The sequence below is a fragment of the Amphibalanus amphitrite genome, unplaced genomic scaffold, assembly GCF_019059575.1.
Source record: "Amphibalanus amphitrite isolate SeventyFive unplaced genomic scaffold, NRLGWU_Aamphi_draft 000958F_arrow, whole genome shotgun sequence".
Classification (NCBI taxonomy): Eukaryota; Metazoa; Arthropoda; class Thecostraca; order Balanomorpha; family Balanidae; genus Amphibalanus; species Amphibalanus amphitrite.
The window spans coordinates 111362-181986 of NW_024882452.1; the positions used below are offsets into that span (position 1 = coordinate 111362).

Below are 70625 nucleotides of genomic sequence, written 5' to 3' on the forward strand. Positions count from 1 at the left end.
CAAATTTTGACACAAGGTGTCAAATTGATGCAGCCGAAGGTACTGAAAGTTTGGCGTCGATACGTCAAGCGGTTTGGAAGTTATTGCAGAAAAACGGGAGGGGGGGGGCTATAAATAGCCCCCCCAGTGGGGCGCGGGTTAAGATCACTGAGTGTTAATTGACTGGCTATAGAAATGGCAAAAAACTGTTAATTTTTCACAACCAATATAAGTAAATAGTTTTAATCGTTTTTATAGCCGTTTTCACGACGGGCTTTCCGGCGAGTGCACCTAATTTGACCAAATCTGCACCTACTCTCTTTTACAGCAAATATCTTTATTTTATGAACTTATTTCAGTGTTTTAATCGAAGATGCTCTCTGATAATATGACAAAGCAGGCATATAAGCAAATAGTGCAACCCTAGCTGATAACTACTAAGAGACACACTGAACCTGATTTGACCAAATCTGCACCTGGTATGCACCAGATGTGCACCTAATGTGTAGGTACCAGATGGCCGTCGTGAAAACGGCTTATGTCTAGTTATTGCATTGGATTACCTTTGGCGCTTTTAAACCAAGCTACATAGATTTCCCTATGTAGATTTTTAATTCCCTATGTAGATTTAAACCAAGCTATGTAGATTTCCCTAAAATCTCTATTGCAAACAAACATATCAAAATAATGAAAAGCATGTTGCTGCAAATGCCTACACCCTTTGCTGCTACAGCCAACGCTGAGAAAAGTTGCATCCTTGCATACCATGGTCCCGAGACACGATAACAAAGCTTGTAGCAAACGCTGCTCATGGTTTGTTCATACTAAAACACTTTAAAACACTTTAGAGGGAAGCTCATTTCCCAATCTCTCGTTTCCCACCATTCCATTTAGTAGGGACCCTCAAGAAAGCCTGTCGGATACTCCCCACGACCCTGGTGACCCCTTTTGTGACCCCTTTGACCCAATCTTGGAGTCCCCACTCTGCGTGACGGCAGCCGACGGCGGCCACTCGACCGGCGCGTCACACCCATCACAGGCGTCCCACCCGTCACAGGCGTCACTAGCCGTCACACTCGTCACGGGGATGGTGGGATGTCACTCGGACTCCGGCGCCCACCCGCCACTCAGCGACCATTCCCGTCCGGGCCGCGTCTCAATCCGACCGGACTTGGACGTCTGATAGCGATAACACGCCGCTTAGTGATTTCCATAAGCGGGACTTTGTGGACGGTAATGATAGAGCCGGCTGATGGCCACCGACAGCAGTCGGATTGCGACTCAGGAACACGAGGCCGGCTGATGGAGGCGTCGGTCGTATTTCGTGGCCGCATTTAGCTGGCCCGACAGGGTTCGAGGGGTCGCGTCAGATGTTCTGAAATCACCGACGGGTAAATATAGGGCGGATCGCGTTAGTTGGTGTAATATCACCACGGCCGTGCGACGGGAACCTGATACCGCTCGGACGGGGTTGGACGGATGATATAAATGTTGGCTATCTGTTCGACCGTCTGGTGTGTGGAGTTCGTCAAATGAGCAGCACCCTCCCCGTCCCCTCGCTGTAATGTCACGGCAATAAAACACCCCTCTCTGCCGAAAATCGATCCCGGTCGGTCGACCTGCTTGTGGCAGAGGTGATGATGTAGAGCTAAGACGGCTGGGTGTCTTCTGTGGGCGCTGGCTTGGCTGCACTCTTGTGGTAGCTCTAATTCAGAGCATTATGCAGGCCAGTGACCGACCATACATACACTCTAGCAGAATCGTATGCGAAGTGCTAACTGCTAGCCCACTATTGGCACATGCAAATAGCACATTTCCCAAATTTAGATGATGCTTCATGACCTGAGACCAAATTATCATCGAAAGTATTTTGAAGTTGTTCCTATTCATTCAAGATGACTTTTTAATGGCTTCCTTGTTTACAGGGAAAATCTTTGATGTGAATAAATCACTCACTCTGTAAGCAATGCAAATGGTTAGATTTAGCATTATTCAATAAGCATTATTCGGTTTTTGTACTTGTAATGGGCTATCCACATTTAAGTCGATATCGATCCTCTTGATGATACTCTCGTCCCCTCTGCCCCAAAGGTCGAGCCGAGCCATCTGAAAGTCAGCCTGATTCCTAACCTAAGTTGATACGAGCATCGATCATTTCTTTTCTTTTGCTTTGCTTTTCAAGCTAACGAGTAAATGCAACAAAAAGTCTCATAAATAGGGTGAACGATCAGGACTTGGAAATGCCTTAGGCTTGTCCCCGTCTTCGATGCTTACCCCATAGTCCCAAGTCCCAATCGCCAAATACTTTGGCATGGTTGCTGATTGCAGCTTGATATTCACCCAGCATTGGAAGTGCGCCTGATACTGACTGTTGGTTTACTGATGCGACAGCCATGTAAAGTTTTTTCACACTATCGTGCCTTATTATAAATAGGAAATTGATCAGACGGCTGCTGAAGATGCAGTTAATGCATGATGTATGACACTATACCAAACGGCAATCACTTCAGTATTTTCGCTCACAGAAAGCAAAAATATAGTTTTATTGCATATTCATCTGCTGCATCAAAAACCAATTCTTCTTAACGTAGTCTAATCAACTCACCTATCTATCCTGGATTACCGTAACTTGACTATTTTCGCTTTCCAGGTAACCTTTTAGTTCACTTTGCAGTTTCACCGTAAGACATTTTATCACTTTCCAGATGAAGCCACTATCACTCCGCGGGACCTTTCCGGTGAAAGTATCTTAAACTTTCAAGAGTCCCCGAAAGGTGAGCGAAATGTCACGCTGTCGCCCGATCCTCCGAGGCCCATCCACGAGTTGTCATCACGTTCTCCGTCTGTCGGGGCTATTCCAGGCGTCTGAAGACTCCACCGGCCTTCTAGCTGTCAGTCCTGCATCGCTGGAGCCTCAGCCAGCTCCGACACTCAGTTACGAGCCTCTAACCGGCGGACGCACCTCGACTTCCGCGAAACTCGAGACGGGTTATGAAGCAATAACCGTCCCCACCTCAGGCCAACTCCAGCTTTAGATCTCAGAACGCCAATCTGCGCGCGGCATAAATCCGGATGGCGTCTTCACCTCACCGAAAGTTCCGCATCTCGTCAGAAAACCGACACACCTTTCGAGCTCGCCGGCTCGGCGGCTCCCCCGCCCACCAGCGGGGAGGGGCGCCGACGGCGGCGGTGCGGCCGGATCCGCACCAGCCCACGGCCGTTGTGAGCGGCGAGTGGTGAGTCGGCCGGCGGGCGGCGGCGACAGGCTCGCCCGGCGCCCGCCGCCGCCGCCGCCGCCGCCGCCGCCGCCGCCCAGTCGACCCCGCCGTTTTCGGGTGATTTGCAGTTGCCGCAGCCGACGGCAGTCCAGCGGACGCGCCGCGACCACCCAGTGTCTTCAGGACGGTCCGGTGTGCCACAGCCACCGCCGGTGACGACGGTCGCCGAAAACGACGCAGCGTTGGAGGACGTTCAGTGTGGTGTGTGCGACGAACGGGACTTGTGATACGGTGCTGGTATTAGGTCTGGATTGATTGTGGTCTGACCTGACCTGACCTGACCTGACCTGACCTGAGCTGACCTGATCGGACCAGCGGGTCATCAGCGCCGTCGAAGCTCGGATAAACACCATCATCTGAGACCATCGACAGCTCTTCTAATAGTGTCGGACAGCTTCATCGGCATCGACGGCAGGTGAGTTACGACTCGATGCGTCACTCTGACATGACAGTCATCGGTCTGTCACCGACGGCAGCCGTCATCCCGCCACCATCACGTCATCCGCCGCCCGCCGCCGGCCGCCGCCGCCTCAGGCGCCCACTCCGCTGCAGCGCTGGACGCTTGCAACCGGTCCGGGCCTCTCGCGGCTGCTTTCATCTACATAGCTTCCGGCAATGCTCGCATCGTTCACACATCTGACTCGTCCTAACCTGAGTCCGTGCCGGTCAGTCTGTCGCTCCCGACGCGTCGATTTCTGGTCGGGATGCTCGTCTCCCTGCCCGCCGACCGCCGGGAAAGCCGACTCGGCTCGGTCGAGCCCGTTACACGCGCGCTCCGCCGCCGGGGTGGGAGTCAGGGGTGTCGGTAGTGACGGAATTGGGTGGGGCCAGAGAGCAGAGGGATGGAATGCTAGAGGATGGAGTTTACAGATACTTCTATATCGATCAAGTACCTAAGGCATGCCTTGATTGGCACTGCGTGAAATGCGACTATCGATATAAGCAACCAGAAATGTCATACTGTCTTCGGGAAGGGTGTCACCAACACATATCGGATTGTCATTTAAAGTTTACGCTGACTTGCTTGGATTGAGGATCCCTGGAGACCGCAGTAGAAATGTTTTGAGCGGGGTAGTTTTCGGTGGTTATTGCTTTTGACGCGTACCTACTGACATTCCTGTCATGAGACAAGACGGGAGGGCAGTTGACAACTTATGAAACCAAGTAGTCTGACACATTCCCTGCATTGCAGATTGCTCTCCACCGAAGGGCCACAGGTCCTGTTCGGACCATCGCCCGCGCCGTGTCGCTGCTCGCCTGACCTGCGCGACCTGACCTGACCTGCGCCGACCCACCAATGCTGGACACACAGATGGCAGAGGCGCTCAACAAACCGCGCTCTACCGACTTCTCCATCGCGGCACTCATGGGCCGCGCCGAGCAAGGTGAGGGCGAGGTGACACACTGTCAGATGACAACCATGACACACTGTCAGATGACAGCCATGACACATTGTCAAGGGACAGTAATGAATTGATACGCTGTCTGCCGGCACTCATGGGCCGCGCCGTGCAAGGTGAGAGCGAGGTGACACACTGTCAGATGACAACCGTGACACACTGTCAGATGACAGCCATGACACATTGTCAGGGGACAGTAATGATACGCTGTCAGCCGGCACTCACGGGTAGGACCGAGCAAGGTAAGGACGACACACTGTCAGATGACAGCCATGTCAGGCTGTCTGGTGACAGCAATGATAAATGTGACATAGTGACAATTGTCAGAAATGAAACACTGTCAGATGTCAGCAATGTACACTGAAAAATATCTGTCATCACTGACACATTATCAGCTGTCATGTGCCATCTGTCATCTTTAATGCTTTGTCATTTGATGATGATGACAAACTGTCATCTGGCAATAAGCATGCTATACGGAAAATATTATACATTCTCTTATCGTTGCTTCCTACGCTGTCATCTGAAATTGGTGTCACACTGTCATATGGCACTGGTGTCACGCTTTCATCTGACACAGATGATTCGCTGTTATCTGACGTTTTTTACCACTGGTAACTGTAGTGAAGTGAATGTAGTGAAGTAATGGCGGAAGTGTCATGTGCTGCTCATGCTTTAGCTATACGACACTTCTGACACCGTCATTTTAAACTGCAGTGACTGGTATAGGTATCTTGCCTTTCGCCACTGCGTGAAGCATCGACAGATCTTTTTAAACAAGAGAGCTTAACATAACATTGCATTTCTTAGCAAAGGTTGTATGAAATATGCTTAGTGAGCTGCATGCATTGCATGCATTTGAATGGATATCAGCTGTATGTAATTGTTTTGTAACAGCATGTCCAAGTGGTGTTACTGCTTGAATGTCAGGTAGAAGGTTCATACGGTGATAACCTCGTTCGTAAAGGTTACGACTAAGTCAATAGGCGGACTTCTGCAGGCTATAAGTCATGAATCGTGTAAAGCATAGTGAGACATAGCATCGTAAATCATAGTGATTTGACAGTTTTTTTCTTCGATACATATGCAAACTGCATAGTGGATATCTGTCAACTTGCGATGGACGCATGTACTTACCTACTTTTCTCGTTGCAAGCATTCCCATTCGTCATCTTGTGGAGTTATCCCCAAGACAAAGTTGCCTGTTTTGAAGGTTCAACGCAAATTCCATATAAATGTTGCTTACTTTGCTAAAAATTCCACGCGTGCCATCTTTCAAATCATGTAATCTTGCGTCATTCGCGTAATTTTCAGCACTATTAGGCGTCAGTGATTTGCATTAAACAGATGATCCTTGCGGTCAAGACGATGCAAATATGTCTGGGTGGGGAGTATTTACGAGCGGCTTACGCTAAACCGGCCACGCCTATATAGTTAGTTATTTGCCAGGTACCGTACATTTTCCCTCGGAAGTGTCTGTGGGGGGTCCGCAGAGGGTAAATATGACCTGTCCTCAGCTGCCTATACGACCAACTAGTTTATGGCATCTTCTCATCACATGACTGTCAAAATGCATCATGTGCAACACACATGCCAACACCTGGCTCTTAGAACCGCGGTGTTAGCATCACGGACGGTTTGGGAGGTCCGGGTTACACTCACTGGAGGTGTGGCCGTACCCCTAATTAAGCTGCTAGCCTCTACCGGGAGTGCTTCGAGCGCTCTCTCAGGGCAGTGGTGATTCACTGTTGTTCCCAGTAACACACAGCACAATACCGCGGTCACTGTGGGGCTCAGTTTCACTCAGCAACCCTCTCGGCGACACCGCAGGGATATCAGGTGACCGCGGGCTGCCCTACCATGCTGTCGCGTCCCGCCGCTCGTGTGCCCCTAATCAGATCCAGAGCGCGAGTGACACGCGCTCGGCAATCCGGGGAGCGCGGCGCGCGCGGCCGATGGTATCTGCCGGCCGTTTACCCAGTTTACAAGCCGCTGCTACCGGTAGGTCCACCGTTGAGATGTGTCGACCGAGGATGGTATCGCCAGGATCGCTCGAAGGCTTACCGAGATCCAGATCCAGATGCCCAACTTCATGCTCTGTCCCGGGAAGGTAGCTAGTCAGGTTAAGCTGACGGCTTCTCAGCTTGTCCTAATGGCTTCAAAGCCAGGACCAATCTCTGAGATGTGTCTTGTTATGAATGACAGCATTTTGAAGAGCGAGAGAATGCTCAATGGCTTAGTTTCAAGACAGCCCATGGAGCCTAATGGCTTCTTAACTTACTGGTTCATTTCCAAATACTGAGGGTCGGAGTCTTGGCATGTCGTGTGAAGCTGTAGTTCAGGGTGCGGTGCAGTGTTAGGACCCAGCTGTAACCCTGCCTACTAGTGCTTAGCCACCTAAGACTGGCACATTTGCAGCCTTTATAATTTGATTATTTCTTGCTTCATTCCATGGTAGCTAGTTGGGAAACGACGGACAGTTATAAAACATGTCCCGCTTATGTTATTTTTACGATGCTGCTTTTCTGTTTATATTCCACTTTCAGCAGTTCGGTGGATCTCAGTTTACATTGCCAATGTCCATTCGGTCAAGTTTATGTACACGTTCCCTGATTGTTCCTTGCTACATAATCCGGCTGATTCTTCGTGATTTTTGTGCTTTATGTGTGTTTTGTGTATGTGTGATGCCTACATTTCTTTTTATAAAGTGAGACTCTATGGAGCCTTTCGAAAAATGCCCAGCTTTATCCACTAGAAGCATTAACGATTTCCTTAGCAATCGTCAGCGGATCTCGCGATAATGAAATCCTCCGCAATGGGAGCACGTCGTTTACCGTTTTCTCGCTATACTCCGGTCTGTGGGAGGTCCGATTCTTCAGACACCTAACATCCCAGCTTCTTACATGGCCACCAAAGATGTCCCACCGTCTGAAGGATTCGACCGTCACCGCCGCCTTTGTGTCCCCAGCGATGTTTTCTCCATCTTTCCTTCCCTCCCGAAAAGTTCAATTTTCTTTTCATTGAGCTTCCCCGATCCCGTTAGGACCACTCGTGCTCCATAAGTTCCCGTTTCGACCGTTCGTGGCTGTATTCCCCAGTGGTCAGAGCGCGGTTTCATCTATTCTGCGGCTGTGGGACGCTCACTCGGGCCTCCCCAGTTATGCAGTGTGCTCCTGTGATAAATGTTCCTCGTGTGCCGCGATCTCCCCTCTTCGCCGGGCCGCATCCAGCAGTGTGCCGCGTTTGTCTGTCTGTCTGTCTGTGTGTTCGGCTCCCCGCGGCTCCCCATCCTGGAGCGATTAGCTCCCCGCTTCCCATAATGGTGGCCGTTGGTTCATTGGTGGCGGTGATCGGACTATTCTTGCTAACATGATTTGGGGCGCCCTCCCCTCTGCAGCGATGGCTTTAACGCCTGATATTGGGGAGGCGTTTCCAATATTCTGGAATTGAGGTTAGCGGTCGCATATGATTCGAATTTGTGACAGAGGCTATTATTATTATTATTATTATATCAATAATTTAGTGACAGATCACTTCAAGTCCAATCTGACCTGCCCTGCGCAAACCAAGTCGCGTTCCAGCTGAGCTTATAGTCGCGTAAGACGGGTCCGAAACAAGCCTGTACAAGCGTTTATTGTTCATTTTGGTGCAATATGCTGCGTGCATATTTGGAATTAAGTAGCTGCTAATAGGTGGTATGGCAATTTGATGAATTTAAAATTTCGTGTTGTTTCGTTTCGTTTCCGTAGCAAAACTGCTGAAAAAAACTTCAATGGGTAAGGACCCCATCATCCGGTTGAACACTGCTTGCTTTCAGTTGAAAGTAAATGATAAATGCGAATAAAAATTCAAATGATTAAGTTTCAAAATGTGAAAAGCAAGTGAACATAAATCTGCGATATAGGATAGATCAATAAACTGATGCTCTTAGAGGACACCGACAAGTAGGTAAATGAGACTTAAAGGGTGGTCAAAGATCATTAAAAGATATTTGAGCTTTTTTGAGTCAGTTCAGTGGTCAGGTCACCGATGTTCATTATTGTTCAAATATTTTTATTGTGAATTATGGCTTATAGTTTCCAAACATTTAAAGCCAAAACCTAGTGGAATATCAATACTAGTGCTGCAGAGCCGATGAACTTTTTGGTGACTCCGACTCCTATCTCTGACTCCAGCTCCGACTCCGGACATTTCTCTCAAGTCCATGTCATGGTAGCCAGGATCATGTCGAATATCTTTACTTTGCCGGAAACAATCCTTTGCACGTTCCAAAGCCTTATATTTCATTTATAAATAGCCCGCAAAACTAAAATGAGGAGAGGGTAGCTTCTGTTTTTTTTTTCGCTGGAAACGCTCGTCTGAAACAGCAGTATGGCCTAAGCTTCGACAAAAGCTGTTTTGGAAAGGTCAACGACAACGAGCGTAACATTTTCAAAGAAACAGGCATAGGGCATGACTTTGAGCCGTGCATTATTAACTCCGACCCCGGAGTCAGAGTAGGTGTTTTTGCGACTCCGACTCCGACTCCGAGAAGAATTGTTGACACCGACTGAATCCGAGCTCGGCTCCGACTTCGACTATGCAGTCCTGATAAAGATGTACGTTGTCGAATTTGATTCCTTGCTCTCTGCTTTATATTTGAAACCTTATTCGTCTGTTTTTCTTCTCAATTACCTTCCCGTCCTATCATATTTTGTTACATTACATAGCTGCTACTGTAACTTCATATAGCCCGACAGCCCCTCAGAGCAATGAACGACAAGGACTCAGCGCTGTCTTTCGCCGCTTCTGCAACGATGCAGTCATTTGAGTCTAGAGACTATAAACCGGTCGCAGTATCTCTGTTGAACGCGTTCAATTGATTCTACTTGCTGATCGTAGCATGGGCTTCCGTTGACACCTTGCTTCATATTTTGTGCGGTAAGCTTTTTACTACCATCTTCATTCGCACTACCTAAACCTTATAATCCACCCTATCTAGCATGCAGAGCCTCCACTGCTGTGGTTTGTCCATTCAGAAACTCGCACGCCGCCGAGGAGCATGAGTCAGTGAAAGCGAGTGGGCCCCACCCGTGACATTCCAGACTGCACGTGCACACAGTGAAGGTCCGCTGTGTCCACCGGAGCTGGCCGGCCGCCCCCTGCCGTGGCCATATCTCGCAACTGACGCCCGGCCCACCCACCCGACCACCCAGCTGTGAGACTGTCAGCTGTGAGACTGTCACCTGTGAGACTGTCACCTGTGAGCTGTGAGACTGTCACCCGACCCGGCCGGCAGCGCGGCGACTGTCAGAGGTTATGGCAGTTAGAACAACAGCTGTCCGAGGCCATGGCGGTCGGAACAGCAACTGTCAGAGGTTATGGCAGTTGGAACAGCAGCTGTCAGAGGTTATGACGGTCGAAACAGCAGCTGTTCGAGCCTATGACAGTCGGAACAGCAGCTGTTCGAGGCTATGATGGTCGGAACAGCAACTGTCAGAGGTTATGCCAGTCGGAACAGCAGCTGTCCAAGCCTAAACTGTCGGCTCGGGACAGCAGATCTTCGAGCTGTCAGGACAGCAGCTGTCCGAGCTTATGATAGTCGGAACAGCGGCTGTCTGAGCCTGTAGCTGTCGAAACAGCTGCTATCTGAGCTTTAAACTGGTTTCCAAAGCCTTTGACTGGGATTTTAACAGTCGAAAAGGTGATGGGCGCAGTGCGTTCTCGGTACAGGCGGTTCGGAAAGACTTAGACCAGCTCACGTTTGGTCGGTGTGAACATATACCAAATTTACAGCTGAAAGGAAGTAGTTACGGCAGTTGTTCGGGCTTATAGCAGTGGCTGCACGTTGTGCCCCGATACAGCTGTTTTTCGAGCTCGTAAACCTCACAGTTGGCCATTTCAACTGGTGTACGGACTAACAGCTGGTCAGTTGATATTTTGGTATTCTGGAAGACATCTTTTTTAGAAAGGTTTTTGAAAGCTGAGGATGATCCAATGCCTGTGGTCTCTCCCATCAACCACAGCAAATCATAGGCACTTTGTGACACCCCACTGGGCACTCAGGGCACCCCGCTGAACACTCGGGCGTCACTCGGACACCCCTCGCGCGCGCCGGGACCTCCGCGTCCGTCCGGTCGGTCGACTCCGCCCTGCTTTATGGAGCTCGGGCGGCGCGCGCTGGCCACCAGTCGACAGTCAGAGGCCGTAGCTCAGCATCAGCTCACCGTCAGCTCAGCATCAGCTCGGCGAGCTCAGCGCCGGCCGACGCCGAGCGCCGCTGTTTTGTCCACACCCGCGGCGCGTGGATCAGCAGTGACGAATGCGGCGCGCCCGGTCGCCGTAACGAGATGTGACGCCGCGCGCGCGTCACCTCAGTTGGCGGTGTGTTCCTTCCGATGGATGAGGGTGGTGTCAGAGGAGGTAGTCGGACTGAAGGGTGGAGCGGGTGGGAGGGGCTCGCTCCTCCAGCAGGGCGCACAGTGGGAGACCAGCTGATGAAGCCGCTAGACAGACCAGCGTGGGCATGAAAATCGGACGGATATTTACGCGACATGCATAAAATGGAATTAAGTGCTGAGTGCGATGTATGAGCTGTATATTATAGATATACCTAGACGAGGTGCAATTGCATTCTCAGGTGCGCTGTAAACAATATATTATCACCTCCAGTGGCGAACTTTATGTTATTTTAAGCCAAGAGATGTAGTTGTCCTTTCTTGTACCCTGAGCAGTCAAAATGTCTATATTTATGAAAGTACTGGGACTTGGACAGGTGCGAGCGGTGACTTGAAACACTGCAACATGACGTTTAATGCCAATCCGTTTTAATTGTCTTGTATGTGCAACATATGTATACTAAGCCGAATGTTGCAACGTTCATTTGCAATGAGTTTTAGTGTCCTTTCACCAGATCACGGCTCCAAGTGCAGGAGATTGAAACGAGCGAGAGTCTGATTGCTGCCCGGTTGATGTCCCAGTTGTTTCTTAGCCATGTATCTAGCGAGCGGGAACCAGGGACGAAAATGGGCGACGGAAACCAGCCCCTGATCACACATAATGCATATCCTCTGAAGACATCGCCGCGTATCCTCAGCAGTGTGTTTCACTGCAAATCTCCATCAACCTTCGAAACAGTCTTACAAAGGCGGACCCCGCCACGTATTCATTTACTGATCAGTACTGCTTGCGTCAGCTGAAAATATCACAATATTACTGTGCACCATTAGACTCATTTATCGCGATTTATGGTACCGGACCGGCGGCGCGACTGTCGTAAAGAAGCATATCGGTGTTTTACTGCCAATTGTCAGACAGAACAAGCCGTTTTAGGGCGTGACACCGGCGCGCCGAGCCGTGCACCTCTCTCGGTATGAAATTATCGACACTCGGTCATTTTCCATATCCGTGGGCGGGCGGCTCGTTGGGCGCCGCGGCCGGCCGCCGGCTCACCGCGCCGGGCGCACACTTTCAATTAGCCCACTGCTTTATTGCCCATTAATGTATAATTGGTTACCACCCAAATTTTACAAATTCTCGGCAAATTGGCGGCTGGGTTTCGGAACGAGCCGGCCATCCATGCGGCGGGGATTGGCTAAATGAAAACGAGACGGACCTCCCTGCTCCTGACGCGAATTATAATCTTTATTTAACAAATTGGGTGCAATTTGCTAAGTATCATATCGCCATTCGGCACGGAATGGGCCGCTTCAAAGGAGCCGGCCTTGTGTCTGTTACACTTCCTAATTCGTAGGCCGGCTAATGCTCCATTGAACGCAATAATTTGCCTTTACGATGATTCCGAGTCGGCTCAGTCCGCGAACATCAAAGGCGTTTCGCAGCTTTTATGCACGAATAACGTGGTCACATCCCATTTGCAGATGTGGAGGTGTTGGTTATAACACTGGGATGCTTATCCTCGGCAGAGACGCTGATGCATGATGCTCAGACACGGAAAGGAGCCGGCCGGCACGCATGCGCACTGGGGACGACTTTATCCCGGGAGGCCGTTTGCGGGCGTCCGGCCGGTCCTGGCTGAGGCTCGTTAAGTGAATGGTCCGCCTGGGGTGGCCTCTCGGACAGTGCCGGTCGCCCCAGCTGGCCGCCGGGTACCGCCGCCGCCGCTGCAGTCGCACCGACCACCAGACAGGGTTTTTGTCCATTGCGATTAATGTGAGAACTGCGGCCTAAAGCGCTCCCAAAAGGCGTGACCTCGCCACTTTGTGGAGTTCGTTATACACCCTTAGTGGCACCTGCGCTGTCAATTTTGTGGTTTGTTCCTAGTTAGCTAGCAGCCGGTCAGTGCTCGATAACCGATTCAGATGGCGCTGGGTGGCTTTTTCCCCGTTGTTCCAGCATCGTCAGCCGTCCGTTGCTAACCGCAGAGGCGCTATATGCATGAAGTTATCGCCTTTAATAAAGCTCTTGAGCCTCACGCTACGCGTCGCTCGCATGCGAGTCGCTCTCCCTTCCGGTGCCCTGGCTCTATAAGAAGCTGTTTCCAGCCAATGGAAAACGGTTACATTAGCCGGGCTAGTGCCTCCCACAGGTGGGTAGCCGACGCTTAGACAGTCGCGGCACTCGTGGCGCAAAAAGGCGCGTTTCCGGCGCAAGGCTCGGCCACCGTCCTCCGCCGCCCGGACGGTGTTTTTCGTATGCGAGTCTGCGTGGCTCGGTCGCGTCGGTCGGTGTTCGTTTTGACACTGAGTTGTATGCAGGTGAGCAGGCTGAGCTGACGAGTATGACGCCTGCGTTGGCATTCAAGTCTCGCTCTCATAGTAAGCAGAGTTGAGGGCTCCCCCATCTCTCGCTGACAAGGAGCGACATCCAAATTAATGTGATTGCTGATTGCCGCGATGAATAGGCGACAATCGATTGATGCTGAATTATGGTTCAACAAATGGACACTCCATAAGCATTTTCACATGCCTTCCATTGCTAAACAGCCTATGTTTTTAGCAGCTGGCAGATCAGTAAGTAAAAGGAATTTCCTCAAGTGCAAGACAACGTGTCCTGTCCAGACGTTGTCCTTGACCTTACCACCTTGTCTTCCAGGAAAATTTTCCGATTTAGAGACGCTCTCCTTTCCACTGAGCTCAACGACTAGATTGTCACTTGTCAGTCATCCTCGTCTAACGTTCTCATCTCTGCACCTTCCTCGCCGACGGCATCTCGACAGCTTCCTCAGCCACCTCTGCACCGGCTGCTCGGGGCCATCAGAGGGCATCATAGCCCGTCAGAGGGGTGTCACAAGCCTTCAGAAGCTCTCCCGAGCTGTCAGCCGCCGCTCCGTCCGACAGAAGACGACCGGGAGCATCTGCTCACCGCTGCCGAAATCAAAGGGTTTCGCAGTTACACGGCGGAATTCCGGTGGCCAGCGCCCGGCCCTCCGACCGGTGGTTGGTGCCCCTGGCCTCCATCGGTTCTTCGTATTGTGATGAAAATAGACACGCTCCTCACTTCAACGGGCACAACAAACTAACCATACTGGATCGCTGGAAATAGACACGTGATTAATCACGCGTGATTGACTCACCGGGGCTCATGAGATTTGAAAGCAATCTGGAACTGACGTGAACTGACTACGAATGAGTGACTAATGCTTTTGGATTATTTAAGCCTTTACAAGACAATCCTTCCCTCTACTTTTCTCCTTCGCTTTTTTTCTTCACCAGACATTGCTTTCTCTTTCATTGCTATCCTGAATCCTTTCTCGAGTATCGGTGCCTAGCATTTATCCATCTTAAAGTTGACGTTTTATTTTTGTGACTCTCGCTTCTTTCAGGCTCCTGCTAATTTTAAAGAATACAAGAAGCACTTCATCCTGATGACGTTCCTCCGTCGTTTTCAGTTTCAGACAAGGACGAGGAGCTGGCCGCCGAGACGGTGCTGGAGGGAAGCGACCGCGGCACTCCCGAGGTCTCCTCCACAGTGGAGAGCGCCGTCCGAGAAGACAAGGAGGAGCGCAAGAAGGCCAAACCGGAGGGCATCTGCACGTGCGCTGAGCTGCAGGACGTCCAGTGCACGCTCGAGACCAAGGAGCTCTGGGAGAAGTTCCACGAGCTCGGCACGGAGATGATTGTCACCAAGACTGGAAGGTGAGTGGGGGAGCTGGGGAGATGATGGGGATGTTGGGGGGTCAGAGAGGAGCAGGTGGGCTGAGGGGGACCGGGGTGGTGTAGAGAGAAACGTGAAAATGGGCGGCTGTTTGAGTTTGGAGCGGTAGAATGTTGTGGTGGAAAGCTTCGATGACTGCTGAAAACATCAAACATAATAACTTCGCCGGCGTCCTTTCATCATTTGACGCCATTTTCATATCGACATTCCATACCTGCGAAGTTGTCAGTTTCCTTTCTCTCCCATTCAGCGTTCGGTGAATGCCACCCGGTGGGATCTCGGGGCATCCGTCTCTGCTGCCGCCTCACCTGTCCCCGTGCACGGCCGCCGCGGCTGCTCCAGCAGATAAAGGTCGCACCGGCGAATGTGCTCTGGCCGGACCACTCGCTAATATGGCGGCGGCGCACCTGAATAGCCTCAGCGGCCGGTCCCGGCCTGTCATAGCGCGTCACTCTCGCTTCCACTCCGCCTTTTGAACTCCTGACCGAGCTGTCAAAGCGGCGTCACGGAGCGGCCGCGTGAAAGCGGCAGGAATTTTACGCCATTTTTTGTCACCGTCGGCGGTCGGCGACGGCCAACTATTACCGATTATCGCCGGCCGTCGACGTCGCGGAGACCGCGGCCGGTCGCGGCGCGCGCAGTCGACACGCGAGTCGTGGATTACTGCCGGACCCCCAGCGAATACCGTCGAAGCCCTCAAACCAGCCGGCCGGATGTGATAGGCCGAGCGGGTGCGTTTTTCCTGCTCGGCGCGCCGGCCGGCCTGACCCGAGTTCGACCCGACTACAATGGCGGCCGCCCCAGGGTATGAAATATGAAACTTCATCACGAGCAGCCAAACGCCGTGCCGAATGGCGGCTGGGTGTCAGCGCGCTCGTTTCCGTGCGGTACCGGGCTCGAACGGTCCTCAGCGCCGGTGATTAGCCGGCGCCAGCACCTAGCGAGGCCGGTGCCGGGGTGCTGTGAACCATTGTCACCATTTGCTCGACGGTAAAGGAGTCTAACAGGGTCCTGGCAGGCGGGGCAGGTTGCCGTCAGGCCCCCAAACGGCCCCCGTCACGGCACGCGTCCGTCACCTCGGCTGAGGCGGGTCTAGGCGACGGCGAACCACAAACTTACCGCAGGGTAGTTTAAACGCAGGGTGCCTTATACGCCGTCGGTCAATCGGTGGGGTATTCAGAATGGTAACTGTCTATAACTCAGAGCAATTGCAGATAATATGCCCTGCACAGTATGTCCTTTGAACTGAAGGGGCTGTGCGGGTGAAAGACAATGCAACATTCACTCAACACCACCCATTGCCAAGCCCTTTATTCGCTCAAGTGGCTACTTGGTATTGAAATAGGCAGCGATTCTCGCAACAGTGCCAGTATACGATGCTCGATTTAGTTACGTTTTTACTTCTTTGAAAATGTTTCACCAACTTCCGTCATATTAAAATTCAAAGCTTAAACTAGGGCGTTTCAAACCAAACATCACTGTATTTTAGCATGAAGTGATGTAAGATGATGTTCGAAACCTGAAAAGAATGACTTGCTTTAACAAAACAGAAAATAACATAATTGACAAATACAAATGGACTGGAACACAGGTTCAATTTTGGCGAATGCGACGCACCACGTGCCTATATCAGTCTGTCAATATTTCCCATATCTGTTCTCTTGGGCCTATAACATGACAACAATAACCTTTCACTCTCTCTAATAACTTCATACATATCATCATTGACAATATATAAATTAAATGCAATCTTACACTGTAACCCTGCACGGAAGCGTGAAACTGCGACCAACTTGTGCCGCGTTGGCACAAACAAAACAAGGTCAAGGTTCAACGAAACGAAACCCAACCGGAAAATCCATCGACATCAGCTGAGTCCGTTAAACAACAGCCAAAACTTTAGTTTGCAGCGATAGCCGATACATCTTTCGCAATTGGGCGAAACACTCCCGCCTCAACAATTCATGAGCGCTGCACAGCACGAATGAATTCACTTGAACTGAAACAAGTATCTGCGTATCAACTAATAACATTGCTGTCCCACAACGCACAAGACAATAGGTACCCGTCACTCATACTCTCGCCGAGTCTGCATCGCGATCCTTCACGTCACTACGCCTGCAGACCCGACGCCGCCTGTCGAGTCCAGCTGCACCGTCCCGTCGCGCTCCTCGACTGGAACCAACACCACCAGCCTATGAACCGAACGAGTTATCTCTACACAGCGGCTGGCAGGCCTAGCCGCCCCGCCTTCACATACCGTCGCACTTCTGCATCGTATGTCCACGTCTCTGACACGTCCGTCACGTCCCTCACGCACTCGGGTCACGACACCAACTCTCCAATTTCCTCGCACTGCGTTGGAGTCCTGTAGATACACCAAATCGCCCACCTGAACGTTCCTTTTCGTCACGTGCCATTTCTGCTGCGGCAGAAGTGTCGGGAAGAAGTCGCGCGTCCATTTCCGCCAGAAAGCGTCAACCAAACGCTGAAGAAACTCATGCCGCCGACTGATGCTCGTCGACTGGTCCCACGGACCAGATGGTGCTCGGCGACTGGCTCGTCCCAGAATCAGGTCGTTGGGACAGAGGTAGACGCCGTCCTGCACATCAGTCGGATGTCTCCCGATTGGTCGTTCGTTGAGCAAGTTTGACACCTCGAACATGACAGTTTGCAGCTCAGAGAAACTCAGCACCTGATCTCCGATCACAGATGACAGGGTCCGTTTCACAGATCGGATGAGTGCCTCAGAACAACCGTTCTGCCAAGGCGCGTCAGGTGTGGTGAACTCCCATGATATGCCGTTCTCTGCTCCGAACTCTCGCAACGTATCTCGGTCCAGGTGCCTCACGGCAGCTTGGAGCTCCTTGTTTGCAGCCATCAGCTGTGAGCCAGAATCCGATAACAGCTTTGATGGACATCCGCGGACAGACACGAACCTGCGGAATACCATCAGAAATCCATCCGTTGAGTAGTCGGATGCCAGATCCAGGTGAACGGCCCTGCTCAGCATGCAGGTGAAGAGAACTCCGTAGGCTTTGCCCCTGGACCTCTTGTTCACCTCTCCTCGGATCAGCATGGGACCGAAATAGTCCAGCGCAGTGCTGCTCCATGCTGGCGCTGGCTTCAGCCTCTCCACTGGTAGCTGGCCCATCCTCTGTGCTTCGAACTTCTTGTCGAGTTTGCGGCAGATGACACATCCATACCGCACTGCCTTGGAGATCCTCTGCAGGCTGATGATCCAGAACCTTTCTCTGACTTTGGCAGTTGTTGCAGAAGTGCCCAGGTGACCCTGCTGATGTGTGTACTCCACGTACAACCGCGACAGACGATGTTGGAACGGCAGTAGCGGTAGCTGCTGGCGGTTGTAGCTGATCTCCAGCCATTCTTCAGCTCGAGCGCCGACCATTATGATGCCGTCCTTGTTGTATGTCGGGCGTAGTCTTCTGAACTTGCCCCCACTGAGGTCTTCATGTAGCATCTTCTGTGCTTCTTTGACCCAGTACCTTTCTGCTGCTTCTAGGCCTTCGACAGACGGCTGCTGACTCACGTTCCTGAACGTTGGCTTCAACTTGCAGAAGACGCTGATGACTCTTGCAGTGACTCTCATCAGACGACGGTATCTTGAGACCTTGCTGATGTCCATGAGACTCTCTGTGTTTCTTCCAGCCTCTTCACACTTCATGACGACAGCGAGTCTCTCTGGTAGCTCACAGGAGCTGATTCTGTCCATCTTCAGAGGCCAGTCTGAGATCGGAAGCTTAAGAAACTCCGGTCCAGCCTGCCACTCACTGTCTCCTCCAAGCTCGGTTGGATGTTTCCCTCTTGTGAGACAGTCTGCGCCATTCAGATTTCCTTCGACCCAGTACCACTGAGTCGGGTCTGTTGTATGTTGAATTTCACCGACTCGAACAGCAGCGAAGGTGGCGAATCCATAAGACTCTTTCTGTATCATTGCTCTGACGATTTCTGAGTCCGTCAGGAAGAACGTCGCACCAAATTCAAGTTGCAGTTCTCTTTTCAAGAAAGTTGCTAGTCTTGCAGCAAGTACAGCTCCACTCAGTTCGATTCTCACGATAGTCAGTTTCTTCACAGGAGACACTCTGGTCTTGGCGACGATGAGACGGGCTTCAAAGTTGCCGTCGCTCAGCTCCCATCTTGCGTACGCGCACGCTCCATATGCCTCGTTTGACCCGTCGCAGAACACTATCAGCGTCGGTTTGCCCACTGCTAACGGGGGTTTGATGCTCCGGTGGAACTCCACTTCTCGCATTCCGTGGAATTCACTGAGGAGTTCCACCCACTCTTCTCTTCGAGCAGCAGGAATCGGATCATCCCAGTTGAGTTCCTTCATCTCATCCATCCACATCCTCTTCATCATGATCTTGGTTTTGACGGTGAACGGAGCAGCCAGACCCAACGGGTCGTAGATTCCATTCACTTGAGACAGTACCATCCTTTTCGTCAGTGGATCAGGAACTGCATCTGATGTCTCGCCTGGGGCTAGCGGCTCTGCAACTTTCACACCTTTCTTCTTTTGATTGAAGTTCAACTGGGTCTGAAAGCAGAACATGTCTTGTTCTGGCTTCCAGCTGACTCCCAGGACCTTGTCAGTCAGGTCGCGTTCTTGGTCCGGTTTCTCTCCTGACATGACCCAGCGTTTCATGTGAAACCCTCCGGTCTTCAGCATCTTCTCCACGTCTTGGGTGATAACTGTGGCCTCATCTCGACTTGCTGTACTGAAGATGACATCATCCATGTAAGTGTTTTCTATCACCACTCTAGCTGCGCCTGGGAACTGGGCTTGTCCCTGCTCAGCTGTCTTACGCATGGCGAGAGTGGCGATAGCTCCAGCAGGTCTGTCGCCGAACGACACAGATGTCATGACGTAGGTATCTGGTTCTCTTTCTTCGAGATCACGCCACAAGAACCTGTGCGTGTGTTGATCTAGAAGCGGTATCTTCACGGAATGATACATCTTCTTCACATCTCCAACCACACCCACTGAGTCCCCACGAAATCGTAGCAGAATACCCAGAAGACTATTCAGCAGATCTGGTCCTTTGGCCCAGAAGTCGTTCAGGATCTGCCCCTGGAAGCGAGCAGACGAGTTAAAAACTATTCGGCACGGGGTGGACTTGGAGTCGGGTTTCAGAACTTCATGGTGACTGATGTAGCGGATTGGGCCATCATACCCAGCAGCTTCTTCTTCTGTGATCTTCCTGGCCACTCCTCTGTCCACCATGTCTTGAATCTGGGTTTGGTACACAGATGCGTGTTCTGGGTGTTTCTTTAGTCGTCTCTCCGTCGAGTTCAGTACTGCCAGTGCAGCTTGTCTGTTATCTTTCAGTTCCTTCGGATCCTTGACCCATGGGTAGGAGGCTTCCCAGTGATCATCATGATGTTGAAGTCCTGCTTCAATGAGTTTCAACTCTCTCTCCTCACGAAGAGTGTAGTCTTTGCCCCCTGGGGGACATTTGCCACACTTGCACGATCCACACTTGGGAGTGCACTGCGTTCCCAGTGACTCTGTGGTGAAGAAATCTTCCAGACTGGTTGGTGAGATTGCACACACTTGCATGTGCATCGACATGACCTCAGTTTTCTCGACCAAGCTGGGGTGTGACCCACTCACACACACACCAAACCTGTTGCGCAGCAGCACCAGATTTTCCATTGACTTTTCTCTGACTGGGTGTTGCGCAGCATGGTCAAAGCCAATCAGAACTTCAATCTCACCCTTGGGCCTTTTCGCATCGAGTACAGTTGAGCTGAAGTCATCCTTCATGTTCAGGTTGATCTTTGTTGAGATCTGTTCGATTCCATAGACTTCAAAGTCGACGCAGTGGCCATCCTGATCAGTCAGAGGGAGGATGTACTTCTTGGAGTTCAGCTGACTGTTTTTGCAGCCCATACCTACAATCTCGAGAGAGCATGGCCTCCCTTTGAGGTTCAGTTCCTTTGCCTTTCTGTTGGTGATGAAACTTGTGGTCGACCCACTGTCCCAGAGCACATTCACTTCCTTTCGTCCGCTCCGTATCTTCATGATCGGCAACAAACATGCAGACGAGTCAGATTCAGCTGTTGTGAGGACTGGAGCCGCTTCAGCAAGATGCAATGCTTCATTGTGATATTGATCACATCCAGTCACAGGACATCTGTACTTGTACCTGCAGTCAGCTACTCTGTGTCCTCTCTTCAGACAGCACCAACAGCCTCCTTTCTTCTGAACTAGAGCTCTTCTCTCTTCAGGCTTCATGCTCTTGAATCCTCTGCACTCTTGTGTTGTGTGGTCTCCAAGACCATGCAGTAGACATTTCAGTCGATTTTGTTCTGTGTTGTGGTTTGTCGAACCAACATGCACAGCAGCCTTTGGAGTAGGGGTGACTGTTGGGTCCCTGATGTCGGAAAGCAGGTATTTTGTCACTCTTCTCACTTCCAAGAGGAACTTCAGGAGATGAGGGAACTTGTCATTCCTATTGACATCTGTGTCTTCTTTGTTCACCCTTTCTGCCCACTTCTCTCTGACTGACTGAGGCAGTTTTCCTTCAATTAGGCTGATGAATCCAACATTGGACATTTCAGCTGTCATATTCATGTACTTGAGATCATGATAACCCTTCTCTATGAGATCAATGAACTCGATCAGTCTCTTTTTGTCATCTCGGATCATCCTGAATTTCTTGACATCATTGATGATGAGATCCACCATGAGTGAGGGATCACCATACTCTTCATCAAGCCTTCTCCACATTTCGTTCACATCATCATCCACCACCCTCACCAGGTCTTGTCCTCTCTTGTTCAAGCATGTTCTTAGCGTATATGCAGCTGAACCATCACTGACATGTGGGATGACATGGTTGTTAAAATCAGATTTGAACCTGGGGTACTCCCTGCGGTCACCACTGAATTTAGGTAGTTCAACCCTGCTGAGCTTGATGTTGCTCTTCTGACCTTCCCTTTGTTTGGCTGCATCCTTTAGTTCGGTGTACTTGTATGTCTTCTTCTTTGCAGCAGCAAACATCTCATCACATGCTTTGATCCACTCTTCTTCAGTTTCTGAATCAGATACAGGTAAGCAACTGACGAACTGTTCATGGGTCCTTTCCACATTGGCCCAGGCTTCTTTCAGCTCAGAATACCAGTCACGAACCAGTTCAACTCCATCATCATCTTCAATGGCCTTCAAAAGGTTGTTCTTGATACGAGTGAATGCCCTTTTGCTGCTTGCTCTCAGCATCTTAAATCTATCATGTTCAGCTTGCATCTGATCAGCATCTTTGGTCTCGCCCATTTTCTTCATCATTTCTAAATTCAGATCTGTGATTCAAGGCAGTGTTTCGAATGTTTCACCAACTTCCGTCATATTAAAATTCAAAGCTTAAACTAGGGCGTTTCAAACCAAACATCACTGTATTTTAGCATGAAGTGATGTAAGATGATGTTCGAAACCTGAAAAGAATGACTTGCTTTAACAAAACAGAAAATAACATAATTGACAAATACAAATGGACTGGAACACAGGTTCAATTTTGGCGAATGCGACGCACCACGTGCCTATATCAGTCTGTCAATATTTCCCATATCTGTTCTCTTGGGCCTATAACATGACAACAATAACCTTTCACTCTCTCTAATAACTTCATACATATCATCATTGACAATATATAAATTAAATGCAATCTTACACTGTAACCCTGCACGGAAGCGTGAAACTGCGACCAACTTGTGCCGCGTTGGCACAAACAAAACAAGGTCAAGGTTCAACGAAACGAAACCCAACCGGAAAATCCATCGACATCAGCTGAGTCCGTTAAACAACAGCCAAAACTTTAGTTTGCAGCGATAGCCGATACATCTTTCGCAATTGGGCGAAACAGAAAAAGCCATTCGTGATTCAAGGGCCGTTGAAACGGCCAGCGTGCTTTTAGATGTGACATTATCTTCTGATCGCCCACTGATGCGAGGGCAGTTAGCCTCTGCGCCCCACTAGCTAGCTAGCTGAACCCTCGGGCATAGCTGGACGTGTCCCACTTAAACTCATGGACGAACTCCGGAGCCCGACTGAACTTCATAGAATGAATGTGAAATGAGTCAGAAGACAGGGGTCACTAACAGCGAACCTGTAAGGAACGGAATCAAATGTAAGCCCAGGAAAGAAATAATTATAGGTATGGACGTGCCTGGAGCAAGACACCTGAAACGGCATTTCTATGCGTAGGATTGCGAGCTCAAAGCTGTCTGGGACATTTCCCAGGAAATCTAGCTATGACATGTGGAACTGATGGAAGTTAGCCGCGGTAAGCCGGCCAACACAATTGACGAGAGGCACCACCTCATCTGAGCTGCACCCCGCGCGTGCCCCTTGTGCCGTGCGTGCGGAGTGCCCGCCACGTGTGCCGCTCGCTGCACGTGTGGAGACCGCAGCTCGGCCGCAGCCGCCACGCCGTGCCTCCGTCCAGCTGCGTCTGTCGGCCTGCCGTCACCAGCGAGCACACCACGGCAATTGGTGCACCTGACACACCACGCGCCACCATTGTCTCACTCGGTCGCATCTGCGCCACAATGCGCGCTGCGCCGTCACCTTTTCTTGCCGGCGTCGAAACTGTCAAAGAGCGGTCGGCTGTGGCGGCTGGTGTGCCTCGGCCGGCGCCGAAGGCCCCCATTGTTGTTGTGACTTCTCGAGGATATGCCAGCACGCAGCGGAGGCACGCGCTGGCCGCTGTGGCAGCGGGCCGTGGGGGTTCGGACAGCTCCGGACAGCTCCGGACAGCCCAGACAACTCAGTCGGGCACCGCCGAGCATGCACAGCTTGTCAAAAACAGAAGCAATGCAGAGGGTGGAGTCAGAGAGAGGTTAAATCGAAATGGACTTGCAATTTACATATATCTTAACTGCCGGCGTATTCTGTAAACGAGAGATAAAGTAGTTAATTCATAATGCACCCAAACAAAGTAAACTATTTTTAAAGTCAACGTTATGCTCATCTCCTCAAACCGATTACAATGCTGGCTAAACTCCGGAAAGGCTCCTCTATTTGTGTTCTGGCACGCAGTACCAGTGACGCACAGTACCAATTCTGCCCGGCGTGGAAACATTGAGCCCACTGAACGCTGATTCATCCGCCTCACTTGATAACTTGAGAAAGAAACGGCTGCGCTCCTGTGGTTCTAACCGACAATTCAGTGAGCCTGGCACAATAAGCACACACTCTATCCTCTGCCGACGCTCAGTCGACGATCAGCCCAGACTAAACCGTCGTCGTTCATGCGTGAAAACAAACAACGACGTGTCTGGTCGACCAGAATGACAGCAGCAGGCCCGTGCTGGTTCCGTTCATCGCTTTGTTCTCTGGGTTACTGAAGAGAGAATGTGTTTCATGTCTTCGCTAGAGTTAGGGGCTCTTAATTTGTGCTGTCTGGTTGTTATGTTTCGAGTCTTTATGTTGGCAGTCGGGGGCTACTGCTCATAAGTTCGAGTTATTTATTGGCCACCTGGCTGGTGATGCACGTTGAAATTTGACAATTTTTCGGCCATGGCTGACCAACTAGAAATACTGAGACACTTAGGGATAGTTACGGCGACAGAAATAGGGGCGAGGCAATTATTTTAGTCTCATGAGACTATTCTAGATCCTGGCAGCAGACATGTGTTGCAAATCAGGACTGCGCGCAGCATTTGTAGAAGAGATGCGTCGTAATTGTTGACTCGGTATGTAGAAATGAGAAACGTAGCGACACAATGCTCATTGATCTCTAATGGACGCGTCGTTATTTAATAGCTTGTTGGCCGAATAAAAACACGCTTGGTTAAGTGCTGAAATTTATGCAAGGCACGCAACTTTTACAAGCCAAAATATACGCTTACTTTATACACGCACTTCAAACCATTTGATGACAAAAATGGTTTATTTAATTGCTTTATAGGACTGCCCATTAGATTCGAAAAAAACATATCGATAATTCAGAACGGCTGGGCGGGACGAAAGCTGAAGGCCTTCCTCTTATTTCAAATTTTAGATTTGAAAGTTTGCCGATTTGAGATGGTCATCTCCTTCTGACAAACGTCTCATAAATCACTTCAAAACGCGGCACATTTTCGCGTCAAATTATCTCTGTGTGGAGCAGGACCACCTAGAACCAATCCGGTTCTCTGCCCTTAGGGCAGCCGTCATATGGTTAACTCAATCACGCTACGTGGCATTTAATGCATTCATTAAGTGTCGTATTACTTAAGGATGCCTCTAATTTCGGCGAGTACGTGGCGTGGAAACGTCACATTACTGCTAATGAGTGTGAATGAAGCGGTCACTCAGGTTGGGCATTTTATTCGTAACTTCTGAGCGACTGAGCGGAATCCAATACTGCTGTGCACAATGTGGGTTGGATTACATCGTAAAGGGACGTAGTGATGATACCCATCCGCCATGGGACTGTGAAGTGGCGTCGCCTCAGCCGCCTCGCTGACGCCTGCGCACCAGACGTGAACATGGGCTGTGCTACCGGATTGGGATTTCTCCCCTAACATTTGCAGAGAATATAAATGACACAGCGCTGCATATATAGAGTATAATGTATGTAACCAGTGATGGAGCAAATGACTAGTGGAACTCGACTGGCCTGATTGTTCTTCTGATGTTGTAAGACATCCTCAGCGACTGTATGAACCGGGGTGACCGAGGTGCATCGACCTGTATTTTTTACCTCTCTGTTCAAAGAGACCAGCCTGGCATGGGCATTGACAATGGCGGCAGCACCAGTCTGGCGCACAGTGCACCAATTTCGAGCTCCGGTGAACAAAACCTCCTGCACGGCTCCGCACGGTCATGCAAGTCCCAACTGAATGGCGACAGATACAGAAAATTTCATCGAATTAGCCCTTGTCTAGTCACACACGAAGCCTTTGTCTCCGCGCACCTTGTCATTATTTAATTACGCTCCCACCTAGGCCCCGTAATTTTTGAAATTGTTCCTTTGGTGTTGTCGTTCGGCTGTGACGGTTGCGTGCAACAAGGGCAGGCGATCGTGTCAGCGCTGGGAGCGCGGCGGGCCCCGCTTGCACGCGCGCTCGATAGAGACGTAGTCGCCGTCCGGGATGGGGGAGGGAAGGGGGGAGGGAGGGGGCTGATTTGGTTGACTCGGGTAGCAGTCAGCGACGGTGACAGGTCCAGTATGGCAGCCGCGCCGCTCACTGGCTGCGCGGGACACGCGATGGGTCGGGCACCGCCCCCCACCCCCGAAACTCTGCCCTCCCCGCCTGGTACGGGCGACACGACAGAGGTGGGACAGGTGACACCGCGCGTGACACGGTGGATAGACTGACACCGACACCGACCCTAGGTGAGAGGCTGACACAACAACACACAAGGATGCGGGGGACCTGTTTATTATATTTTGGTTCACGAAAAATGTTCCAATAGCTATATTGCATAAGCATTACCTACAGTTCCTAGGCGACATCATGGCTGCAGCATCAACATTTTAACTTTCTCAGTCAATGACTGAGTGCCCAGGCATTGCATTTGCGAATAACGAATCGTTCCTTCCTCCGTCAGCCAGCCCTTTCAGCTAGCATTACCAGTACTGAGCCCGTCCTGGCCTGTCGTTTCCGTCATGTTTTTATCAGCACTGTGTGCGTCAGTTCTGCAAACTTAGAATCAGCAGCGGATATGGCGCTCCTTGCGTGAGCGCGCTATGAAAAGTTAATTTCGAGCCGACAGGTCTAATAGCATGTAAATTCAAATTTCGACGGCGGCTGGAAATTTGAATGGAAATGTTCATTAATTTTGTACGAGCTGACACCGCTGTTGACGGCGCAGCACGCTGTTATTACGCCCCCCCCCCCAGCTCAGGAGCGCGGGGGGGGGGGGCTGGAGGGGGACTACTCACTGACGGCCGGAGATTAGAATGTAGGAGCTGTGAGCCCGGCGGCGTCAAAACACGTCGATAGTGGTCGTCGGTGGAGCGGGTCGTCGGTCGACCCGCCTCGGGGAAGTCGAGGGGGGTTCGGGAGGCGTGGGGGAGGGTAGGCCGCTGTTGAACTGAGGACTTTGATAGTGCTAGGTACTGGATGTTGCACATAAGGTGGTTTATTAAAACTGAACTATTTTTTACCTGTTTGCCTTTGCCTGCCTTCGTGTTTTCGTCTTTTGTTCTTGATATTGTAACATTTTCACATTTAGATATGCTATATAAATCATTTATCATATTGAAAATGAATTGTGAAGTGAAGTAGCGATGCCAATTGATGATGCACGAAGTTTTTCCTAATGCAGTTAAGCATAGTGCAAACGTGATTCTTTTTACTTAAAAATTTGTATAGTGACAGAACAATGCATCGGCCCCACACTTTCATTCCCAGACTAATAAACCTGAACGGGTTGCATTGGTCAGCAGTCATTAATGATAATAACGCCCCTCATTGCTTCCCAAGTAACAAGGGCCAGGTCTAAGCGTGCATTCTTCATTACTATGTCTGTTTGAAGCCCATGATTTCATGTAGGCTAACCACCTGGATTTGAAGTGAAAATTAATGATATCATGCCGGGTCATCATTTCATTACATTCTGGCACACATTGAGCTTTACTGTCATACACTACACAGGCAATATTCTTAACTAGGGATTGATTTATCCTCGTACATTAATGAGTAAAGCAAATAGGCCATTATCTAATATGCATAGCACACCCTGGAGTGATAAGCCATTTCTAGTATGCGCCACTATTGAGTTATAATTAGAATCAGATGGCCATTACAATTAACGAATCGAGCAAAGTGGGGAGCCGTGATAAACTAAGTGTTTCTGCTCATGCAATGTCTGCGCATGGCATGTGCCATGTCATTATCGCTAATTGTTTTTATTACACGGTATAAGAATTGGATTCTCAGTATATTAGTGACTCATCAAAGAAAGGAGCCATCGTTCGTTTTTCTACTGCCTCCGCTCTAACGCTCAGATGCTATGGTGCCATTTATAGTTCGATCTAGCTAGTTTAAAAGAAATTAACTGCAGAGTATTCATCGCATCCCTGAACTCAGCTTGACAGAGCAGAGCTACAGAACCGCTGGTCAGAACTCAGAACTCAAGCGATATTTTCATTGCACGGCACGGAAGCGTTTTATTTGACCCCGGTATATGTCCTCCCTGCGCGCCACACGGGCTGCTACAAAAGCAGCTGTACATGACGCCCATTTGATGCAATCAGCGGCCTGGGGGTGGCTGCGACAGCTCACCGTCCTGATTAGCTGCGACAGCCGTGTGAAACATGGATCCGCCAGCGCCGGGCGCCACGCGAGCAGGCCATGACATCAGGATTTATGTCAACTAATGCGCCCAAATAATGAGTTCTTTTCGCGACCCCAATTAGCGTCATGGTTGTCATAGCGACGAGTTTTCCAGCTCTGGAGCGACGCCGTAACACTAGAAGAGCCGTCAACCGCTGCTGTCACGGCCACCTCCTTCCGAAAAGTGTTTCGCGAGGGTAATTAGTGCGGGTGATACGGTGCTGTTAGCCGGCAGTAAGTGCGCCGAAATGGCCGCCAGTGCGGCAGACGGGCGCCGCTGACGAGAATTTTCGGCGACATATTTGCGCCGGAATCGGCCGTAACGCGCGTCATTTGCCGCCAGTGTGTCTGTCTCTCACGCCGCGCCCAGATTGCCGCGGTGCGCCGCGAACGTCGAGTTAGCGGCATCGATTCCGGCCGCGTCACACGTCCGGTGGCGGACACGCTGATAGGACGGCACCGGAGCCCGTGTGAACGGCAAACCGAGGCCGACTGTGGGCCCCCGGGAATCACCAATCAGGCTACCCGGCCGCCGCGCCACCGCTCAGACATAATTGAAATGTAATCACCACGGCCGCGTCGGAAACGACACGGGTGAGACATAAACGACCCCGGCGCGGCGTGAGACAGGGGTCCGCTGGGGTGCGTTTTCATGGACTTAACCGGCCACTTGTTTAGTATACTTTGGGGTGTGTTTTGGGTCCTATTGTATATTCAACATTTCAGGACGATATGCTGTCAGGATTTCTGTTGCTTACATGATAAGGTTATAGCTGCTTTGAGTAATTTGTTTCGTAGTGGACCTCATCTGCCTGGAAGAAGGCGGTCAAGCACAATCACATGGGGATTTGTTGGCAATCGCTGTGTTTCACCTGCTTTGACACCACAATGCCCATCGGACCAGCGCACTTTCAAGAGCCGTCACACTGTTTTTCCTGTCGGTACTGCACTCAGAATTAGGGGTCATTTCGTTAATGATATTTTAAGTTTCACTCGCGTCGTACCCAGGTCCATAAGGCTCGTTATTGATAATGGTCAGCCTTCTTTGTGCCTTGCGCTCTCTAAACTGCCGCCCCTGGGCTCGAAAACGGTTGATACAAATTGACTCCCTGCATTATAGGCTAATAAAGTATCACGGCGGCCCATTAGATTCTGTTGGCCGTCCTGCGTAGCCAATGGCCTGCAACGCGCTCCATTCGACGTAATGGTCTTGTTTTTATCATTGTAGCGAGGTGTTTTTGATGGGTACTCATTTCCAGAGTGCATAAATTACAGTGGAGAAGTGTAAATTTGGACCTGGTGCCTTTTTATTCGGGCCGCCTTATTACACGTTGGCCGCGGAGAAATTGAATCAAATCATACAGATTAGGCTTGGCTGGTCCGTGTTTTTCGACCGATAGGTGTTCGAAGCGGCTCAGGTGGCCGACCGGAACAACAGGTCGGCGGAGGGCCGGGGCGGGGCAGCGCCGACAGGGCGACCGACCAGCCGGCGAACGGGTGATAGATGCGCCAGGGATTGTGTGTTGGACACCAGGAATATACGGATGGACTGGAGGCGGGGTCATGGATTACCAGATGAACGCATAGCCAGGCAACCACAGAATTGATACAGAAAAAAAGAAATGCAAAAGTAAAAGACGCTTCTTTAACGTTCGGACAAATACCCTCCCATCTTATCAGTTCTTACGTTTTTGCCTTATCGCTTTGATTATATTAGTCCACGCATTTATTCCTTCAAGCGCTTGACTGCCAACGACAGCTACTCGTATCTCACTGTAGGAGTGTTTGGCGTCATCTGGCAGGCCCTGTCAAAACGACACCTGCTTATTCACCGGGTGGCTCCTGTTGGCCCGGTCAGCACGGCTGAAAGGACCACCCGGCCGCCGCGACGACCCGTCCGTATTCCCCGAGCAGCGAGCTGCGCGCGGGCCGAGAGCCGCTGTCGGGTGCGCCGTGTCGCGCGTCGATACTACTCGCTTTTTGGCGCGACACCGCGGGCTGTCATGTCGTCTGACGGACTCTGTCATGTCGCCCGATGGTCTGACATGGAGGAATGTCACACGGTGGCGCCTCCGACGACGGAATGCCGTGCATGATGGCACGTCGGATCGAGGATGAGACCGACACTGCAGCTGGCGAGACTTTGGATTGGATGTGACCTTTGTCTTAAATATCCACATAGTATCTTAGTGCATGGAAATGTGAACATCAATACTTACAACACTGGCCAAATAAATTACGCCTGAAATGATGCTTTCGTTGCATCTTATCTTCGGCTACTCGCTTTTTTTCTAAACCGCTCCGTTATGACGTCTTCAGCAAACATCATGCAGATGGACCCACAGGCAGACATACACACGAAACGAGCAGACACTTTAAAAGACAGACTGACAGGCGCCCGGAATGGAACATGTTGAGTTGACAGCCCACTCAGTCTACTGAGTGGCTGACCTCACCGGCACAGTCGAAATTGTGACTTCACTTCGTTGAATGTGCCAGCTGCAGGGAGTGCCCGAGTAAAAATGATTTGAAGGATAGATGTAAGAGGGTGGTGTGGTGTGTGGTGTGATTTTAATTATGCTGAAGAATCAGAATCTGAAAAGATCTTTGACCATTTTTATGAATTTTCGACAACTTGAATCTTGATCAGACACGAAAAGCAGACGCGGGATAGCCAGACCAGAAGCACATTAGCAGTTGCTGGTTCTGCAAAAGACAGGGGACGAGCCAAGCCGATCTGGCGACGGGCAGACCAAGGCACTTACACACTGACCATTTCTATCCCCCTACAAACCAAGAACGCTGACCGGGCGAGCCTCCATGTTGTTATTCTTCACTGTAGCGGTGCTCGAACACCGGCTGCCGGCCGCCGGCCGCCGGCCATTAAACATTAACGTGTCTGCGGCGAGCGCGGCGATCGGGAGGCCGTTACGGCGAGCTGCATTTTTCAGCGCCGCTCCATCGAGCGTCTGCATATTTCAGCAGCTGGCAAGTCGGCACAGCGGCCGCTCCGATCACCGCTACCGCCGTCGCTCGCAGATCGGTTGATCGGAAAAACAGCGCCGCAGTGGCTCTTCTCTGGTGCTCCTGATTTTGTTCACTAGTGATCTTTGGCTGTCTCGTGCTGGCTCATTTGTAGCTTGTTTGTTTGTTTGTTTTGTTGGGTTAGGCCCTTTCGGTCGACAAGACCATTGCAGAGCCGGAAGGATGATAGGAATTAGGGGGAGACATTGGTCTGGGCAGGCACCCTAGTGAGTCGCCGGGGCTGAGCCCGTCCAGAGGACAGGCCACCCAGTCCCAAGGCACTCACTGCACCCGGCTACGGGGTGCGCTCCCTCAGGAGCAGCGGTGCCGCTCCAAGGGAGCAGCCCGCATGAGATAAAGTTGCCTGTCCAGCCCGGAAGGGGGTTGCGGCGTGGAGGAGAAGGATTTCAGTATCCTGAGGATAGAAGCACGGACAGGTGGGGGGTCATTTGTAGCCAGTCATCTCTCCTCTTATGATCCTGCTCAGATGCTCATCGATTGCGTGCTGAAGTCAGTTTCCCTAAAATTCCTTTTAGCTGCCTCTCCACGTTCAGAGCTTCTCAGAACTGCCCAGAGCCTCTCATCTGCTTAGTGAGTTCCTCAGAGCTGCCCAGAGCCTCTCATCTGCTTAGTGAGTTCCTCAGAGCTGCCCAGAGCCTCTCATCTGCTTAGTGAGTTCCTCAGAGCTGCCCAGAGCCTCTCATCTGCTTAGTGAGTTCCTCAGCCGCTCAGAGGTGCCCGGGGCGCGGCGGCGGACCGGAGAGGAGGCAGTCGGCCGCGCGTGTCGTCCTAATCCGTTCCGACCGGCCAACGAGCTCCATTAGTGCCGCGTGCCCCGAGGCAGCCACCATGTGTCCGGCGGCAGCAGGTCGCCGCGTCGCGCCACTTACGTCGTCCGGCGCGTCACTTACGTCGCCTTAGACGCGCGGCAATCAAGCGGTGGACAAACGGGGGCGGCGCGGGTGGCGTGCCGAGCGCCACTGTGGTTACCGGCCACGATGATACCGCGCCGCACAGTAATCCCATCCGGCTGATTACCGCGCCGATTACGTCCCCGGCGTCACCTGGCCGCGCCGAGACAAAGGCGACGCGGTGCGCGCCGACATCGCCGCGGCGCGCGCGCAGGAAAATGGCCGCCGCGCGGCCCGGCCATTGGGAGGGAGGCTGGGTGCGTCGGCGGCTCGCGGACATCCGCCGTATTCCACGCGTCTCTCTGGTGCGTGCCGAGCTGGCCGGCCAATCGCAGAGGCTGACACGCTCGGTGCACCCATCGTAAATTATTTAGCACGTTAAATTAGAGTCTGCTAATGGGCGCACATCGTCGACGGAGGTCCGGCGGCGCGCGGCATACCGTCGGCGCCGGCGACGTTCCCGGCGCGCCCGGCCCAGATGAATGGCCGTGTTTTGCCGACGGGAGGGAGAGAGTGTCGGAGCAGAGAGAGAGCGCCGGAGCGGGTAGAGTGATGGTGCTGACGGCGCGCAGACAGAGCGACGGTGTCGACGCAGCGCGACACGCCGTCGGCCCCGTTGGCACCCACCGACGACCGCTGTCTCCGGCGGGCGCGGTGGAGAGAACTCAGCGGTGGTGGCTCTCAGCTTCGCTGCCATCTAGGTATCACTTAGCAATAATTGGGAGTGACGCAATGGACGACCAAGTGTGTCATGACACTTGTAATTCTTCGGATACTGCAAGGGTCTAGAAAGCGGGCCTCTGCGGATAGGTAGTTATTTTGATAATTACACAGTGATTTATAATTGGAATAAATGTTTATTAGGACAGACCAGAAATTATAGCTAGAAAAGTGCCAGTGCCGAGTGTTATTCATTGCAGCAACGCTATGCGACGACTTGGACATTGAAAATCCATTAGCCCTTCTAACTGCCTAAAGCAGGCACATGTGCACGCTGCAGCTGCCGAACCGCTACGACTGAACCTGGCGCCAGCAGCACTCCCTCCCCCCATCACCTCTAATATATCAAGACTCTTCACGAGCACCCACCCACTTAAACACGGGTCATTCCTTCCTCGGACCACCTCGGAGCTCCGCTGCTCGCAGCCGGTTCCACGTCCCAGCGCCCCCATCACAGTCACCAATCATAATCACAGCGGCAGTGCATCACTGACGCGGCGACAATCGAGCCGCAGAGGCGGCGCTCATGACGCGAAACGCGCCACATGTCGCCGCCGGCGCGCCACCCAGGCCGCAGCCGCGCCGCTAATGCCTACAGAATGCGCCGCGTTCGTCACATTCCTGCCGCCGGCGCGTGCCGCGGAGTGGGAGCGACGGACCGCCGGCTGCCGACTGTGTCGGGTTGTCGGATTGTCAGGCCGTGTCGGCTGTGTCGGGTTGTCGGATTGTCAGGCCGTGTCGGGTGTGTCGGGCGGTGTCGCGCTGGGCCCGAGGTGGGTGGAGGGACAGTAAAGCTCTGGGATATGCGGGGCACGCCCTCGGTGTAGCCAGAGTGGTCACCAAGGTGTGATGGCAGTTGGCGAGGCGTCAGCACTGTGCTGTGCGCTTTATGCGGGATGCCATGCTTGGTGGTCAGAGTGGGCTTTTACAATGTTCCACGGTACATTTTTCAGTCCGAAATGCTACCATGGCTCACATTTGCAAAGATGTTTTAACATTTACATGCCACACTGAACACTCAGGTTTGTAAGCTCCCGTACCAATGTGCGAGTCATGCGGTACAGTCTACCTGCAGGCGTTTATTCGTGCTGCCACCTATCGGTAGAAAATAAAGCTGGCGCATGACTGGTGCAAGAGTGGGTACTGGCCTCGCAGCAGCATTGATACTGAACGTGTGAACTTGAAGGATGCTACATCTATTATTTTGAAGAAATTGATAGAGAAGTAATTGTATTCGCAAGCACACCTGTTTGAGCGACATAGAACGAAAGTGCACTATGATATCGAAAAAGACTTCATGCCGGTCCAGTCAGCATTCGATTCAAGAATTGATTTACCCTCATCCAATACAATGTAACCTACAAGTTTTTCTTTATCATCGATCATCGCAACATAAACAAACTTGACGTCTATGAACAACACGCAACAAATAAACCACCAGCGGTAATACCCTCTCCTTGACAAATTATCACCACTTCTCTTGAACGGACTTCACGGCACGCGCCACCTCCCCTCCCACTCGCCCTCATGACGGCTAGCCGAGAGGGGCGTCTCCCCACCCACGAGGCGCGGTGGGGCCCACCCCGATATAGCCGGCCGTCTGTCACGCCGCCTGTCACGCCGGCGTCACGCCCGTGACGGGAGCGTGACGGCGCGATGATTCGTCGACGGCAGAGTGACACGGTCATTTGTGGCTGCTGACCCGGAGGCCAGGAATAGGTGCCGGTCTGGGAGGGGGCGCAGGGTGGGGAGGAGGGGAGCTCTCTGTCAGCGACAAGGCGGAGTTGGAAGCAGAACTTCAGGGCGGAGCTGGGAAAATGAACATCTCAGTCATCTCGAGGATTATGGTAACGGTATGACACTAGGCGGAGAAATGAGAGATCGATTCAAATTGATTGTCTCAAATTCTGACACACGAGTGACGTCTGTGAATGCGCCCGCATCGACGTGTCCTAGAAAGGTGATTTTCTCATATCGTCATTCGGAATGACGTGAAAGGTGTCTCATCTGTCTTGATCGTTCACGCATTAGGACACTTGGCTGCCTTATCGGCGCATTTGTATGCCCGAGCTGTGTGCTGTTTATGCACGTCGCGCCGCCAGCGCCCGATGGCGGCAGCAGAGACGGTGTGCCGAGCCGAGGGCTCGTCATCAGATGTCTGAACGGTGATTGGCTGGCCCGGGGGCGATCGGTGCTGGATAAGACAGCAGCGCTGCCGTGGCACGGCTCGCAGCAATGGAGATGAACGCCAGATGAATTAATGTTTCTCCACATACCACAGATAACCACATATGACCGCTTAGAGTTAGTCACAAATGTGCAGTGTGTACTGCTTCTGTGTATCTCCGATTTGCAACTTCTTCTTATCATTAACCAATTATATAATTAGTTTAAGCCTTCTACTCATAAAGTTGCACTACTTTCTCTCAACTAGTCCTTCGTTCAACATATTTTTCCTAGTTAACCGACTGCCCTCTGTTTCTCTCCCTCAGGCGGATGTTCCCAACCATCCGAGTCTCCTTCACTGGAGTGAAGTTGGAGCAGCGCTTCCTGGTCGTGCTGGACATCGTCCCTGCAGACAACAAGCGCTACCGCTACGCCTACCACCGCTCGTCGTGGCTGGTGGCCGGTAAAGCGGACCCGCCGGCGCCGGCCCGGCTCTACGTGCACCCCGACTGTCCCTTCAACGGCGAGCAGCTCAAGAAACAGGTGGTCTCCTTCGAGAAGATCAAAGTCACCAACAACGAGATGGATAAGAGCGGACTGGTGAGTTCGGCAGGATTGCATGCGTTGCGATGCACTGGGCCCGTCGTGACATTGTACGACTGAAAAACTAACTGTTAGAAATACCGACCTACCTACATAGTTACTTCTTAGAAGATTATAAAGATGAAAATAACTATAATGAACAAGAGTAAAGATGATACGAGCGAAATTGCAATCTTCCGTTATTTGTTAACTGCTCATCTTATGAACTAACCTGCACAATTAAGTTCTGGACTTCCCTGCATGAATTGCCACATACACATGCACAATGATTACCACTGATGATGACTGCTTTATTTCAGATCATCCTGAACTCGATGCACCGATACCAGCCGCGCGTCCACCTCATACTGAGGAAGGAGGGCCAGGGGGGAACCATCACCGACCTCGAGGGACAGGACTACAAGACGTTCATCTTCCCTGAGACCGTGTTCACCGCCGTCACCGCCTATCAGAACCAGCTGGTGAGTGTGCTGAAGCAGATAGTCAATTTGTTAAGAACGCAATGAGTTTTATATGATTTATGTGCTTGGAATTTCGTATGTGTGTCTCTTATTGCAAGGTTGCAATAAGGTTGCAGTATTCGTGCATCAGGGATAATGAGGCTGACATGCGTTGTGTTGCAGATCACCAAGCTGAAGATCGACAGCAACCCGTTTGCCAAGGGCTTCAGGGACTCGTCTCGGCTGACCGACTTTGAGAGGTAAGTCAGAGGGTTGAGTTGGAAAGACTTCACTGAATATCGGTCTTATTTGTGCACGCTCGTCATATAAGACCTTGCTTCTTTACGTCCTGAAAATGGAAAAATGAATTATTGATCATGAGGAAGTGGAGAAGAACACTTTGCGGCGTTGAAGTCTGAAGACATTTTATTTTACGTATTTTCCCTATCGCTCTATGGAACTTGCTATGTTTGATAAAAAAAGGGCGAAGATGTAGGGTGAATAGGTCAAAAACGCCCCCCTTAAGCGCGAAACCTTCTGACACTCAACCCAACACAGATCACTTAAACCTTTGGGCACCATCATGTAGCTCATTCTTTTTACTACGTTTTGAGACCAAGAAAAGACACCTGCGTGAGGTATTTAACCCCCCCCAAAAGGTTTTCGCATACCCTTGCAAAAGGGCGTTTTGCCCCATACCCTGGGTAATACGCCCACACCCATGTGCAAAGCGCCCCCACCCCATCTATCAACAGAAAATGATGAACATGGCAGAACTTAACGCCATTCTGACGTCATTTGTGGTCAACCTATCATAGCCTTTGGAATAAAATTTTGTTGCAATGTGTAAAATGGATGCCCGGAGGAGTCCTGAAAGTTTGGTGACGATATCTGCAGTCGTTTAGGATATATCAGCAAAAAAGGACAGGGAGAGGCCTTTTCGGCCCCGACCTACAGGGCGCTACCCTGCACTTTCACCACCGTGCAAAACGCCCCCCTTTCAGAAAACTGGGGGCGTCTTGCCCCATGCATCGAGTAGGCGTCTTGCCCCATCCACTCCATTTCCGGTCAACAAAATATTGACAAAAAACGCGCCACTAACGCCGCAGCATAATATATTCAACAGAATGACAATAAAACGCAGTTTTGAGTGATGTGCACAATAGCAAGTTTTGTGATATAAAGAGGGCATCAAAATATTAGGAATCTTCTGTAAAAACAACAAAAACAACACCCAAAACTAACATCAGCACCTACACACGCTGCTCCTCAAGACTCAGAACCGGAAATAGAGACCTACGTAAACAAGCAGCTGACTGTTCTGAAAGACAGGATAAAACACCTATCCGTCGATAAGAAATACGATTTTTTTAGGGGAGGCGTTTAACCCAGGGGTGCGTTTTCCCCATAGTTACCCTACTCTTCAACAATGACACGATCACTGCCCATGAACGTGGATAGGCGTGCCTGTTAAAGACACACCGCAATTCCTCTTATCTATTCGAAAGTCCGATGCCGGGTCTGAGCCTCTGTTCAGGGCTCTCTGTGATCCATATCACACAGAAGCTCCGTCACTCTGACCGACCTCTGGGGCGGGCTTTTCACGTCTGTTCTGCGCCACTCTGGGTGGTCTGCTCCCCACACGTCGGCTGTATGATGAGCGCGTCAGGCGTGCGCTGCCACCGGGCGGGGCTACCGCGCCTGCACCCGTTCTTTCCGGCTGGTCCGACCCCGCCCGGAGCTCCTCTCTCTGCGGCAGCCCCGCCTCCCATGGCGCCGTGGCACCCGCTGTCGGCCACACTGCAGCCGAGCCACACAAACACTTGAGGCACGCGATAAAAACAACAGTTTGACGCCTTAAATCACCATGACGACGCGCCCCGGAACCGGCCACCCTTCCATCGCCAGCGCCGGCGCGCCTGGCGCTTGCGAGGCGTTCTCGAAGCATGGTAGGCGCGAGGCACCCACCACTCCTAGCGACGCAGAGGCAACGGCAGCAGCAGCGGCGGTAGGGCTGAGTCGTTAATAACCGGCGGCCTCATATCTCGCATTCCGGTGTCGGGTTTTTCACGCTTATTTGCCGCGCGCCGCTCAGTGTGTGGTTATCGGAGACATCGTGCGCGGGCGGGCTGCCGTCCGGCCTCGCCCCTCGCGCGCCGCGCACACTCGACTGTCACGCGCGCTGCAAGAACCGGAGAGGGTCGCGCCGCCCGCACTGTCAGACGTCAGGAGGGCAGGACGGACAGGAGAGGATTTCATGGGCCGTCAAACTCAACCAGGCTGGCCCACGGGAGACGAGAGGAGCTCTTCATCCGATGGCTGGCAACTATATACAGTAGAATGTGAGCGTGGCGCGTGCACAAGGAAAAGGGAGAAACTGTTTCCTGACCTCACTTCATTTTTTTCGTTTTCTATCAAGCTTAGCAAGTATCAAGAGAGATGGTAGCTTGATACAGCCAATCTCACAGACAATCAAAAATTGTGTGCCGCTTTTCAGAGCTTCAAGTTTCCTCTTAGTCTCAGCTTCGTTAGAAACATTTCGAAATTTTAGATTACTTTTCCTGTATAAGGATTATGAAATCGATGTTCCTAGCCAATTATTTTTCTTTTGCATTCGAAATGTAAATTGTTACTTAGGCCTTCGTTACTCACGATCAGGTCCGTAACGTATTGGCTGAGGCCGACAGCTGATCGCAAAGAACGGCTACAGTCGCTACGCCCATTGTAAATTTCAGAGCCTCCTACTTTATTGGCGGCTAATGATCCACCGACATATTATTTATTCAATGGATGGATCCACTGGCCCGCTATGTGACATTGGCCATTTGGAATATTGGCAGTTCGTCCTGTGTTGTGAAAAATTGTGCCATGATTTGTGATTTATCATTTTGTCAAGTAAAATACTCCTTTATTTTGGCTTTTCTACGGTTATCCTTTTCCATTGCTGCCAGCGATTTCTATCAGCATTTTTTTGCGTGTTTAGCTATGCATTATCCTTGGTTACCTAAAACAACCAGTCCATGTGACACCGTTTACCGACGGTGGCCGTCTGTGTGCGTGCTCTCCCCCGGGGCGGAAGAGCCGCCCCATATATCTAAGCGCCAGTTCCGGCCGTCCCTCTGGGGGTAACCGGAGCGACGGCACCGGGTCTCCCACGGCCGAGCCCGGCGGGCGCGCACCGGATCCTGGGTCAGCACGGGTCACCGCCCGGCTCCCGGCCCCCCCAGGGAGCCGCCGGAGCCGAGCGGGAGCCGGGGGAGCCGGGGGAGCGCGTGGCACGTGGCACGCCGCCGGCTACAAATGGCCCTCTGTTTGAGTGCGCCGGTGGCAAACAAACGCCGCCATGCCGGATCAACAGCGCCGACCACCGATCCGACGGCTCAATCCCGCCGGGAGAGAGCCCCGGGTCCCACCGGGGGGGGGGGGGGGGCTGTGGTGGGCGCTGGAGGGGTGTTGGGAGGGGAGGGAGTGCTGGGCCTTCTGCGTGCATACATACGTAGCTAATGGAGCGGATTAATATTGACATAGAAGGAATATCGTTGTGCAGCAAACTTCCATCAGTGTTGCAACGATCGACCACTTGATTTGGTATTGTGTTGTTTTTAATCATTCGCTAGTGGTTTGGTATAATCCAAACCACGCTGAACATCAAGATTCATCACAATAGTAAGAAAAGATTATAAATCATTTCCTACCAAACTCATTACATGGTGCATAGGGATAAGGAAGTTGTTAGCACAAACTACCAAAATTTTACAAAACAATTATAAAGATCTCTATCAAATATACCGCCGCCAGTCTGCCATCGCACTCCAGCGTTTGAGAGCTCCATCGCGTGTCTGACCTTGTCGGGTCACGAGTCCCAGACGGCCCGGGTCGCCTGACTGCCCGCTCGTCGGCCTTCGTGAGTGCCAGCTAACAGTTCGCCACTGTCGTGACCGTGTGCCTACGGCCACTCAGCCCGCGGGCAATGGCGGCACTCGGCGTCCAACGGCCGCGCATAAACCGACAACGAGCGCCGTCCGGATGACTGTGTTAGTGGAGCGCCCCAGGACCGTCGTCGAGCTGGCTCGTGCTGGAGAGGGTGCCGGTTTGACAGAGTTGTGTTGGAATACTTTTCATGGGGACTAGGCTGACCAGACGATTTAACTAGAGTCAGTAGATCTAATAGATAAGGATGGAAGGGTTGTGGTAGACTTGTGATGACCTGCAAAACGATTCGGGTCGCCTCCATAGGTGCTGATTCTGGTATGATCCTCAGATATTGCATGGATTGAGATACCTTTTGAATATTTACGACACATCATTGCCAAGGTATTGTTATTTTGAATTTAGTTTCCCTTGAGGCCACTGTCGAGTCTTTTTCTGGCCATTCGTCATCAGGTCATCCACAGTTCACTCACTATCAGTCAGGTCATCTACAGATCACCCGCTGAAGTGCCTCCGTCGGGTCACCGCCGGGCGTCGTTGGCCGCTCGTTCGCCGGACCGAGCGGCCGGAGTCGTCGGCTGGCGTCGGCCGGCCGTCGACGCGTCGGCAGAGTCGCAGAGGCCGCAGGAGCTGGTATTGATTGGGGCCGCTCCGCCCCGCAGCTGGCGGCGAGATGTTTTTTGGCGCGATGGCGGGTGTCGAACGCCGCCAGACCGAGTCGCGGCTGTGAGGTGCCACAGAGGACGCGGTGGAGCGTGGAGACCTGACGCGCCACGGTGCGTTTTTGGAGCCTGAAGAACAGCCTGGTTATTGAGTACGTCACGTTGTTTTGTGCAGCTGTCAGGCGCAGACCGGATGCGGGCCTCGTGTCGGGATGCGGCGGCCTAAATGGATGCAAACGTGCCACTGATGTTCATGCATTTGGTTGGTCTGTCGATAAGTTATCTTTTTCACAAGAAATTTTAGAGAAATGGGCCAATAGGCTGCCATGATTTTGTTGTAACGCTCGCTGCCTCTTCTTTCGGTTTCTTCTTCTTCCAACTTCCAACCTTAGCAAACGGCTTTGACTCTGGCACTGCCCGTGAACCTGCTCTCTGTCTTGGCTACATACATGCTTCCGACTCTGAGCTTGGCCGGCAGTCCCGTTTCTGCTTCTGGTTCCGGTAGTTCGTTCCCCTCTGCGTTGGGTCTGAACAAAGCGCCGGTCGACGGCAGCTCGTTTCACGCCTGTTTTCCAAACGGCCTCGATACCATCTACCCACCGCCCCCGTCGGCCGTCGGCGGCGACGTTTTCGGTTCGTCGGCGGCGACGTTCTCGGTTCGTCGGCTGCCGGCCTGGCTCGTAAGGCCAGCCAGTTATCCGAAGGGCAAAGGTGACGTGGTTACTGTGTGCTGGAATTGGCGACCTTTCATTTCTAGGAAGGAGACTCCTCTCGATCTTGGTGCATCACATTTCTGCAACAAGACGTGATAGTCAGATGAGTTATGCTAATCATTTGGCAGAAGCTCAACTATTACTGATTAATCGGACCTACTTATGGTCTGGAAGAGCTAAAGACAGCCTGATGAGCTGCCTCAGCCGCTATGTGACAGCTCAATGTGACTCAGCCAGCTGCCGAGGCCCAAACATCTGCGGCGCTAAGTTCCCGACGTGTCGCTGGCAGCGCGCTCCGCGGCGATGCTGCCCTGATGTAGTGGGGCATTTCTCAGGCGGGAGACGGCTCACATCTCTCGTCAGGGTGCTGATCGCACCATCGTGTCATTCGCCACCGATCGGAGGAGGACGGAATGTGGCGGGACGGCGGCGGTCACCGGCCCTCCTCCGCTGGCAGCCAGCTCGGCGGGACGTCAGCGGGCTCTCGGCGAGACGTTTGGGCGGTGGCTTCGCTGCGCCGTCTGATCCCTCATTCGCCGTCTAATGCTGTCGTCTTGAGATCCCTTCCGATCAATGTTTACGACCACCGAAAACCTCTGGCACTGTTCTGACACTTCGAGGACACCTCGAGGACTCTTTTTTCCTCTACCGGAGAGAGCAAATCACCAGTCTCAATGCTATTCGCCGCCATCACCGGCTACCTGGGCTACCTGGCGGTCTGCTCCTGTTGCAAGTCGACTCCTCTCCTCTTCAGGATCACACTTCATCCCACCCACACCCACAGACACTCGGCCACACCCCGCTGCAACCCGCTGCACCCCACTGGGACCGCGTCACCCGGCAGCATCTGGACGGCAGCGCGGGATGCCTGGAGTGACCCGTGGTCACTTTTTGCGCCCCGTGGCGGCGTGCTCCCCGTTCAGACCACACAAAGCGCGCTCCCGTCCGTTCCGCCAACGACCGTCACTGTCGGTCGGCGGGGGCGGGGGCGGGGGCGGGGGCGGGGGCGGGGGCGGCCGCCGAGTGATGCCTGTCGCCCGCCGTCCGGCGCCAGTAGCTCTCGTTCCGTCGGTGGCGCGTTTTTGTTCGCCTGCCCGTCTCATTATTGCAGTCCTGCGCGTCAACTTTCCACTTCTGGTGCGCCTTTTTGTGCTGCCGCCGCCCGCCGGTCACCGCCGCCCCTCCAAATTGTATTGTCAAGATAAGCGGCTGGGCGGCAGCGGCGGCGGGATGGCTCGGGCAAGCGCCGCCCAGCAAACGGTGCGGTAGGCACGCGCCCTGCTGCGAGCTGTGAACACTGAGGAGGGCCTCCAGAGCCGGCAAGGACATGGCTAGCATGGGTTTACCTCCGGCACCGAGTGCCGTATATTTTCTGAAATGGTGGGGTGCTATTAGAGTCGCCAGAATCAGCCAAGGATGGTGACGGCTTGTGTGGTCGTCCAGCAATGGTCGCAAGCGTAAATGCTCAGATAGCCAGAACCTAATCCTCGCGAAAATAGCTCATATTTATGCCTTTACTATGTGCAATGTGCATATTTATTGCAAAAATGGTAATGATTATGCACACACGGGAAAAGCCAGAATGATGCATTCATTGATAAATAAAATATTTATTTTGGTGCCCGCTTTGTGATGTGTATCCACCAGCACAATACTTTCGCCTCACAAAACATAATCACTCATTGCCTCGCTGCTGATAAGTTGTTTCTGTGAACTAAGAATCCACCCGACTCATCAGCAGGCCATCCATTCTAAGCTCACCCGTGTAACACGTTGGGCCGAGCCGGTAGCGGTCGGTGTCGTGCGCCGCTGTATCCACACGGCTCGTCTCAGACCGCCGCCGTTGCAGCTGAGCGATAATTACCTATCCATGGTCGCCGCCGGGCCCGTGGCGGAAACGCTCCGACCGCATCAAAGCGTCGCGCCGCGGCCGATCCCAGCGCGGCGATCGCGCCGCCGACGCCGCCGATGACGCATCAGTCAGAGGCACGCGATCGCCAAATTATTGCCGCCGTTGGGATCGCTTTAACGCCTTCAGCGACGCTCGATGTGGCGACCACACGGGGACGGAGTGGCTGAGCCGCTGAGCTGCTGACCACTGAGCTGCAGAGTCCTGCCGGCGAATAGCTCAGATTTTGGATGTTTGTGTTGCTCCTCCGGTTAGTTGAGTACATTGCGGCAGCGGTGTGAGCAATTAGGTGCGGCGAGTTTCTTGTGTTGAGAAAAGTTAATTGAATTCAGCTGCTGAGTGTGCAAAGGTTTTGCAAATTAGCAATTTTGCTCTTAAGTTTGCCAGCGAAATGTTCTTCCCAACTTTCGAAACTGACAAGTCGCTATTTTTGCTGCGGATTTTATGCTAAACTTCTTGCTGTCTGGCAAAAACACAGAACAATCTAATTTGAGCAAAGCACTTGCACATGTTTGGGCATTGCTTCGAGCCAGCATTTACATATTCATTTCTTCCCTTTCTGGTGCAATGCTTCGCAGAGTTTTCTTTTCAGCCTAAGTACTTTCCTCTATCTCTCTAATTGCTACGCCTGTCGAGTCACCTCTAAGCCGGATGCGTCTCCCGTGTCGGTTCCATCCCCCGATGTTTGCGTGAGAGGGCAGCGACGACCCTGGCACAGTTCCCCTCACTGTTACAGGGACACGTTCGAGACGCTGCTGGTCGACCACCCTCCCTACCTGCCTGGCGTGCACCCCGTGTTCGACGCCTGCAACCTGACCGCCGAGGAGAAGACGCTGCTGGCGGCGCGCGCACAGATGATGTTGCGCCAGTCGGCGCCGCCCACCAGCTCGGCGGCCGGCGCCGGCCTGCTGGGCTACCCGCGCGCGCCGCTGCCCGTGCCGCTGCCGCTGCTCAGCCAGTGGGCGGCGCTGCAGTCGCAGTCGATGCTGGCCAGCCAGCTGCAGCAGTCGCTGGCCTGCCACTCGGCCGCCTCGCTGGCGCAGCAGCAGGGGTACGGAGACGCGCTGCGCCTGCCGCGGCCCGTGTACCCGGCGGCGCTGCAGCGGTACGCTCCTTACATCTACCCGCGGCTGCTCAGCCCGGCAGCGGCCAGCCCCGGGAAGGCGGCGGCGCCGTCACCGTCACCGTCGGCAGTCTCCGTGGAGGCGACCGAGGCAGAGAGACCGCCCGGCACCTCTCCGCGCAGCAGTCCGCGCTGAGAGGTCAGAGGGACTCGGGTGGGAAAACGAGCCGCCGAGGGACGCGGTAGATGCGTCTGGGGCTAGTGGAACTGACTGACGAACGCTTCGCCTCTGGCCGAGCCCTGACGAGGGGCCTGCTGCTGTCAGGTCGGGTCGGGCTCGACTCGCTGAAGTAGCCCCGGCCCGCGAGGGAAACTAGTCTCCATCTAGGAGAATCAGGAAGTTGCCAGGCCAGTTGGGTTGAGGGAGTGTCTTAGACGCTGTCTGACTAATGCTCTTCAGAACCGTTTATCGAGGTTCCAGAGCAATGGAGTCCGTCCCAGCTGAGATCAATCTAAGTGCTGCCGGAACGGTCATCCGAAGACGGTACGCTGGACTTTCTGGGAAACAACTAGACGAGGTTTCTGTTTATCTGGGGCGGGCTGAGCCAGGCAGATTCCAGGACGTTTACAGATCGTTCTTTTACCAAGTAATGGAGAGTGTCCGTCTCACTGTGTCAGCTAGATGGGATACCACTGAGACGTTCTCATGCTGTAGAAGTCGTAGTGCTGCTCTCTTACAAGAGGACATGTCGCTAGGTACTCTCGATGGATGGATATGCCCGAAATTCCATCGCGCTCTTCGGCTGTAGGCGAATGTCGTGGGGTGTGTGAATGTCCATCCTTTTGTTATCTAGGTGAAGAACGCAATACTTGTGGCTTTAAATTTGACGTCTCTAAGTTATGTTAGATGCCTTGCCTTTGGTGTAAGTGCGGTGCATGAATCTACCGATGTTGTTTGCACCGCTAGCGACTATGATGAGTTGCTTGCAGTAGACACCGGTGCGCGGTAGATGCGGTGATTGCTACGTCTTAATTGCGGGTGTGTATGCGTGCGGAGATGAGTGCAAGGAGTATGCTGTTTGCCGGCGTAGAGTGCTAATTGTTGGACTGGTCTTGTGTTGATTGTGATGGACATCTATGGGTAGCCAGATAGATACTCGGTAACAGTGATGTTTTAGGCAGACAGAAGGTGTTACTCGTACAACATATAAGTTGAGGTTGTGTGGTAAGGTCCAAACCATTTTCAAAATCCTAGCTGAGTATGTCTTTTTGAAGGATATCATTCAGGTTCAGTATATTTTAAATCAAATAGAGATCAAATATTTCAGTTGCCGGCCTTCTTCGTGCGCTCACTCTACCATCATTCGCATGTAAATTTGCTTTGAGCTAGTTTGCCCCTCTGAGATCCCTCTTGCATTTGTTGATGCAGTGTCGATAGTTGATGCCTGGAGACAAGTCCGTTCGTTTTTCACCAAAGTTCGCGGAGTTCATCGTCGAGTTGACGGAAAACCGTCACCTATGTACCGTGGTGGATAGGATACATTCCACGCGAAGGCGCTCCCATAACGCAGAGATCCTGCTCTGCCCGGTGATTGACGCGATGAGCCGGGAGCCTGCGGAGCGTCAAACGTGCTAGGCTGTCTTTCTAGACATATCGATATTACTGATTGGCCGACTGCAGAATCAAATGTGACTAGTTCCTGCCGGCGCAGCTTGGGCGCACTAGTGGACTCTCTGGTGGAGCCCGTCGCGTCCACGCGTCCCAGTCCACCTGTCCACAGTCCAGTTTCCACGCGTAGGCTATCTTGATCGTGGCAGGGGTGGAATAAGCGTGTCTGAACTAGGTGAAATGACTGTAGAGGCAATCCCTGGGTCGTTGCAGCCGCCAGTTGAAACAAAATGCGCCGATTTTCCGCGATGTGTCACAAGGAATCTTGCGGCCGCACTGGACGGTCGCCGATAGAGTGGCATGGTGATGCAGCCTGTATTGTTGATGATTATTTGTTGCCCTAGTTGTCAATATACTGAGTTCAACGGAAAGTGCTGTGTGTTTTTACGATTCCGCCGGTCAGTAGGGACACCGCTGTTGGATTGATGGCTGCCTTTCCGTGCTTTATTCGCGTATTTTTCAACGTCAGCACAATTATCATTTGTCTAATGGGCGCTGCGGGCGGGCGGCCACTCAATGACTGGGTTGGTACACGCCGCTCAGTGTCATCGGACGACTGCCGCCGCAATTAAGAGACGATTGCGCCGCCGCCGACCCGCTGGGGCTGAATGGTGCGATTCAGTGCCGACAGAACTGGGCCACAAGGAACCGACCGATACTGCGAGCCTCCTGTTGATTTTGTGCACGACGTCCAAACACCCGATAGATGCAGATGCCACCACAGGCACAGACCAAGCCGTGTAGTGTGTATTGTAAGGCGAATGCGATCATCGATGCAGATCGACACTATTCGATGCAGTATCACCCGGTTTTATAGGCCGCTGAATAGGAGGTGCACAATATATCACGATACAGGTACTCTACCTTGGCCCTCGGGTGTCATATGGGCCATAGCGACAAGCGCTGCAATATCACAATTCCCTAGTTCGATCTATGTAGAAACGTTCCGGGCGCGAAATAACTCGTCACTTTGTGAGATCACTTCGGAGCCAGATATCCATCGCAACTGCCATTGACGTCAACAGTGCTATTAAAAGAGAGCATAACTCATGTTATTGGGTGCATAACCCATCGGCAAAGGAATGGATTTCCCATAACTGGCTTTGTCTGTGAAATATGACATGTGCCAATTTTTAACAAAAGCACTTCAGATGACAAGTTGGTAAACAGGATATCCGGGTGGGTCAGTTCATTAGTGGAGTAGGTACTTGGAACGCGGCTGGGCACGCCAAGCTAGGGGAAATACATATTGCATATACAGATATACATACCTATGCGCTACGGTATGAGGGTTGAATCATACCAGTAAGCGCTACTGCAGCTTAAGGGGAAGGGCTCCTAGCTTCCTGCATTTTACTACCTTATTTACTTATTAATTATCATAAAGACACCTCGCCTAATGAATGAACCAACAACCCGTCCCCCAAAATGCACATCAGCTTCCCTAGAGGAGCTTGCACCGGCTGTCACTCCTGGCGCCATTCAATCATGCCATGTCCAATGTCCATCACATTTCATATAAAACACTGCACTTCAATGCCCTGCACAGTGGCTGACCGGCCATAGGTGCTGTTCGTCGGGCCGCTTTATTTCTGTCGGGCGCCGATCCGATTCCCCAGTGGCTCGTTTGCTAATGAGCATATCGTTACGTTGACATAATTGCCGAGAGGGCCCATGAAGCGACTCAGTATCGGTCGATGGGGCGCCTGAAGAGCAGGCGACACTGCATGTCCACGTCACAAGTGCTGACGTCTGCACGACCACTTCAAATGAGCGCAAATAGATAATTGGCACAACGTGCAACATTAGGCAGCTGGATAAATGGCTGCTGATTGATGGAACTTTGTCAGTCAGGAAAGTGCTCGGCCGATGCATTAGGTGCAATGCTGTGCTATATAAATTATTTATGCAAACAAAGGATAATGAGCTAGAGATTCTTTGCGACAGTCTAAGCGTTCATCCACAAGGTCTAACCGCTGTCAGAGTTCATGGGAATGTAAAAGAAGCTATGTGTTCCGCCGATGCCATTCTGTGTGCTGATTTCAGAAGTGAGTGAGAAATGACTCTACAAATCAGATCACAGACCAAAGTGCCGTGACGGGGCTTGGACAGTGTAACACGTTGGGAATTGCGTGTAATCTCATTACACGCTGTCACAATGTGGTAAATGCACCGAGTGCACGAGCACTGCCACTGGTGATAATGCTAGTGATTGGTTCACTGCGAGTCATTCAGCTCTTGCCAGAAAAGCAAAAATGGATGAACTGATAGCATTACCATTCTATTACTGGCTCGCACAGTCGCTCGAATATTGCGCGCTATCGTTTTCCGAGTGTTCACTTTATTCCCCCAGCGACACGTTTGGCCATTATCGTGGGCCATTCGGACCGGATCTTCACAGCATAAATCGCCACGCCGCTCGTTACATGCAGTCGAGTATGATTGTCTTTCAGGCGGTATGGCCATGCGGCCATAATCAGCGCCGGTGACGCGACGTCACCGTCCGCTCCACTGAGGTAGGTGGGGTAGTGACGCAGAAGGCGGCTCAATGGGCGCTCGCTCGACACTCGTTAATGCCAGGTTTGGTCCGAGGGCGGTCTTTTTTGTTGACTATGACCACTTATGTTTGTAGCACGAACATTAGCTTTGAAGCAGACAACAGTGGTATTTTCAGCGACAAATCATTTAATTGATGTCTGTCATGAGCTGGTCAGCATTATACCCAGAGGCTTCATTACATAATGAGTAGTAGATCACTAATGATGATTCAAGGGACTGAATGCTACATAACATAAATATGTTCTATGACGTTTCTATACATACATGATCCCATGAGTCCTTAAAAGTGTACTGCGTAAAAGTGTACCCATTACTACCTAACTATACAAATGAAGTAGGAATCCTCCAAATTGTGATAAACCTTAGTTTTTGCACGGTGACTGATTACCATATATTTACTTTTTAGTTTATTGCTGGTTTTACATACATAAGCGGCCACTGCAACTGAGCGTGCTATTAGAAAGCAATCACGCATAAACAAACTAATTAATTTCCTAAGACAGACACATACATACTATTGCGTATACATACTTCCGCGTAATCCACAAGTGGATTACGTGGCTACCCTTCTGCCCATCGGCAATCACCAGCTGCCGGAAGGGCATCATTGAGGAGGCGTATCCGGGAGCCAGTCCCGTCCTCCCTGCCCGGCAGAGCGCGCCACAAAGCCTCTGGTCGCGCTGGCAGTAGCGCCGTTAGCGGCGAGTTTATCTCCGCGAGCGCCAGCGCCCCTCCCCAGGGAGAGAGCGCCTATCGCCCGGGGCATTTCGCCCCATCTTTACGCGGCTGCATGTGCGCGCATACAAATGGAGCCAATTTGGCGCGCCAACTCCAGTGGGAGATATCCCGGCCAAATCACAATCACATTAACATTGTAAGTTAACCCCAGCGATTAGGCGGGCACTGTATTAGGCGGGAAATAGAGAGATTAAAGTGAATTTTCCCGGGGAAGGTGACGGGCCGTAATGGGGACGGCGGGACGCTCCCCAGCAGACCCCGGCGCAGAATGTCGGCAATAAAGATAAATTTCGCCTCGTTGCGCCGGAGAGCAATTTCCCGAATCGTCGAGGCCGGCCTCCGGTGGACGCTTATCGTTGCCGTAATTGAAGACACAAAAGCCGGCGTTGAGTGTGTTTTAGGTGAGTGGCGGTGCGTGTTGCAAACTGCCGCCCGGAGACCTTCTGTCTCAAACTCTCCGGCGGCGGGGTGGTCCTGTGTAGTCTGGTAACGGCCCACTGTCGCCGAATGGCTGACTAATGGCAGTCGGACGTCGCTCCACCGCCCACGTGGTGATCAGGCACCGACAACGACTGTGCACTTTATGCGTGGCGCCTATCGTACTGTGCAATTGGGGGCTCATTACGATTGCATGAAATGGTCCGCCTTGTTAGCTGAAGTGCACTTCTCATAATCAGCTAACAGTTGCCACACGCGTTCTTATAATAATCACGTTAGTCTTATGTCCACCCGGCGAAGTGGACTCAATTAAATTCATGATAGAGGTCCCAGTAGTCGCGAGCAATACCTAACCACGTTGCCTTTCAGCCTGGGGCACGTATTGGGCCATTGCGTATGCATAAATTGAGCACTCGACTGAGTGTTGGACTGATATTAGATCTATTTCAGCGCGTCTACTCCCTATTCCCCACTGGATAAAACAGCGAAATAGCGTGCTGCATCGTAAAGCCGATCCAATTGCAAATGGTCCGAATTTGACATCCACACGTTTGCACAGAGCGCACTCACATACACCCCGAACAGCGCTTTCTGCCATTTGTGGATCGTCACCCGTCCGTGGTAGGCATCCTTACGAGCCCCCTGCTACCAATGAACCCCGTGCTAAGTCCCCCGCCCGGCGCGATCGGTCGCGTAGGCGTCGTTCCGTCGATGGCTCAGCTCAGCAGTGTCTCCGTCGCGTCGAGACCGCCGCAGGAGTCGTCCCAGGCAGGTGCGGCCGATTGCAATATGCTACAGGCGATTTATGACTGGCCCATTTTGTCGCTCTATTGCTTACGCTATCGTCTGTTTTATGGAGAAAATCCCCTGAAATGAGACACGTCCAGGATGGATGGCCCGGCCGCAGGACGGCGCGGCGGCGGCGGCGCGGGCACGTTTTATCAACTGCCGCCGCCGCCGACGGCTCAGCTCCGATGGACCATCGCGCCGTGACAAACGCGCCCGGGTCTCGGCGGTCGGCCGCCATCATCGACGGCGACGATGAGAGCCGCGTCGCTGCCGACGACCGCCCGGCCGGCCCTTTGTCCGCCGTCGCGGCGGGCCCGTCCGTCGCGCGCTGTCACCGTAAAGCAGCTCCGTCGCGCCATTTTCGTCAGACAAAGCGGCCTGGCGTCCTTTGAGATTAATCTCCATTAGAGTTGCAAAGTTTCCCCCAAAGGCTGCTACCGGCACCGCCCCGCCCCACAATTTTTTTGGGGGATACCGGCATGCTACCACGCCCAAAGCAAAAACACCACCAAATTACCGGCATACTAAAAAACCTGCATTGTTGATTCCAGTTTACCCCTACAAGAGATGCCACATTTTCCTCTTAGAGTCCAAAGTTTGAATCATATGCTAATAATTTTTTTTGTGCAAAACCAAAAATACCGGCATGCTACCGGCAAGACATGCCAGATACCACAAAAAAAACCTGCGGTAGTGAAAAATTACCGGCATGCCGGTAATGCGGTAGGGAAACTTTGCAACTCTAATCTCCATCTCTTTACCCGGCAACTTTGCGCGATAACTTTCGAATTTCAGTAGTAATCTTGGCGAAATTATCATCATATTTCGCCGCGATAGATGGCGGGGCGTCGGCGGCCGGCCGTGATGGCTCCCGGAAGAGTTGGCGCCATTCGTGACGTCACTGGTCGTCTGCGGCGCGATCAATCCCGGCCGGCGGACTGCAGTGTAAATTTGTCAGCCAGCGCGAGCCGAGTTTAATTTTCCTAATGGAATTTACTCTGGCCGTAAACGAGGATATTCTCAACTCCTCCCAAGTGCGAGATGGCCGGCGCTGCACGAGAATATCAAAATAAATGCGGAAAGTTTTGCGAGAGTGAGAATTTTAGAGCGACGGTGGCGGCGAGGCGGCGGAAAATTGCCAAAGTTGATGGCGACGGGGCACCATCTTGAATCGAAAACAAGGCCTTTTGGGAGGTGCGCGCTCGTGGGGCGCTGCCGGCGTCGCTCTCAGCAGATGGAACCAGCCCGGCAAAGTGAGCGTGGCATGGCGGGGACGCGCGGCAGCCACATCAAATATTAAACGATGCCGGAAAGGAGTCGCCATAAAAACATCACACGTGATGAAAGGAACAGCTTTATTTGGATCCAGCACTAAATTGAAGTTTTTTTGCATGTGTGCACCGTACGCAACTACAAGCAGCGCGCAAAGCTATGGGCTATGACCATGCAATATAAGCAATGCAGCACAATACACACGTAGGGAGAGCCGAATGGCACTATGAATAAAATAAGATGTCACGTGTCAATCTTTTCAGTGAAGCGTCAGAGGGACTCCAATGACACGTGCGGCGATCCAACGGCTTCTGACAGTGACTGACAGAGAAACTCTCCAGCTTCCCATTCCCACGAAAAACTTTACCAAATTGGCCTCGGCACACGGGTGAGCTCATTTCCCAGGCCGCTGTCGGGCGTCAGTGGCGGTGGTCTCTTTTTGCGCGCTCCCGTCATCCCCTGTAATAAACCTTTCATCCGTCGGCCTCCGGAGGTGTCGCGACTGGGGCCAGGTAGTGCCCGTTACCGCCCCTGTGGAGTGGTGAGGGGGCCCGGGGGGGGGGGGTGCCGCGACCCTCCGCCAGTGCCCCGCTGTCTGCCCGGCCGTCAGCCGGTCACCGTTTTTACGGAGGTGCCGCCAGCGGCTGTCGCAGCTCGCGCGTCGCCCGGTGACGGCTCGTCACGCGTCACGCAGACCCCTGTGACGCCTCTCGTCAGGGTCCAGCTGTGGGCGTCACGCCAGGGTCAGCAGGTCACGGAACAGACGGAGAGGGGTCGGAACTAGAGGGGAGAGGGCTGTGTTACGACAGAAGGGCAGAGTGGTGACTTATCCAGTCTGTGATTTCGCAAAAGCGACTTCCGGGATAAACGGTCATCTTCATAAGCATGCGGATAACATTCACTACGTGACATATCTGTTTTGACACCATGACTCTAAAAAGATGTGCACTATATAGGCAGACCTGCCTGTTTTCTGCATTGCTCTCCCTGTTTCACTACCCAACACAGCTGTTCTCAACATCCCCAACAAATCACTCCACCCAACCGTCCGAAACCCGCCTCTTGCACAACACTCAGCGGACTACACCGCACCATCCCACTCGAGTTCGACTCCAAACGACCAATCACAGCCGCTCTGAGGCACCGAACACGTGTCTGCCTCGTCTGAGATCACCTGCGGCAGCGGCCGCACATGTGCCTCGTGCTATCGAACGCTCCATCATCAGACAAGGTGCACTGACGTCCGATGGCCTGCAATGGGCAATCACCGTTCGCTGGATGGTGCCCCCAGTGCGGTACCGGTGGAGGAGCGAGAGGTCCAGCTGCTGTGAACGAGTTTCAGCTGCGAGATTTTGTGCGTAAGTACGCCACACCCTGCAGGAAGTGAGGGAGGAAAACACTGTGATGGTAAGGTTGGGGAATATTTAAATGTTTTTATTGTCAAATATTAGATAGTCAGCAACGACTGTCTGCTTTGGTGGAACAGGAGAGATTTCAGCTCGAAATGTGCAGGAGTGTATGGGCAGATGATGACGTTCAAAGCAACTGGACCTGGATTCAGGTAGACATGGGAGAGAACGAAATAAGGAGAGTGAACGAGTGTAGAAAGGAATGGTACAAGATTACGAAGGGAGTGAGGAAGTGTGGGAGAGAGGAAGGGAGATGACCGAGAGGATAAACGCTCGACATCACCTCATAGTTTGCGGTCCGGCGCCGATGGCCGTTTCACGGGTAATGTCTCCCTGACGACACCTGTCCTGTTCTCAACCCAGACATTCTTGGATCCCGGCCACACAGGCCGATGCGCCATCCGCCCTTCGGCCGTTGTTTGAATGTCACTGAAGCATACAGCATTGGGGTCGTTTGTAAATAAGAAACATAGGTACGATATGCGAATGAGCAGTAAAACCTGCCGTAACGAATGCATACTTAAGTTTACAGGCAGGGCCGTAAAATGGTAATAATCCCAGATGAGATAATGAATGCCAGGGTGGTCCCTCACTAATTTGTCATAGACTTGGGCGAGTATGGGCTCAAGTGATTGCTTTAAAGCTATCCTTTGTGATAATCATGCCGTGGAAGTGTCTCCCCAGATTTTATGGGTAACCGCAGTGGAACGGCGAATTATGTTTTCCCTCGTTTCCTCCAGTGAGATGGTGGTGTGGCCTGGCTGCGTGAATAATTCATCCCTGGCTAAAAATTGACACCTAGAGCATCGACTTGGTGCAGATACCAAGACACACATCCATGATCACTGCTCAGCCGTCTGTTCCAAGAAAGCAATTAATTCAAACATTTGACCATAAAAGACATTCTGCCGAGCTAAAATCTGGCTGAAGTATACATGTACATACACCATTGAAGACTTCAATTGACAAATGTATTTATTTCGTATCTTTCCAGTAACGTAAAAATAGGAGCCATGCTTAGCGTTTAAATTGAAATAATAAATCAGTATAAAATATTCTAAAAAGATACATCTCCCATGCTTACTTCGGAGTAACGACACTTCTTAACGTATTGCACCAACTGCATTTCGCTCGAAGGATGCAACCTGACGTGACCATATTTTAGACAACAAAGGTGCTCGTCGTGTAGTTCCGACAGCTTATGACTGGGATTTTTCAGAATCACGCCATATATCGAAAACATTTGACACTAGTTCTCTATCATTAGACCGAATAGCCATTCTGTCGGTCCATTCCGACCACTTGCCATCAGTTTAACTCAGTTGGACCGTGTTTAACTCGGAGTTCCCACTCCAGCTGGCAGTTGACGGCCCGCGTCGCCAGCTGAGCGGAGAGTTGCACCGGCAGCCGCTCGACACGAGGCGCCCGGGGGCTGCCTCGGACCCACTGTGTCGCCGCTCGGCGGTCCGGAGACGTTTACGGCTATTGATGCACCGGTGGCCACCCCTATTTTACACCTGGGCCGCCGGTCGTCTGTACTGCGCCCCTATAAAGTGATAAATCAGAGGTGTCGGTTACACGGGCGGGCGGGCGACCGCTGCTGACTCCCTGTCCCGTCTGAGTTAATCCCAGCTCAATGAGCCGGATCGCCGTCCGGACCGTGTCGCTCTGTGAGGCGCAGAGGGCCCGGCAGCCGTCTCAATCGGGCCGCCGCCGCGAGCAGGTCGTCCGTCTCGGCGCGACATTGTACCGGAGCGGAGCGTGCCCCGGATTGGTGTCGGGACACGGGGCGCCCGGCGGGCGTCGGCGGTGGCCGGGCGCCCCGCCGGGCGCTCTCCAGTCGCCCCGGGGCGCCCCACAGCCGCCCGTGTGGTCCCCACGATCGCGCCGATCCGACCGACGCGCCAGACAAAAACGCCAGCCGCGTCATATTGTCCGTTCGGCAGGGGGCTTCCGCCGAGCGTCGCGCCAGCCCACGTCTAAATCGCGGGCTCAGTCATGGGCATTGTGAGCGGCTGCAGTGTTTTCACAGCAGTCACCATTTATCGCTGCGGCCGGGGCGTGACGACCGACACAGACCATCTCGAAATTCATAAATTGTCGCCTTTCTTATGGTAATGCGCTGACCGCCACGACCGCAGACTATGACCGGTGTCGCGTCCGTCCGCCGGAGGTGGCCGCCCGATTGTAGGCCCACTTTTCACCTGGAGAGCGGCGGCAGACAGTGGCGCGCGCGCGGCGTGCGGCGCCGCTCCAGGTGCGCCGGTTTGGCCGCAGCGGGAGCTCGTGCTGCCGATGGCCCGACCGAGCTGCACTGGGAGGTCCGGCGGGGGTGGGTGGCGGGCGGGTAGCGGGGACAGCGCCCCCAGGGGGGCACGCTCGTATATTGACCCAGAGAAAATACCACAACTCGTTCAGAGGTGTGATGTATCTGGCGCGTTTGACGCGGTACACACATAAACCAGCCGAACGAGTCGAACAGACCGCGCTGAAGCGTAAAGATGGGACCACCCACCCACCCACACACGACAGAGGCAGGAGAAAGAGGCATTGATTGAGTCACGACACTCGTTTGTCACACCGTTTCAAAACCCGCCAGCTGAACTGCTTTCATTTTCGAAAGTTATTGGAAGGTGGGTTAAGTGGAACGAGAGATTTGACGCCTCAGTTGTATATCAGTTCAGGTTATCAAGTAGGTTATCACGGACCCATGAGATCTTTATGATTCCCAAATAACATATGATGCTCCATTTTCTTCTCCTCACACACACCTCTGCACCAGCTTTCTGCACCAGGTCATCGAGCACGACGCGTCGAGAGCGACAGGTCGCCGCAGCGCCTTACTCTGAGTCAGTCGCGGTCCTATCGGCGGCGACGGCTGCCAGCGGCGCCGGCGGTAGTCTGCGGTGGGTCCCGCTCTCGTCAACGGTCTGTCTCGTTACCGCCACCGCCGGCCGCGATTTATGGCCCACGGCGAGGCGCGCCGAAAAAAGCGCGCGCCGTCGCCTCTCGCTGCGGCGCCGCGTCGGCGACGGCGCGGCGATGACATGGGAATGGTCGACGCAGAGACGGTGGGCTGAGAGCCGAGCTTCATCTCGAGGGCCTTCACTGCATAAATATGAGCTATATGTATTTGCACTGCTAGTTCAGTTTTGTTTTCATTCCTAATCAAGAGCCGGATGTGCTTATTATATTGACATCTTTTATGGTTACTTCCTCATTAATCTTGATACATGTTTATTGCTACCAAATATCAACTGAAATCCTGCTTGCTTACCCTTCTAGTTGTTTTGTGACGGGACAATTTATGAGCATGCAGTGTTGAGGCATTTATAGCCATCCTTTTATTGGGACATCAGCCGCTTTATGGGCCGTGCGCGCCTCGCTCTATTCCATCTGACTGGATATTTACAATTGGGCTGCCAGGCCTGGGCTCTCCGGAGCTGGGGCCGTTGGCAGCGGCGAAATGCCGCGGATTGACGGCCTGCACACGGCGCTCCCGATGGTGGCGGCGAGTGCGGCAGGTCACCATCCGGGTCCGTCCGCCCCCCGACCCTCACCACCCCGCTCCCAGCTCCCAGCTCGACACGGGGCGGCTCGAGCGGCGCGTGCGCGCTCCCGCCGGCCGGCCGGGCGGCGCGTTATCAGGGGACCACCATCGAACTTTCCGCAGTTTATGACGGCCAGTTATCTGTGCCAGCGAATTTCTCGCCCTGCTATCATGTGGCGATAAATTCGCGCGCGCGCCGCCGACGGTGCTCGTTGCTCGGCGGGCGGCCGCCAGAGTGCCACGTTTACAGCCTGCCGGTCTGGGTTCACCCCCCCCCCCCCCCTCAGCCTGCTCGGGTGGGGGGGGGGGTAGACCCGGCGACCGGCCGGTTGAGAGCCCAGGTTACGGCAGAAGACGGCTATGGCTGTCGGAGCCCGTGGTGTGGAGCTGAAAGGTGACATGTCATCTGGTCCAATCTGAACTCAACTGGCATCAAAAGTTGACAACTGGTCCCGGAAGACGTAAAAGTATATTCATAATATGTGCGATCAATGCAGCCTTCCGTAAGCAATTTAGGATGTATTGATAACGAAGGAAAGATCTCTTGTCCCTCTCCCATCTCGTTCCCATTCCGTTTCCGTTCCGTTCCCTTCCCGTTTGTCGCTGACACTTCAGTCCAAGCTCTGCGCTCCACATGGCGAGACTAATTCGGCCACCCAGCCTGGTTCCCACTTCCCAGAGTGTATATTAATTTCGCTTCGCTAATTACAGGCCTAGTCAAACGCTCTGGCGACTCGGCGGACATAATTTACGTCCTCGGGCGCGAGTTTTCCCTGCTAACTATGCATTAAGGGGACTGCAGCGGCGACAATGCTCTGGTATATTTCAGCGTCGATGAGGCCTAATGATGTCGGCAGGCGGCAGGGCCGTGTCGTCTGCCTGGGGACCTTGGCACGGCGTTGGACCGGACAACGGACGGCCGCTCATGACACCGCCCGTAAATATGATCCCCAACCAAACGAGTGTTTTGTAGGTTGCAGCCGACTGACACCATGGGTGGTTGTTTGGGCAGTTATTCCGACTAATAGCGCACAGAAATTAGTCGAATTAGCGTGGCCTGATGAATTCGTAATCGGGTCGTTAGAGTACGGACAAGTAGCACGTCAAACTCGGCAGCTAGGGAGCGATTAAAATATCAAACACGATAATTGCTGAGAAAAGCTCTCCTTTGACGTGGCCGACAGCAATTGACAAAGACAAATAGTGGCTTGCGACGAAAGAAACCCACCAATGAGCGCCATGACAGGAAACATAAAATTCCTGCAGTCAGGGAAGCCATTTTGTTTTTACGGCCACGTAATCCAAAGCGGCTCGCAGTTGGGTGAGAGGCCATTTTTGAGCGGTCGTGTTTCCAGGTCATATAATCCGTCGGAATAAGTGCGGCAATCACAGTTCTACATATGTGCACACCGGGCCGATACTGGTCATATTGCCCCGCCCCTGCCGTTGGGTCGGTGTCACACCCAGCGAGTGAAGAGAGGTGGGTCAATGAGGACGGAAGCCTCTAAAGACTAAAATAGACTCTTTTGGCAATCATGGATTCGCACGAGAAAGGTTTTTCAAACACCGGTATATCAGATATCGCTCGCGTTACTTGCATGCACTTCCCTGTGTACGATTTATATGATCAGGAGCAAATGTAGGCATTGGGATAGTCTCTCGCTCACGACTTCCTGCCTGCCAAAGAGTCCATTTCGGCCTTTAGAGTACCAAAAGCTTCAACTAACTATTTCGGGACTTAGCTTCCTTGACATTTTTGAACACCCGTTTTGGGTTTCAACAGAAAATGATATCTTAAAGTGTGGTAAGCACGAAAATAGTCATTGACGCATGATTTAAAGGACAAACGTTCACGTTTTACTCTGAGCTGTTCTGCTCGTTTATCCGCTATCCGGCTTTGATTTGAAATGTCATCGAGAGCACTAGCAATAGCATTTAACAGAATTTCTAGCAACTTAGTAATAGCAATCAGTCTAAAGCAGAGAACGCATCAACCCATAAAACGCAAAGTTGAATGCCAGCGCATTTTGCGAATGTATGTGAGTAAAAAGACTCAAAAATTAGGCCAAATGCAGGTTACATGGGGCTGGCAGAAGGGCTGGGATATCAACTGAATTTACATATGGTTGGCGTTGGTCTAAAAAAGCAGCCTGGTATTGAAGCATGATGCAATGAGCGGCACTGCTAATTCATAGCATCGGTTAGGTGAGCTACACCCAAATTATTTGTGCGCTTGGTGACCCTCGTTTGACAATTACAAATATTTCGATGCGCTGTGGAACAAACCAACACATTATTTCTTCTGTAAGAGGGTAAAGCAAAAGATTAATAAAAAAGAATTTGAAATTAAACATATCAAACAATTTGATCAATAGGAATTCTCCTGAAAGACTAACTGCTTATAAACATATAGCAAAACAGCTTCGAAATTTCTTATGACATGTGAATAGAACATTGCCACCAAGGTATGAGAGTCACGAAGGAAATGTTACGCCAAAAAAAAAAGCGTAACATTTTGAGCAGCAAGGTCGATAATAATGTAAAAAGGACGATGAGCATGTTTTTCGTAAGCTTTTACGATTTAAATAAGTTTTGGTTCAGTTCACGGGCAAAGTCGTTCTATCGTGTTCCAAGAAATGTCATTATTTTCATTTTTCCCTCGGTCGGTGTCTCTGGTAGTCGATGACTAGTGGAGCCACTGACACGCATCTTGAGGAGCAAATGTCAGACGGAACTCTCTCGCAGCTCTGTGCCGGTAACTGGATTCTGGGCCAACTTTTTGCGAGCCGCCACCGGCGCGTTACGCGCTGGGCCGCGCTGCTCTCGTCGCGTCGGCGCCGGTTTCGTCGCCTCCGACGCGGGACGAGCGACGGCGCGCGGCGCCAAAAATTAGCACATGTTTTAAGCGGGTTCACGTTTCCTCGTTAGTCGGTGTTTATTTTCCCTGTGGCTGTAACGTCGCCGCGCCGCCGGTGGGCCGGCCTCCGAGAGCAAATAGTGTGACGGCCACGACGCCCTTCATCACGGCGCGGCGGCCGTATATCTCAGCCGAGCGCTGCCGGAGGACCGGGCCCGGCCGCGCGCCCGCCGCGCCGTGTGTGGGCCCCGGCCGACCAGATGGGAGCGCGTGCTCAGAGTGCGCCCGGCCCGCGCAGATTTGGGAGGAGGTGCCGCCGAGCCGCCGCCGCCGGCAGCGCCCACTCACAGAACTGGGTGATTTAGACGTGTTTCGGACGTGCGTTTGCATAAGCGGCGCGGTGCAGAGCGGTATATAATTGGACGCGTAGCTGGAAATGTGCGCGCCTTGGCGTTGGTGTGGCCAGGTGCTCGTCGAAATGGGTCGTTTGCTCTCCGGCGCCGCCGCAGCACTGCCCGCCGGCTATTGGTTAATGCCAGCCAAATTAGCGTTATGCTCCTTTCATGGGTGTCCGGTTAATGTTGATTAAGCCAACGGCCTCCGGAGTGCTCCGAGGTGACCTTAAGCAGTTGGTCGGGCCCTTTGAAGCGAGGCGGCTGCTTTGATGTGGTATTTCGTTGCCGCGAAACGGCTGCCTGTCCAGTGTTATCTCAACAAGAATCGGAAATGGTGTACAAGGTAATCTAGTTGACCCAGCCTGTTTTATTTCACTCGTACCTTCTGAAAGAGGCTCATTCGTGCCGGCATGGCACTGAAGTACCATGAGCTTGTTTCTTCAAGATAGTCTGAATGTTTGCCAGGATGTAAGATTCATACCGAAAGCTCTGCGTTTGCCGGCGGAATTCGAGCGCAGAGGTCTGGATCAGAGGAGGTTTATTTTTTTCTATCAAAAGTTCGAACTGTTGAGCATTCATAACCTATGGTCACGGAGCGATCAAACAGCAACATGGCAAAGGAAAGTAATAACTGTGTTCTGATATGCTTGGAACGCACGTCTAGCTGGAAATGTTATATGTTGGTTGTAATTTGCTTTAGGCATTGAATTCGCGAAGTTGATATACAGTTTCCTTAACATGTGTTGTGATACCACGGATATGTAAAGTCATGTTGCAGCACGACGATCTGAGTACAAATCCACACGGAAATATGTCCATTATTTAACGGCCACAAGAAATACGTGCTATATTTGGGCAAACATATTGCATCATTTGTTAAAAATAAAAAAAATCATGCGCTTTGAAATTGCTCACTTCACTGAATCCCAGCTCAACAGCATGTGGTCAAGTGTTGCCTTTCCTCAGTAACCCACATCTCTCCCTGTTCGCCACCTCTGTGGTCTCCCTCTCCCCCAGCCCTCCCCGTCGCTGGCGGCGGTCCCGTGTCGTCGTCAGCGACGCCGTCACAGCGTCACCGCCCGTGACGCCGGTGACGCCTCCGGGGGCTAATCACGTCGGAGGCGTCTGATGACTGAAAGTGACGCCGCTCCAGTCCGTGGCTGATGTGCCGTGAAGACACAGACGCGTGGTGATGGTTACAGGCGCTGGATTTATGTTACAGACCTCTGATGGACTCTGAATGCACGGAAAGGCGTGCAGTGTAACTCAGTGTGGCTGTTTTCTGTGGTGATGTGGGCTAATAGGCGTAGCAGCGTGCAAAAATATAAAACACTGACTCCGAGCTTTGATGTCACACACCTCAGCACTCCCGTTGATAAATTATTAAAATCCTGACTGATTCAGATGGACAGTGCTCTGTTTGGGGAGACAACTTCTATTTGAATTCATGAAAACGCTTGGCGGCTTTTGGCCCGGGTCGTTGCCAGCTTTGACAAATGATATGCTCTGATGACGAGTACTGTCATTTGTCGACGCTGAAGTGTGCGATGACGTTCGCACTACACCGGTCGTCGTCAAAACGTCGGAACTTATTGCTCTCTTGTCCTATCAGAATTGCGGCGTTCTCGTCAGCGAAGCGCCTTGACGTATGTGACTAGAAATGACTCGGTGTTGACTGGTAGCTTCTCAGAGACCTGACTTAGACGACTCGCAGGTGACTCGCAGGCGACTCTCAGACGACTCGTAGGTGATTCTAGACGACTAGAAGGCGTAGCCGCGGTGACAACTCACGCTCTCTCGGCGCCGTTCCATTTATCACAGACCACTGCCACCGGTGCCCGAACGCATCATGATGAATGCGGCATTAATGTCGCCACGCTGAGCTGGCAGGTATGGCGGCGCCCATCCGCCGATAGGGTGGCATCCATCTTGGACAGGCGGTCTCGGCGGCGCTCTGTCTCGCGCTCTGCCACCTCTCTCTGTCCGCGCCGTGACCAATCAGAGTGCGTGCTGCTGAGAGCCAGTGTGCGTGGGGAGGGAGGGGCTGCCGGGCGGCTGAAAGGTCGGCGGCTTGGCGCTCGGCTCTGTCGTCTCAGGACGGATTCCCTTTCAGATGGCTGCATTAGGGCGGGCCGCCGCCGTCCCTGGCCGTGGACCGTGAATACAAGTTGTCCGCTTATGGTAATTTGGCGGCGTGGCGGCCGATATGTGGCGATACATCGAGTCCATCATCCCTCCTCTTCAGGCGTCTCACGCGGCGGCGCCACGATAAAAACGACGCCCGGCCGGTTATCACAAAATGGTATGAGGTTTGTGGTTCTTTTTACCTCGAGCGTCATCTAAAGCTGCATATCAAAGGAAATGATATTCGGCCTCTGGGTTTCATCTACGGCCACAAATCAGATGAAGGCTGAAAGCATTGTCCACGTTTCTGAATTTAAAAGACATATGATTATGCCTTGCAGTTTATCACGTTGAAATAAGGCATATCGTTCTCTACGCGTTGTAGCTTGATAGGACCCAGGCACTAGCTAATATTTGGACGAATCTTATTTTATATTCTACAGTGGATGCAGGGCCAATGCTTGACGCATTTGGTATGGTGTTCCAACTTCCAGGGGTGATCTAGACATGCACGTATCGTATCCATTTAAGGACAAACGTTGAAACGGATCAGCCTACCGGCCCCACGTGCAGCCCTCTCCAGCCCTCTGCTCTAACCGCCCTCCCACTAAGCTGACCCAGATCTTACACCACGCGGCACCTCCAGTACAATAGGGGCGTGTTCCGTGGATTACACCTCCCGCCCGACCGGTCACGCCCTATCAGGTCACGGCGGGGCCGGGAATCACCCTGCCCGGTCACGGCTAGCCAGGTCACGGCGGCGTGGGAACCCTCGGCTCGTGACTGTCTGAGCGCCTGCTAACGAGGTCGGTGTCAGAGACAGACGCGGTGTCAGAAGGGTGTCTGATCGGCCGATAGTTGCCGGCGGGGGTGCGCTGTTCAGAGGTCTGATCAGCCGCCCGGTCGTGTCCCCCGCTTTGGACCATCGGTCACCGATGGACGGGGGAGTGGTGGGAGCTGGTGGGTGGGTAATGGGAGCCGGGACCGGAGGGTGGTGGGAGCTGGGACTGGAAGTGGTGGGACGCCGGTGTTGATTGCTGCTGGGCTGTTTGCTAAAAAAGATATGCCAGAAGAACTGGCAGAAGACAAATATAATATACCAATGCCCCAGGTATAATGATGCAAATAACTATATCTGGAAATAGCCTGTGGTGCAGCTTTGCAGGAACGGCGTTTGCAGATTTATCTTAGTTTAGCTTCTTCCACTGCTGAATTGAGCAGCTTAGCTGATATTAGCCGTTTTCACGAAGGACTATCCGGTGCGTGCACCTAATTTGACCAAATCTGCACCTTATCTCTTTTACAGCAAATATCTTTATTTTATGCATTTATTTCAGTGTTTTAATCGATGATACTCTCCGATGATATGACAAAGCAGGCATATAAGCAAGTATCGCAACCCTAACTGATAGCTACTAAGAGATACACTGAACCTAATTTGACCAAATCTGCACCTAATCTGCACCAAATGTGCACCAGATTAGTACCAGATGGCCGTCGTGAAAACGGCTACTATCAATTAACTCATTCCAATGATTTTTTTTAGACATTGGCCGCTAAGCACTTGCGATTCTTGGGTATAAGCTGGACATAAGAAGAAAGTCATATTTTATAACACCATGCTTGCTTATGTTCCTCTTCCCAACAACAGCACACTGTTTTCTAAACGTAAATAAAAACACGCATCACGTTCCATCATTCAATGCCTCCATATTGAGTATGCGGTGTTAAACGCTGACGTCCCTCTCCACATCAATACCACAGGGGCCAGGCCACGATCACTCTGTCACCATAGGGACACTTCACGTGTCTGTGCGTGTGAAGTTGATCTATCGGTACACACTTTCCAGCACCCTCTGTCAGTTGGCAACCCGTGGGCGTCTCCGATGTACGTGCAAGTCGAACGTTCGTGCACTGCCTAAGAGCAGCCGAGCACAGGATGACGTCATCCCTGTTGAGGGGATTGGGGAGGGGCTTAAAGGCGTCAGAAATGGATGTTGGTTATGTCACTCTCAGACACCCGATCTGTCACCGTGATTAAGTTGCTCCTGAAGGAATTCGCAACACACCCGCTTGCTGTGCTTAGCTCAATTCATTGTTTTGCGTTCGCTCAAGGCCTAATCAGATGTGATAGGCGTTCAGCCATCCACCCATCCACGGGCCTAAAATATTGTCACTATAGACCGGAAGGGCATAACCAAATAAATCAATGTGTACTACACAGTATACGTGCTTCTGTTTCCAAAAGTTTTTCATAGGTGTTCATGTTTATCTTACGCTTCTTCTGTACTCACCTGAATGAAACCAACAATTCGTGCAATGTGCATGTTTGTATCTGTATGTCTGTGTCTGTATGTCTGTGTATGTATGTCTGTGTGTCTGTGTGGCTGTGTCCGTGTCTGTCTGGTCCCGCCGTCACCCAGAGTCTTCCTGGTGGTCTGGAGTGTTTGCTGCTGCCGTGGTCCGTGACACTGTCAAAGCGCGCCCTGTCAGCCCGCCAACCAGCAAATGGCCTCGCTCGCATTAATAAGTCGCTTTCAGGCTGGCGTCGCGGCATGGTGCGGCGCGGCGCGGCGCTGGTGGCGCACCACAGTTGTCACAAAGCCACTCGGCGACCGCCGCCTGAGCGCTGCTTATCTCACATCGGCCGGCGAACGGCCGTCCAATGATTTATCATCCCGGCTTACGCCAACACAAGCGCGCCGGATAATAATGGGTGACACACAGATACATTAAGATTGATTCTTGAGCCAGCCGCGGGCGCGGCGCTCCTCTAAAAAACACAATAATGCCTGTTTTGACAAGTGTGACGGAGGAGCGAGCGGCTTTCACGCATATTCGGCAGAAGAGGCGCCGTTCACGGGCCACTGACGAACGGTGAGACAGGAGAGAGCCGGACCGCGGCGGCGGGCGGCGGCTGAGCTATCTCTCTGTCTGTCTGTCTGTCTGTGTCTGTCTGTCTGTCTGTCTGTCTGTCTGTCTGTCTGTCTGTCTTTCTGTCTGTCTGTCTGTCTGTCTGTCTGTTTGTCTGTCTGTCTGTCTGTCTGTCTGTCTGTCTCTCTATCTATCTATCTATATATCTTTCTCTTTCTCTCTCTCTCTGGCTCTGGCTGTCTTTGTCTTTCTCTCTCTGTCCCTGTCTCTGTCCCTGATCTGCCCCCCCCCTCTCTCTCTCTCTCTCTCTCTCTCTCTCTCTCTCTCTCTCTCGGCCCTCTATTACCCTTCTCTCAATCCTCCTCCCTCCTTCCCTCTTTATTCCTATGGGGTAACATCTTCAGCAGAAGACCCTCTCATCCTGGTAATGTGGTTACTACAACTTTGCTTCCATATCTCCAATTGCTCTTATTTCAATACTCACTTTACTATTATTTGGCTGTGATTGTTACTCCTTGCTGGGAATAATGACCATTTTTAGAAGGGGGAATCACGACCTTCTTATGTCATGATCATATAATATAATATGACATTATAGAACTTTCCTCTTGATAGGATCAAAAGAAATACAAAGTCTTATTTAATTTCAAGTATGGTTGCTTAAAACCGGTCCGATTTAAACGCATGAATGTCGTGTTATTCTTAACCCTCGCACGACCAGGCCATTTCTCATAACACGAACGACCAGGGGGGGGGTTGTTACGACCCCCCCCTGGCGTTTCGAAACGGAAGGTCGTAGAGCTTAGCGGAAAAGACCAACGGATTGCTCTCAACGAGATCTCGCGATTGGTGGTATATTTTTTGGTCCTAGGTCAACATTTGACCTACTTTTGACCGGTCAAAGGTCAAATTTTCGGAAAAATAGACTTTTTTCAACTTTCGGCGGCGATTGCGGCAAAACGGTGGGAGATATCGACTTGAAACCTTCACTATCGTGTTCCTTGATCAATTCTCTATCGTTTGGTATGTATTTCGTTTCCCTAGCTCTAAAAATGGCGCGTTGGGAGCGCCGGAAGTCGGCAAGGTCACAGTCGGCGGCAGAAATTCGAAAAATCAAAATTTAAATTTTTGAAATCTGATTGTATTTTTGGATTTGGGAGGTCCATTTGCTCCCTGTAGAAGCTAATATTGCTGCATATTCCCATTGAGGTGACAAGAATTAGCAAAATAGTGGTTTGGGCGCTTTTCAAAAATAGTACCGGACGCTGTTCCTCTTGTGACGTCATAGCTCCGTGACCTGACCTGACCCGGTCAAATTTCTTATACCATATGATAGCCAATACTTGCCCCAACATGCATGGGAAGTTTCATCACGATCCATCAACCGATGTCCGTACCACCGGCAGGAAACCTCGGGCGTTGGCACTCAGTTTGTGAAAATCCGGCCGGAGGCTGTACCTCTTATGACGTCATAACTCCGTGACCTGACATGACCCGATCAATTTTTTTTCGGCAAAAGATGCGCAAAGGTTGCCCCATAAGGTACCCAAAATTTGGCGGCGCTGCGCGCCGCCGTTTTTGCACTATTTCCGAAAAACCTCAGGGGGGGGGTTGATACAACCCCCCCCCTAGGCGTTCTAGGGTTAACATTTAACTTTAGATTGGTGTTTGATCGTGCTGTATTTTATCTTAACTGGCACAGTAATAGATTCCGCGTTTTAATCACCGCCTATACACAATAATTTAAGTTTTTCTATACGAGGCTGCTCATAGACGACATCGTGTCTCATATTCTTGACATCTACGTGTGCTCGAGTTCTGTGTGTTTGTTTGTTGGTATGCGTCTGCGTGTTTGCGGCACTCCCATGAGGGTGGCCTGTTGTGCCGAAATCTCGGCGTCACCGTGGTCGTTTGTGACCATTGTCGCCGGTATTTTCACGATCTCAAGAGACCGATCAATGCGCTGGTAAATGATCGCTGCGGCCGCTCCACTCAGAAGAGATAGCCGCTCAAATGACGGCGCAGAATTCCAACAGTGTTGTGATATCCCTGACAGGCCGCCCATTCAGAGACTGCTCTAGTTGTTAGGCCGGCTCCCACCGAATGAGCGCTGGAGACATTAACCCGCGCCCTGGTGTGGGTCTGAGCCACCTTCGCCCTGGTGGGGGGGGGCCAAAATGACCCCCCCCGTCTAACTCGAAAACGAAGAGGGCTAGGAAGACGCGGAAAAAAGCAAACGAAAGCCCATAACAAGTACGTTCGAAAGTATTTCGGTCATTTTTTCGCTAAGGTCAATATTGAGGTCGCTAGAGGTCATCATAGGTCAAATTTCAGTGTTTTCGGTGTTGCCGGACATATTCCGCTGTAGCTCGGAAACTAGAAGAGCTAGAGAGCCGCGGAAAAAAGCAATCGATAGCTCTTTTCAAGCTCTTTCGCCAAGGTTCGTCAGATTTGACCTCAGCTCAACGGTTTGGCCTACAGAGGTCATGCAAGGTCAACTTGGCAAATTTCGTTGAAAATGTTTTTAACTATAGCATGCATTCACGAGAAAATAGAGAAACGATTCATGCACCATCGTGCTTGGCTCGTCGAGACGCGTCGAATGATATATAGTTTGACCTCGAAAGGTCATTTTGAAAATTTGACCTCAGGTCAAGGTCATGACCTTACCGAAATAGGTCATGCTGCATATCATTCGATCCGCATTGACGAGACAAACACGATAAACGTCGAACGGAGTCTCTATCTCTATTCAATAACAAGTAAGTGCAGAAAAACCGCTGGTGACCTCTGGTGACCAGGGAGATGACCTAGCGTGACCTCAGCGAGGTCACAAGCAAATGGTTTCACATGGGCTGTGATTTGCTGACCCAAGACACTTCAATAACGAAATATAGGAACAATCACGCCCGATTTAGCTGAAAAACAACTACTTTTCGATTCTCCCATTGACTTATAATGGGGAGCAGCGATGACCTGACCTGACCTTAGGTCACATTTATAAAAAATCCGAGATAGCCATTTTGTAGAGCTGGGTGACATCTTCAAGTACTGTAAATTTTACATCGATCGGATAAAAGCTGTGCCTTTGAGAGAGCTTTGAACTTTTTTAGAGGTGGTGTCAGTTTTGGTGACCTTGTGACCTGACCTGACCTGACCCGAACCCCCAAAAAAAGGACATGATGTAAAAATGTTGAATAAACAGCTATACAAAGTTTCAGGGCGCTAACTCAAGTGGTTTCTGAGTTATCGCTGAAAAACCACAGGGGGGGGGCCAAAATGGCCCCCCCCCCCCACCAGGGCGAAGGTTAATCAAATCCGACTCCAGCTCCGCTTGTTGTCACTGAATGACTGGAATGCTCGTGGGGAACTGTTGTCATACTCCTGGCGACCGATTAAGGGACAGGGAACATGGCGGTACATTTGGTTAATGCATCATTGCGCTCATTTTGCACATCTCATGCTATCGTGAAGCACTATCAACAATGGGTTTCGCCTGTAAGCATGCCATTTGATAAAGACACCCACCGCTATTCATCCATCACCTTATCTTCAAACAGAATATTAACGTAACAATCACGCCGCCGCCGTATTTTACCATGACTCCGTGCTCCCAGGTGCAGATTGCCCTGTAATTGTTGCAGACTGGCAATAATTCGAGGATAGATGGCGGCGCCGCCGCGGTCGCGGCACCGACCGCTGATTGATATCCGTCGCTTCCGGCCGACAGTGACCAGGCACCGGGCTAGTTCGGCCGCCCGCCGACAGATGACTCTGCCTGTCGGTTTGCCTGCGCTGTCGGCTGTGCCGCAGTGCTCCCGCCAGCAGGCTTTGTGTTACACCGCTGCACGCTCGGCCGGAGACTTCGATGCATCAAAGTTTACATGAAGGGAACCCCATTGTTGCGCTTGTCCTACTGATAGGGAGCTCAATCATTTTAAAAGAGATGTGGAGAATTTGTGAAAGGTTGATGACGGGGAAAAGAAGCTGGCTAAATTGCACTGTCTAAGAAAAGAAGCAGGCAGCATCCTACCGAGAATCATGAAGACAAAATTCAACGAGCTCATTTTTGATGCCTACATGGGTACTCCTAAAATTATGTATGAAGTCAAATCAAGGCGCATCATATCCCAAAACTCACCCCTGTAGCCCAACACTTTAACGCCGACAAAATATAGTAAACGTTCACCATTTAATGCCTACACGATACACGTAGGTGTGATTACATTACAAGTTGCAACTAGAAAATTCATGTTAACGAATTATGCTGCTTTATTTTGATTTGCTATTTTCACAACAATATCTGTACGAGGTACTGATTGCACAATTTTTGCTGGACAATTCAAGACCATCAGATCCATATCAATTTTCATGCAGTTTCCTAACAATGCCCTCAGACAGGTTGTCTCATCCTGCATTAGGGCAACATGCGGCTGCTTTGGCTGGTTCGAAATATTAGGTATAAACAAACAGCGCATCCTTTGTAATGTCGGATGGATATAGTGGAGCCCAATGAAGCTCTGTTGAGATTGAAATAAACATTAACTGCTAGAAAATAGCACATCGTCAATGACGTCAATGACCGTTGTTATCACATCTGATGCGCCGTGCTCGATGATGCCGATCCTGTGCTGGACAACCCCGATGACTGCGGCAGCGCCAGCGCTGATGACGGCGCTCTGATGACGCCTCCGATGACGCCGGCACGGCGGGCCACACACCACGCCACTAATTATGGGCGGACCGGCCGGCCGGCCGCGCTGGCAAATGGCAGGGCGCCGCCGCCGCGCGGCCACCACCCAACTGCTCAGTGCTGCCGCCTAGCGGGCAGGTACGGCAACTGCTCCCGCACCATGCAGCGCTCTGCTGACTGCATAGGGTCCTCCTACATGTAGGGGGCCGATGTGGGCTTAGGGCAGACTTTTGGACTGGTGAAAATGGAAAGTAAGTAAACCACATCCCATGTCATACGAATGCTAATTCTTCAAAGAAAACTGGCTGAATAAGGATATACCAGTTTATTTTGGAGTGTGTCATCCTATTGGCTAGTTGGTGTCTCGCATCATACAATTAGGGATGCTATATTTCTACAGTTATATTACTCATCCGCTCTCTCTATCCCCAGGAGCAGCCCATCCGCATTCCGCATCCTTACTCACACAACCCGTCCCTGTCTGGGCTGACGGTCATCTCACTAACAAAGGTTGGAAGGCAAATCTGAAAGGAGCATGTGTCCCTCCCGGTAGCCATTTGAGAGTCTGGATCACCTGTCCCACTGGGATACTCCTATCCCAATGGGACTAGCATAGCCACTGCAGTGAGCCTGTCCCATGGCGTCGAAATCCTGAGCTGCTCCCGCTACAGACTACAGTTAATGTCTATGACCTTTTTGTAAACATAGGTACTTTGCAGCCTTCTAGCGATGAATTTTCCTGAAAACGGAACAAAGCATGTATGACATAAAAGAGGCAAAACCTAGAAGTTAGAACAGAACGACTCATAGACCCTTATCAGTTTTCTCTTCGTGTGGGTAATTTTTGATGCATTGTTTACAGCAAATTATTGCTGCACAAAATATACGCTTGCCTAGTGTGGTGATTTGCTGTATGTAGTTGCAATACCTGGAATTAATTAAAATTGGTTGGTCGTAAATTCGTAATTAAGGTTGGTTTGTGACACAAGTTTTCAGAAAATGAGATAAAATCTGTAAAACAGTATCATGTTTTTTTTCAAAAGTGCTTACTGTATTTTTTTTAACACCCGCCGACCAT

At 51.9% G+C, this 70625-nt stretch overlaps 2 protein-coding genes across 4 annotated transcripts; one reads left to right on the forward strand and one right to left on the reverse strand.

Moving 5' to 3' along the window:
• Positions 1 to 3242: 3242 nt before the first annotated feature.
• LOC122368577 (T-box transcription factor TBX20-like) lies at positions 3243 to 46220 on the forward strand. 2 transcript variants are annotated; one of them, XM_043342641.1, is made up of 7 exons: positions 3243 to 3672; positions 4450 to 4642; positions 14487 to 14733; positions 35187 to 35460; positions 35763 to 35924; positions 36087 to 36163; positions 43854 to 46220. In XM_043342641.1, exons 2-7 carry the CDS (start codon positions 4555 to 4557, stop codon positions 44374 to 44376), a joined length of 1371 nt encoding a protein of 456 aa, XP_043198576.1. In that variant the 5' UTR covers positions 3243 to 3672; positions 4450 to 4554; the 3' UTR covers positions 44377 to 46220. The 2 variants fall into 2 exon arrangements, with proteins under 2 accessions (XP_043198576.1, XP_043198575.1); XM_043342640.1 differs by having other exon boundaries at positions 3295 to 3672; positions 43836 to 46220.
• Positions 16165 to 20571, reverse strand: LOC122368576. Of its 2 annotated transcripts, XM_043342639.1 has the most exons (3): positions 16927 to 20571; positions 16508 to 16878; positions 16165 to 16271 (listed from the first exon to the last, which is right to left on the reverse strand). In XM_043342639.1, the coding sequence occupies exons 1-2, from the start codon at positions 20538 to 20540 to the stop codon at positions 16857 to 16859; spliced, it is 3636 nt and encodes a 1211-aa protein (XP_043198574.1). In that variant the 5' UTR covers positions 20541 to 20571; the 3' UTR covers positions 16165 to 16271; positions 16508 to 16856. The 2 variants fall into 2 exon arrangements, with proteins under 2 accessions (XP_043198574.1, XP_043198573.1); XM_043342638.1 differs by having other exon boundaries at positions 16508 to 20568.
• Positions 46221 to 70625: the final 24405 nt, after the last annotated feature.

What these genes read in the sequence shown, in the direction of transcription:
- LOC122368576 (XM_043342638.1), bottom strand. Translation starts at nt 20,540, where the DNA reads ATGAAGGATGACTTCAGCTCAACTGTACTCGATGCGAAAAGGCCCAAG.
- LOC122368577 (XM_043342640.1), top strand. Translation starts at nt 4,555, where the DNA reads ATGCTGGACACACAGATGGCAGAGGCGCTCAACAAACCGCGCTCTACC. An exon ending in AGATGGATAAGAGCGGACTG is followed by an intron (nt 35,461 to 35,762) that starts GTGAGTTCGGCA and finishes GCTTTATTTCAG; the next exon opens with ATCATCCTGAACTCGATGCA. An exon ending in CGGCTGACCGACTTTGAGAG is followed by an intron (nt 36,164 to 43,835) that starts GTAAGTCAGAGG and finishes ACCCTGGCACAG; the next exon opens with TTCCCCTCACTGTTACAGGG.